Genomic DNA, 72,089 nt, shown 5'->3' on the forward strand with positions numbered 1-72,089 from the left:
GGTCGATATCGGCAGCAAGATCTACATTGATGACGGACTCCTGTCCCTGCAGGTCAAGGAGATCGGCCATGACCACCTGATGTGTGAGATTGAGAACGGCGGCACCCTGGGCAGCAGGAAGGGAATCAACCTTCCCGGAGCCGCAGTGGACCTGCCTGCCGTCTCGGAGAAGGACGTCAAGGACCTGCAGTTTGGTCTGGCGGAAGGAGTGGACATGGTCTTCGCCTCTTTCATCCGCAAGGCCACAGATGTCCACGAGGTCAGAGCCGTCCTGGGCGACAAGGGCAAGAACATCAAGATCATCAGCAAGCTGGAGAACCACGAGGGAGTGCGCCGATTCGACGAGATCATGGAGGCCAGCGATGGCATCATGGTCGCCCGCGGCGACCTGGGCATCGAGATCCCCACGGAGAAGGTGTTCCTGGCCCAGAAGATGATGATCGGTCGCTGCAACAGGGCCGGCAAGCCCATCATCTGCGCCACGCAGATGCTGGAGAGCATGATCAAGAAGCCCAGGCCCACCCGCGCCGAGAGCACCGACGTGGCCAACGCTGTGCTGGACGGCGCCGACTGCATCATGCTGAGCGGCGAGACCGCCAAGGGAGACTACCCCCTGGAGGCAGTGCACATGCAGCACATGATCGCGCGGGAGGCCGAGGCGGCCGTCTTCCACAAGCAGCTCTTCGAGGAGCTGAGGCAAAGCGCCCACCTGACCAGGGTTCCCGCGGAGGCCGTGGCCGTGGGCGCCGTGGCGTCCTCGTTCAGCTGCAGCGCCAGCGCCATCATCGTGGTGACCACGAGCGGCACGTCGGCCCACCTGCTCTCGCGCTACAGGCCCCGTGTTCCCATCATCGCCGTCACCCGTAACGCCCAGACGGCACGCCAGGCACACCTGCACCGCGCCATCTTCCCCGTCCTCTACGACAAGCCCGTCGCCGACGTGTGGGAGGACGACGTAGACCTGCGGGTCAAGTTCTCCATGGAAGCAGGCAAAGTCCATGGTCTGGTCAAGGAGGGAGACCTGGTCATCGTCCTGACCGGCTGGCGCTCTGGCTCCGGGAACACAAACACCATGCGGGTGGTCCCTGTGCACTGAGCCCCCCTGTCGCATCCGTGGAGGGCTAGCGCCGCTCCGAACACGTGGCTTTGTGTGTGCACCCATGTGGCGCCATGTGGAAGCCAAATTTCGTCAACTATAAAACTGATGTAAAATGATCGTCAACTACAGTACCTTTCTTCACTGAAGAAAACGAAATAAAAACTAAGCTATGACGACTAAAACTAAGTAAATATATTGACATTTCATCAAGAAATAAAGAAAGAAAGAAAGAAAGAAAAAGAAAGACAGAAAGAAAGAAAGACAGAAAGAAAGAAAGAAAGAAAGAAGGAAGCAAACATACTAATACAGACTAACTTGTTAGGGGGGCTGGGACTAGTGGAGTGGATCAGGTAGAACTAAAAGACAATTTTTGGTTGTCCTCAGGAGTTGCACTCTGAAAATGCATGCATCCAAGTGTAAAATCAGTCATTACGACACCATCAAGGCCCGCCAAAATGCATTTTAGTCGACAAAATCAACTGTAGATTTTGTCGTCTAAAATCTTATATTTAGTTAACTAAAACTAGACTAAAGGTAAAACATTTGACAAAAAATATGACTAGAACTAACTAGAATGACTAGAATTCAAAAGACTGACTGAAACTAAATCAACCTTGCTGTCAAAATCAACACTGCATAAAAGATCCAAGGAGTGACAGGGATCTCAATATAAAAAGGACTGATAGATACAGAGTATTATGGGCATGGGTAGACAGCACTGACAGATAGACGTAATGGGCAGAGCAGTCCGCTTGACGGTGCAGCGTAAAAGGGCCTCATATACCCTTATACCGGCCCAAACCATTATGGGCTCATCTGTGCGTTAACCATGTTATTCTGTGGGTGAAATTGGGTTCTCTCCCTCCCCTATACTCCCCCTACCCTTCTCACGCTCACTCTCCCACCCCTCCCCCTCTAATGCCCTCTGCCGTTGGATATATCTAAGTATGGGCATGTGATGTCATTCACAACAGAAACCATTGCTATATAGTTGACGGCAGGGATCTCCATATATGGGCCTATATGACATGCTTCTTAACAAGGTATGGTTACAATGTGCTTATAAGGAAATAACATGGAATAGTAAAATAATAATAGCAGTGCAGTAACTGTAGTAAATGCCAGCATGAATTAGATTATTCTAGACTATTGATATAATAGTATATAAACCCAATATCCCCATTCCCCAAAGAGGTTGAAACAGAAGATTTGGAACAATACACATCACAAGGCATATGCCTATGTGCTTTGCACTGTGTAACATAACCGATGATCAGGTGCAGAAACTTGCGCCGTCCGTTTGCTCGGTTAGTGCACGAGACTATATAGCCAGATGGAGATAAAACAGCATGTCATGTTGACCTTGAGGTTACAAATCTCCTGGGCTCAAGAGAGTAGGCTACTTCATCATCCACATGGCTCTGACTTTGAAGTGCTGTAGAGGTAGGCTACCTGCATGCAAGGTGTGTGACGTGTGTCATCATCCCTGGTGAATCACCTATTATAAGCCCTTTCATATTGCAGGCAGGCCCACAGGCTACACATATAAAGGCCTAAGTGGAACCTTTGGAGGTTGTTTATTGTTTTCTCTGAATGAGAAATCCTATAGGTTGGCTGCCCTACCTACGATATGCCATTAAATATTAGCACAAACACACAGAAAGGCACATTATATTCTACTGTCTATAGGCTATTTTGATGAATTCAGTAAAATGACCCCAATGGAAACAAGCCAGGCTTTCTTGTGTTTAAAAATCACACCCGTGTGAAGTGAGGGGCGCTCTTATCAGTATACGTCATCTCATGAACAACTGAATTGATGTGATTGGTTCGCCGATTTTCTCGTCTATACATATGACGTAAATTTCCCTTCATTGTCAATGGCATTTGATGTTTGTGTTGCCACAAATTTACGTCATATTTGACGGACATTTGACCTAATTTCTCCTTTAATTGTCAATGGCAAATATTGAGACGTGTGTATACCAAAAGCTGTATGGGGCCCCTCAAAAATCACACCCGTGTGAAGTGAGGGCTGATCTTATCTTATCATCATGCATCATCTCATCTTCCTCTTCAATGTTTGTGTCACGCAATGTTTGTTTTTTACACGAACACTCAAAATTGTCCATTCATTGTCAATGAGATTTAATGTTTGTGTTAGGACAAAGTTTGTGTTAGCACATACGGTAGCCTACACTAAAAGCTGGACATATATGAGGGGATATATCGCCCCTCAAAACTTCTCTATAGAAGACCTTGTATCATCACTGTACTTTCCTGTGCTAGCCGGCCCATATGGCCATGCCGCTTTTGTGTTTGTGTACCAAATTTGAGATGATTTGATTGGCTGAGCACGGTGTGATGCATGTCAATCGATGATCAACATATTATGACAATAAGAGCGCCCCTCACTTCACACGGGTGTGATTTTTTGCAAACAGCTAATAAGTAATCGAATCAATTAATCAGTCTATATATATAGCCTATATATTGTTAGACATCTCATCCTGCCCCGTGGTATTCTATTTTAACCTCGGATAAGCCCCTATAGCCTGATGATGGATAATGGCACTGTATATTCCCCCAATCAGAAGGCAAACCGAATCATTTCAGGAAGTGCACCACTTTATTTTAGCCGACCACCTGCGTGAATATTCCACACAACTCTCGTGAGGAGGCTGTTTTGCCCTGGGGCTGTTCCTAAAAATAACCAGGTATATCCTAATACCCCCCCCCCCCCCCCCCATTCAACCCGCCACATGGTTACAGTTAAGTACATCAGGCGCCACCCGGCCGTGTGTGAGAGAGAGCATCGGAGGCGAACCGAGGCAGACTGAGTTGAGGCACACATGCACACACTCACACGGCCGCGGCTCAGAGCTGCTATTGCAGCAGGTGCAGCGGAGGAGGGTGCAGGCTCCCACCGTACGTAACGGACGGTGCCGGCGGTTATTTCTATTCCACGGAGGAATGATGGCTTGAGAACAGACGGAAAAACGGATCGCGTCGATCGACCTGATGCGCAATCAATGGCTGAATGTCTGTCTCCGTATTGTCTGCCTGTCTGTCTTCCTACGAATTGCTGCAGTGCTGTTTTTTCCAGGTGTTGTGGTGGTGGTGGTGGTGAGTGAGCGCGTGTGTGTGTGTGTGTGTGTGTGTGTGTGTGTGTGTGTGTGTGTTTGTGTGTGAGTGAGTGAGTGTGTGTGCGTGTGTGTGTGTGTGTGTGTGTGTGTGTGTGTGTGTGTGTGTGAGTGTGTGTGTGTGTGTGTGTGTGTGGTGCGATGCGCGCGCGCGTGCGTGCGTGTGTGTATGGTGCCGCTTGTGGTGTGTTTGAGGCTGGTGGTGTAATTTTTCGTATACGGATTGACTAAAACTGAAGACACGGGAGGATAGTCTGATGTCACACGTGCTTCATCGGAGGAGACGGGGCATCTGCAAGCTGGATTTTTGTGGAGGATGCTGCGGCAAGTGATACACAGAGGGCTCAAGGCTTCGTTCTACTGGCTCGGCTTATTCGTTAGCAGGCATCCCGTTTTCTTCCTCACCGTCCCCGCGGTGCTCACCATCATCTTCGGATCTACCGTGCTGAGCCGCTTCAAACCGGAGACGGACCTCGAGCTGCTCGTCGCGCCGACCCACAGCCTCGCGAAGATCGAGCGCAGTCTCGCCAACAGCCTGTTCCCCATCGACCAGTCCAAGCACAAGCTCTACTCGGATCTGCACACCCCCGGCCGGTATGGCAGGCTGATCCTGCTGGCCAGGTCCGGCGGGAACATCCTGGAGCTGGCCGACCAGGTCCTGCAGGTCCACAAGCAGGTGCTGGATCTGCGCGTCAATTACAAGGGGTTCAATTACACGTTCGCGCACCTCTGCGTGCTGAGCTACAGGGACAAGCGATGCCTCCTGGACGACATCGTCACCATATTCGAAGACATAAGATTGGCTGTGCTCGCCAACAGCACTTTTCATAAGGTGCCCGTGAGCTATCCAAACACAACATTAAAGGTAAGATTTTGAAAATGTTTTTATTTTTTTAATTGACGTTTTGTAAAGCCCGGCCACTGCACTGACAGCATCTCCAAATACTGTCTCTTTGTGCTGTTGTGAGAACAATCTCAGATGTCAGTGTATAGACCTGTAGCTGCACAGTCAGTCCCAGCGAATCTGAGCGAAATTGCCCTGATAAACGCGTGACAGTCAGTCGGTGCAGCGTTCATTCAGCATTGTCTGGGCTCTATAGCGCTATAGTCCGGCGGCTCCGGCCGCTTGGAGGCTGCCATCATTTCTGAATGAATGACTTGTATTCGCTCAGCCTTAGTGCAGATTGCTACATATAGGCTATATCAGATGGCGAGGGGGAAACCCTCTCGATTTCACAGACAAGTCTGCTTTAGCAGTTTTGGGTCTTGCTACTATAGTTGGTTCAGGACAGGTTATTATTACTCGACTATATAGCTCTATACTATGCAACCCTTTGCCAGCACTGCCCAGTGCCCACCGTTCTCCCATTGTGCGTGCGTGCGTGTATCAGGGAGAGAGAGAGAGATAGAGAGAGGGAAGGGAGAGAGAGAGGGACTTCCCCCCCCCCCCCCCCCCCACTAGGAGATGGAGAGAGGGGGACACTGCATGGGAGGGGGTCCCATGCAGTGTCCCCCTCTCTCCATCTCCTAGCTGCACATAGTAGGCGATAGAACGACATAGCCAGCGAATAAGACTGTCTGTACTCTGTGGAGACCGACCTGCATCCATCCTGGCAGAATCTTATCTCCCTCCCTCCCCGTATACCGAATCATAGCCCCAGTGTGAGTAATATGACTGCAGCAGCCATATCAATCAGTCAACCAATCGCTGCTTCACACACACACAACCTTCTTAGAGTAAATGCAATCTAATAACAGCAAGTGTTTGCAATGAATGAAACATGTCAAAATGTTGCATAATATACAGTACAGTATAGGCTATACACTGAGGCTCTGGGCCTACAGTACACATGCATCTCTCTTCTCTCTTCATGCATTTGAGAACATGTTGACATTCTGTAGCATGTAAACTAAATTCACTATGATTTGTATTAGCCATAGTATAGTCCATACTGAGATGTACTACCCTAAATGTCTTTGTAGCCTACAAGTACATTTGCACCCATTTTCATAGTTGTCTTTAAAATGGGTGAGAGGATGAGTAGGCTATATTTGTTTGTTGTTAATAAATTATGATGATTGCATTGTGTTAGGGGAGGTGGAAAAGTATTGATACTGCAAATCACTGACAGCATGGGAAATCGTACTGCATAACTGCAACGCACACGCACGCACGCACACACACACGACAACCAGGCCACACAACACTTCAATTGTGGTGCATGTGTCACATACTACTCAATCTCGTTATGCAATAACCACACACACAGTGCAAAGTATTTAGTCTGTTAATTTCTGTTACTGGACAGTACGTACAGTAACAGAAATTAACAGACTAAATACTTTGCACTTTTATGTTTGACTTACCAATTCACTATGACGACACACACACACACACACACACACACACACACACACACACACACACACACACACACACACACACACACACACACACACACACACACACACACACACACACACACACACACACACACACACAACTTAGAATGAAATTATTATAACCCTCAATTAGAGCTCCCAGAACAGTATGAGGTAGCAAACACCACACAGTAAAATCAGGAGTCAGTGTTAATCCATTTTGGGCAGGAACCCATTTTGGAGTTTGAAGCATTATGTTATGCTTTAGCTGTTGTAAATAGCAGATCTACAAGCTCAGTGCCGCGCTATGAACTGAGCTATGAACTTTGCACCACATGAAAATGTGGCGCAAATCTTTGAATATATATTCTTTCAGAGCGAACGTTTTTAACTCAAATCTTTGCTGGAACAACATATTTTCAGATGGGGGTCGGCGGCCAATTTCATATAATCTTGGGGGTCCTTGACATGAAATAGTTTGAGAATGACTGACGTAGAAATTTTTCAGAAAACGGTCATGATTTAGAAGGCATTTGTAGAATCTGGTCAGTCCAAAATGGATTAATTTAACAATGACAGTCAGTGTTAATTTAACAATGGACCAATGTACAAATGGACCCTTCAACGCTCACATTTTAGGGCACACAGGCTAAGATACGCAAAAAGGAGTATGGGTTCCACATTCTTTTGCTGAGTCTTTTATATCCTGTAGCTGTAAATCATGTGGCATCCCTATTTTTGGGCATGATTATCATTATTGGAGAACATTTGTTTGTTAAATGAAACTAGAGCTATAGAGCTATTTTTGCTAATCCGAATTCACAAGGGCTTTACGCTAAATGATATTCACTGGAAATAGACATGCTCATTATGCATCACGTTGCAATGAGTTGTGAGCTTGTACATCTTCTATTTTCGCTGAATGTTCAACCCCAGAATAGAGAATAGTGGTTAAATATCGCGTGTTACTGCCTATAACGAGGACTGTACGAATACAAATCATAATCGGTATACTGTATGTATTTATGTATTTTATAAACACTTACACAAAACACTTACACAACAATGAAACAAAGTTGCACAGAAGTACACCGCAGTCCACCCCAGCCCCGATGCCAGACTTCGAGTCCTCCAAGTGTACAGTATATTTCTCCAAAGACGTAGCCCGTTCAGAGCTCACTCAGAGCCGGAAACAATATCAGAGTCCCGATATACGTGCATGTGATAATAATATCCCCCATTTTAAGTCATAATCGTCTGTCCTATTAACCCATGTTAGGCAGGAACCCCTTTTGGTGTTTTAAACATTGTTATAATTTAGCTATTGAAAAATAGCAGATCTACAAGCTATGAACTTGTACGTCTGCTATTTTTGAAAGATCGTGAAAATGTGCCTCAAATTTGGAATATATATTTTTCAGAACAAACGTTTTTAACTCAAATCTCAACTCAAAACATATTTTCAGATCGGAGGCCAATTACAGATCATTTTTGGGGTCCTTGACATGAAATATTGAGTGATATAGGCCTAGAAACATAGGTATTTCAGAAAACTGTCAGGATTTAGAAGAAATTTTTTTCAGGCCTAAATGGGTTAAGCAGCCTGTTTGACAGTCGCTCGTAAGCGGCCAATTGTCCCATGGAGGCATCCCAGAGGGACGGTGCAGGTGCAGATGGAGCCTTCCAGTCCTTGACCAACAGCCTCCTATACCTGACATAATGGCCGTTTGTATCCATTTAGCTAAAGGAGGAGCAAGCATTCCTCAATGTGGCAGAATCCCCCAGGAATGAAAAGACTGGGTCAGAAAGGAATGTGTATAAAAAGGCCCTGTTATTCTCTCCAGTCTTTCATGTATAGCAGTCCAATAGTCCTGGATTTTTGGTACAACCCCAAAGCATGTGTAAAAGTGTACCGTCTGTCATTTTTTCATCCAATTTAGAGGGGAAGATTATGCCCAAATAAAATGCCCTTTTTAGGCCATTCATTTTAGGACCGCCTGAAACAACGATTCAGGATAATATGAAGTGACAAGTGAGTGGTAGGGCCTCAGAGTTTGACCAATATTTATCTTATAGCCTGATATGGATGAGATGCTATCAATAGTTCTAGATAAGGTATACTGTATGTATGAATTGGACTATGGCATAAATAGGTAGAGAACTGAATAAGGACATTCAAGTGCAAAACAGCCTCACAAATCATTTGGAAGTACAAAATGCAAAAGTACAAATACATGGATCCATTAAGGTTACATTCGTACACTTGCGCCACCCGATGCGAACTTGTGTCTATATTAACATCTATGCATTGACTGCATTTAAAATATATTTTTAATTTTTAATATTTTTTGAATTCACACCTCAAGGGTTAAATGAACACAGCATAGTGTACTGTAGTAGCCTTCTGTGAGAGAATCTAAGATAACATAATTAAAGATGATTATGTCATGATTATCTTGGAGACATCTAATCTGACCTTTCCACTTACTGTACCAAATGTAATACACATGCAAGATATAAAAGTAGTCTATACATTTGATATAGAAATGGATATAAAGTATTACAAAATCATATTATCAGTGTTGAATTGAATTGAATTGAATTGAAGAAGACCTCCTAGGTCGAAACGTTGGATAATAATAAATATACAGCATCGTGGCTACGTGCGCGGCCTTTTTCTCATTTTTACTTATTTACTGCCTTAGGCCAGCACCTCACCAACACTGGTGTGCGCTCTTTCCTGTTTTGTGTACATCTGGGAAGCAAACATACCGGAATGAGTCAAGCGGCGCCTAACTCCTTTATGTTTGTTCCAACATATTCCAACATCTTTTGGTATGACTGGGTCATACCAAAGACTTGTAAAATGTCATACCAAAGACTTGTAAAATGTCATACCAAAGACTTGTAAAAATGGGACCCAATGCCTCCCTGCTTGGCTCTCAGCATCAATGGGTTGGATTGGGGATCAAATCAACTAATGATTCCCGAGCACGCTGCGGCTCACCGCTCCAAGAGATGGGTCAAATGCAGAGAACAGATTTCACTGTGGTAACGTCTGTGACTAATTGTACGACTTTGACTTTACTGTTCTTATTACATAATGTGTGTAAACTGCAAAGCACGGTGTGTTGATACTGTACAAGCATTCAGCCGGAGGCGTTTGCACACATACCTACAGTACATACAGTTCAATGCACATGTATGTATCCTCATGGTGCCACATGAGTCAGAGAGTCTGCAGGCTTGTGAACAGAAGATCAGAAGATCTTTTTGACTTAAGACAATCTGGTCTTGGAGACTGGAGAGCCAATGATAAACACCCTCTGACTCCCTCAACAGTTAGAAGCGTAGTAGAGCCCTTAGCCAGGCCAGTAACTCCAGAAGTCTTAAGTGGAGCTGCATGGTTGTACAAAGTATAGATTCCAAGCATGGAAGTGTCCAGTCAGTCTCTAAACTCAGGCTGAACAACACATAAACATCACTCCTCGCTTCAAGACACACCGTTTGCTACAGATTCTGTCCAAAACACAGACACATTGGTACACATTACACATTATCGCTGGAGTCGTGACCGAGATGTATCAGTCAGATTATTCAGGTTCCATTGCGTTTAGCAAAAGAAATGCAGGCTTTACACCCAGAGGGGATGACGAGGGCTGGATAGCCGAAATGTTTGTCCTTTCTTGTAAAGACATGGAGACATAAAATAAACTAACATACTATATTTTGTTTTGCTCCCAATTCGATTCCGATCATTTGATTTTGAGTATCTGCCGGATACAGATTTTTCCTGATTTATGCCATAACAATAGCTATCACAATTGTACAATATCCAAAATCACAGACAATATCCAGTCTAATCATGATATGGATATAATATTGAATTTGATACTAGGGATGTCCAGATCACTTTTTTGTGCTCCGATCCGATTCCAATCATTTGAAAATGACGTGATCAGCCCTGATTTCCGATCACGTGATTGGATCGGGACAAACTTAGACATAACTAGAAAAAGTGCCCTTCCGGGCACAGGTCTCCACCAGGTTATCCACAGATCCGTGCAGTTAGAGGTAAAAACACTTTTCGGCCAGTTATAGCGCCACCTTGAGGCTGAGTTGAAATTGTTCATGTGGCATTTCGTCCTCGGCCTAGTGGGAATGTGGGTGCACAATTTCACGGAAATCACGCGATGTGTTCATGATTTGCAGCATTTTGTTTGAAACTGAGCACTCCTGTGAACTTTGGAAGCCAATCTTAACCAATCAGGATGGAGTCTGATAAATCTGAAAGACCCGTTTCGTTGAATGGCTCTAGAGAGACTGTGTACCAATTTGCGTGATGTTTGGACAGAATCTGTAGGTGTACTGTGCAAAAACGTGTTTTGCACAAAGCGGCCTCCTGGTGGCGCTATAACAGGCCGTTCTGGAAAGTTTGGGGCAGAGGTTCATGGTTGGCATCCAGGGAGTGTGTGTGCAAAATATGGCATTGAAAAACTTGTTTTGCACAAAGCGGCCTCCTGGTGGTGCTATAACAGGCCGTTCTGGAAAGTTTGGGGCAGAGGTTCATGGTTGGCATCCAGGGAGTGTGTGTGCAAAATATGGCATCGACCGGGTTAACGGTGGCCGAGATTAGCTGTTCACGGACACACACACGGACACACACACGGACGGACGGAGTGCAAAACATACTCTCCCCACATGCCTTCGGCCTGGTGGAGACAATTATATTGCACAACAGTATTGCGGCGTTGTGGATGCAATTGTTGTGAGCTTGAAGGTCTTCTTTTCTCACTCGTCCTTATGCGACGGAGCATGAGGCTGAGGGTCTGTGCGAGCAAGCAAGCTCTGGTGCCGTGATCATATAGGGAGCGCTCCCTCCCTCCATTCTAATGACAGCGACTGGAGGTGGGGTTTGGAGGATCGTTTACACACAACAGAAACCAAGGATTATATGTATATAATAAGATATATAAGAGCGAGAGATCACTGTAAACAACCTAACCATTCTTCCTCCACACGGGGAGCAAAAAACAGCATCTGAAAGTTTGATGGGATGCATTTTTAGACATATAATGAATGTAATGCAACAGGATTAAATTGACCCTAGGGTCTTGTGAGTGGAAGAGAGGTGAGTTTGAGTTATCACGGGAGGAGAGGTTGGCATTATGCAAAGAAGAGCGTAGAGTTACTACAGAAGGTTATGCACTAGACAGGGATGCATACTGTGATAGAATAATAGGAGATTATGGCATGACATTTTTCTCCCACTGTGAGACAGAGAGGTGAGCTTAATGTGCTGTACATAACGGCACACCATGCAGCATGAGTAGGGAAAGCAGCACAACATAAGGATCTCATCTCCTCCTGGGCGTTTGTCATCACTGTTGACCGTTTTTACGGGTCATAGAAAATGAATTGACTTTTGGCGAAGGGTTGCTCAGGCTGCTTGAGCTGTGAATGTACAATTAGAGTACACTATCCCCAAAGCAATGTCATGGTCAGCATGAATTTATATTAGGAGATTAGGCCATTCTATCTGTATTAGATTAATTACATGAATACTGGTACTATCGCATTTTACGGCGTTACGGTTCTCATTCATTCATGCGAGGTTATTAAAGATAGATTTCCTAGATTGAATGAAGTTCTCGGATAGTTTTGCTTGTATGTATGTATCAAGGGGATGTCAGCCCAAGGTCATTGTACGTTTCATGTGACATCCACCATTCACTTTAATAAATCATAAAACCATGAAGTAGAGTGGGTTGTTGGTGAGCTACAGTACAAGAGACAGTGGTGGATGCCCACAAACAGGTCTGTGACAGTTTAAATGAGAGCATGGAGCAGGCAGAGGGACTTCTTGATAACATAATATAGATAGATTTAACCCATTTTGACCTGAGATCAGATTATATAAATGTTTTCTACATCCTGACAGTTTTATAAAAAAGCTATGTTTCTATGTCAGTTGTTCTTTGATTTAAAAAAAAATAGCAGACCTACAAGCTCGTAGAGCGCCACTTGGTGGCACGCTATGAGCTTGTAGATCTGCTATTTTTCAATAGCTAAAGCATAGCATAATGCCAACACCAAAAGGGGTTCCCGCCCAGAATGGGTTTTAAGGTAAGCAAGGAAGTAAAAAGTAGTGGAGCCTCTGCTTCCACCTGGATGCACGTCCACGTGTGCCAGCCAGGAGCTAGGCTCGACTGACAGGCAGGTAACGTGCTGTCGACTACGCTCAACAAATGCTGTCTGTGCCGCCAGGGAGACAGAACCCGTGTTCGGGTTCTGTCTCCCTGGCGGCACAGACAGTGCCGCTGCCACCAACGTAGCCTCGGCCCGGGAGGCGAACCCGGGACCTCGTATCAAACAATTAAGGCACGTAGGTTACCAGTCCGCTAACGCTTCGTCATTTTCATGCAAGGCCTGCTCCTGAAATAGTATCTATTTTGGTTATGACTTTGAGTTCCAACAAAAAGTCACGCATTATCGTAAAATATACCACCTCAGTCACATTCACATTCATTGGCCGTGAGGGGTCGAGTTATTTTTGTTCTTTTTTTGTTCTTTTTTATTAAGCTTAAGCAGATACAGGCTATGAGAAAAATACATTTGAAGAGCCTATCAATGATGTGCAGCTACTCAGTCAGGTGTACAGTCCTTGAGCTTTGTGGGATTACAGTCACATACTGAGGAGGTGTTTGTCTAGACTCTTCTTTAAGGCGTGAACACTGCTAGGTGTAATGTCTCCAACAACCACAGGGGGAAGGCTGTTCCGTGTCCTTATAGCAGAGTGGAGAATGCTCCTATCAAGGCATTTGGTGTTTGACTTTGGGGGTTTCCAGGGCGTGGCGTGGTAGTACTCTCCGGGTGATTCGACCTGAGGTGTGAGCTCGAGGTAGTAGTGCTTAGGTCCACTGGACAGTGGAGCTTTCACATGCTTGAATGGGTTATACAGTGTAATACGTGTTGGTGAAGAGAGTTGGTCACGTTGATCTAAGTAGTAATCCCAAAATAATCCACAACATACTTGAAAGGGTGATCACCCCATAATATATATAATATCGCAGGTTTTATTCCGATGCCTTCCATTCACTGGAAGTGCATCAGGATAAGAGCACATCAGACGGCCTTTATTAAATGGGGAGAGGGCAGTCCACTTGCCTTTGTGTTTTTTCTTCATTGATTTTGGCCACAGGGAGAGGCGTATGGGGGAACAAGACTCAATCCCTGGCCAACAGAGATGTTCCTAGGTCTGCTAGTGTCCCTATACTGCCTGGTCTAAGAATACTTGCCTATCTCCTGCCATAATCTATCTTTTCGGGAGACAGCTAGCCTGTCATTTCTCCCCTCTTCACATATCACTCAACTTTACTGAAAATGGATCTCCCACTGTCCACACAGTATTATGTATCAAGCGAACGCATCATGCACAACACCACTAGGAACACTTTACGCGGACATGCACGTACGCACGCACGCACACACACAGTGGCTACAGAATGTTATTTAAGGTGAAGCTACGCAGTAACAACAGCGCAAGCTATCAGTGGCCTTATCATTGTCTCCAACTCTCCACACACATTACGTTGAGCCTGTATTTGGCCACTAAAAACGCCAATATGTTCAATTTACAATGCAGTGCTGTATCTTGTAATCACAGGAATTCATGTAAAGTGGTCGACAGACTGTAGTAGAAGATCAATTTGAAATTTGTGTAATTACACGAGCAAAACATGAGTCCAAACATTTTCAGTTACCCTAAGCAATTACTGTGCGATTATACTAAACAAACAGTCACAAATGGTTTGTGAGAAGAGAAATTCCAACCACAGCGTTGCCTTGTTAGAGATTGAGACATTTTACTCAAAGTTCAAAATATGAAAATATTGCAGTAGTGCTGGTATGCTGTGTTGCACACAGGCCTATAGTACTGTGTATACACTATATACAGTGCAACCATGGCAACATCTTAAGCGTTTACTATAAGCTCACAAAAAAGAGCCAATATTAAAATTGTCTTCTGGGGAATTATCTATCCTTTATCTCAAAGGTTCCTGTCACTGTTAAATTTAGATTGTAGTTTCACCCATTTAACCACTGCTGCTGAAAGGCTATGTTCAGTGTTTTATGAGCGATGTATAATTTGCTAGCTGTTAACTAGATTGAAGAGGTGCTAATTTTCTAGAGTCCCTGTTTTGTCCAACAGGGCATAAAATAAAATAACAGTCTCCTCTCTTTCCTCCACACAGGACGGCCGCGTGTCGTTCATTGGACACCAGCTGGGAGGCGTGTCCTTCTCGGCCAACAGCCGCGACCAGCATGTGAAGTTTGCGCGCGCCATCCAGATCACCTACTACCTCCGCAACCACAGTCCAGTGGTGCAGGACGTCATCGCCGAGCGCTGGGAGAATGCCTTCTGCGCGCTGGCCAGCCGACTGTCCCGGCCTGCAACGGGCAGGGACACCACGCAGGTATAGGCACGGGGACCATGTGATTAACGATTATTATCATCATGATAATCAAAGTATGGTTAAAATCCTTTTGTTAAACCACTTGAATCAGACGTTTGCCCAAAAACAGCCAATCTAGATCTGCCATTTTTAGACAAATCGATTTGTGTATAGTGAAATAATAGGGTACCAAATGCACACTTTATTTTTATATTATTTATATTCATAGTGCAAACATGACAAACATGATGAACATTCAGTTTACAATGCACATTTTATATTATTTATATTCATAGTGCAAACATGACAAACATTACAGTGCACATTTTATCGAGTATAGAGGGTTTATAAGTGGCACTGAATTTGCAGCTCAACAAAACGTAACACACATCCTAGTGCATGAGGACAATTTCACGATAGATCTCTGCGATACGCTTGTTGTGAGCGTTGTTTTTTTTTTTTTTAATCACGACAAAACGATAATAATGTTTTATCGTAACCATCCCTTTTAGGGGACCCCGCAGGGGCCTGCCGGCGGCGCCCACGTCGCCCCCGCGGTGGTGGTGGACCAGCTCCACGTCCAGTCTCTCACGTCCTTCAGCCTGTGGCGTGACTTCCACCAGACGGGCGTGCTGGCCAAAGGGGAGGTGCTGGTCAGCCTGGTGCTGGTGCTCCTGGCGGCCACCATCTCCAGCTCCATGCGGGACTGCCTGAGGGGGAAGCCCTTCCTGGGCCTGCTGGGCGTGCTCACCATCTGCATCGCCAACGTGACGGCGGCCGGCATCTTCGTCATCTCCGACGGGAAGTTCAACTCCACGCTGCTGGGGGTGCCCTTCTTCGCCATGGGTGAGCGGGATGGGTTGGCGTAGGCCGGGGGAATGGGGGGCTGTGTGTGTGGTGTGTGTGGTGTGTGGTGTGTGGTGTGTGGTGTGTGTGTGTGTGTGTGGTGTGTGGTGTGTGGTGTGTGGTGTGTGGTGTGTGGTGTGTGTGTGTGTGTGTGTGTGTGTGTGTGTGGATGGGAAGGTATGTGCATGTTAGTGTATTTGATATTTGTCTGACTTTGGTGTGTGTGAGTGTACGTATGCGTTCATGCATATCTGTGCATACAGTACGTACAGTATTTGTGTGCGAGTGAGTGGTGTGCGCACGTGGATGACGGATCAATGGGAAGTACTGTATGTGTCTATGTGGGTTCTGCTGGGCCTTTGTGTGTGGTACTGTACTGTGTACAACTTCATGGGCATGCATCTTATCAGGAGCGGCCACTCGGAGAAGGTTGATATTGGGGAAAGGATTAGTAGAATTGCGGTGGGGTTTTTCTTCCATGTAGCAGCCGGGGACCGAGGGAATGAAGACAGCAGTGCGTGCGTGCGTGCGTGCGTACGTGTGTGTGTGTGTGTGTGTGTGTTACTGCCTTGCACTGCGAATCTTGAGCGATTTTTCTGTTATTTCGGCATTGTGCACACACTCAATTCTGAATGTATCAAAGCTTCCCTGGATTTTATTGAGATGCAGGTGATGTTATTACCAGTGGGACCGGGTGGATCCGATAATAGATGACATGCCAGCCACAATTTGGAAAACTGAAGGTTATCAGAAGAACCCCAAAGTAGAATCCCAAAACAGAGGAAAGGCTTGTAATGGAATAATTTATCAAGTCAAGAACAAAATGTATATTATAGGACAAAAACACCCGAAAACCGTTATCCGCAGCCAAGCTTCCCAGCGCAGGGATAAAAGGTAATAAACTAAAGTGCTGTTTCAATTCGGTTTGGTATTTGATTTAATTTTAGTTTTGCATATAAGACTTTTATATTTTATTTAAACTTGGCATTTTATTTAGCTCCACATGGCAATCACAGAGCTCTGCTATGGTTCAAGCAATCTTAAAGGGACAAAAAAAAAGATATATGTCAATGACGTTTAGAAGATTTAGAACACTTTCCTGGGGATCTTTATGTGTGTAATATGCGGTTTTAGATTATTTTAGATTTTAGCAGTGAGCCCAGTGTCTCTGATGTCATAGACACTGGGCTCACTTCCTTCCTGGACTACAATTTCCATAATGCTTTGGTGCACTGCTCCTCCTTGTGGATAGGGGGAGGGCTGTCTTACTGAGAAAAGGAAGTAATTGCAGTTACCCGTTTTGGTGATTGGTGTTCCTACTTACTACATCCATCTTGGATTTCTCTCCATTGTAAATGCACAACAGTGCCCCTAGCGGCTAGGGTTCTGTTGCGCATTTACAATGGTGAGAAATCCAAGATGGATGCCAGATTCCGAGACAGAGTATATGGACAGAGTGGATCAAAATACCTTTTTTATTGAAAACTGTTTGCCGAACACACACCGGACAAGTGGGGCAAACGAGAAAGCAGCTTAAATTTTGCCCGCTCCAAACATTTGGCAGTAGTGCCGGTTATTGTCAGAATCGAAAAAAACTCTACGAGAGTCTAAATGTTGGGCTAGATTTGATCCGCCAGGACATTAAATGGAGACTATCTGAAGAATTGGCTCGTCGCTGGGTTGTAGACGAGAGGTTAACCCGTCCTTCATGAACAGTTGACACGGCCTCATTTAGATCCATCATGGTCCATCATGGAGGCAGCACTGTTTAATGCAATGTATTTGTGTGTGTTATACGTTTTTTTTTTTTTTTAATTACTCATGACAAAGTTGTAAAAGTCAACAGTATGTACATCCATAATATAAGCAAGCATCACGCTAGCAGATTATTATATTTTCACAATCTGATACACAGATACACCGGCTACTTTCTGCTTGTTTATGTTATGGATATAGGCCTACATACTGTTGACATTTACAACTTTGTCAACAAAAATACTTATACATGCAATGTACAAGTATTAAATTGCATTAAACAGTGCTGACGGGTGGGTCTTTGCGCAACCGCTCTGGCATTGGAAAATGAACTTTGAGGTCCAGTGTTAGGCTGCCTCCAATCTGAGAACCCATCGGCAAATAAATAGCAGCGCCCTCTTTTTCCTTGAAATTCACAGTCCTGTTTCCCTCTCTGTTGGTCTGTCAGTCAGTTTATTCTGTCTTTAATTTCATTCTCTTGTCTCTGTAAAACTCTCTCTCAAAGGAAGTCAAGTTTAACTGATCAAGTCCATGATTTGTGATAAGCTGTAACCAGCTCTTGGTTTTCCTAGGTTGCATCATGTGTGAATTAGAATGAAGCAATAAGCCACAAGAGGTCTCAGGTTACCATGGATTTTACCATGGGTGAGAGGCGTGGTGAGACACGAGCCAATGGGTGAGAGACGTGGTGAGACACGAGCCAATGGGTGAGAGGCGTGGTGACTCTGGTGAGACACGAGCGCATATATGTTTGTAACGGTTACAAACATATAGCAATATTAACCTAATAAAACTATTACATTCACAAAAGTAGCTATGCTTTGCGCCACCAGAGCGAGCCACATCACTACCTTGTTTTGCTGGCAAGTAGGCTATGTGACGGGAGAATAGCGCTTGATGTCTTTACGGGGCTGCCTGGAGTCACACATTCACAGTCATGTATGAGCCGGGCGGTGCTTAGACGCCCGCATGGCATGGGCTTGTAAGGCAATCAAGTGCTCCCCTTCCCCAGTACAGCTACAGAGCTGCGGAATGAGCTGGGAATGATCCATTTTGGTGTTAGCATCATGTTATGCTTTAGCTATTGAAAAATAGCAGATCTACAAGCTCATAGCGCGCCACCGAGTGGCGCGCTACGAGCTTGTAGGTCTGCTATTTTTTTTAAATCGAAGCACGACTGACATTTTTTAGAATCTGATCTCAGGTCAGAATGGGTTAATCAGACCAGTGTGTGTCCAGTGGAAACCTCGTGTGAATCTGATCTCAGGTCAGAATGGGTTAGAGCCTTTTATTAGGTCCTAGTATACAGGATAACGACTAACGTTTCAACCGAGTCACAACCGTGTGAAGTGAGGGGTGCTCTTATCATCGTACATCATAATGATGTAAAATAGACAATATTTGCTCAGACACTATTACGTAAAATTCTCCATTCATTGTCACTGGGAATTTAATGTTTGTGTAGGACAACGTTTGTGCATACACTAAAAGCTGGATATAGGAGGGGCTAGCGCCCCTCAAAAACACATTAGATACAGCCGATGTAGACAGATGTAGAGATCTATGTAAAAAATGTTACATGTTGTGTGCCCTCTCAGCCAATCAGGACACACGGATATCCCTCAGTGATTTCATATTGTGACAGTGCAGGATATTTTCAGTCCTGAGAGGCAGAGCTGAAAATAACCATATCGCCTGCAATAAATTACTGGTAAAAGTCATCCTCTTGGACAACTGTACCAACTCGTTCTCATACACTGAGGAGTGCCATCCTCAATCTCTCTACCTCTCCCTCTCCCTCTCCCTCGTTAATTTCCTTCACCCTGTCAACTCTGTCTCTTTCCACCTTCCTCCTTCTCCATCTTTCTGTCTCCTAAGCATCGTCTTTATGTTCATCACCCTGCTCTCTCTCTCTCTCTCTCTCCCTCCCTTCCTCCCATGCCCTTGCATGCTTCCTCATCGGTAGTTCTTCTATTTACAGTCCAGCATATCTTATGCTTGCTTCCCGGTGTGCTGCTGAGGTCATCGGATCCCCAGGGGGAAACGTTAGATTTGCCAGTGCTGCAGGCTAGCCGACATATAACTAAGACTTAAGTAAAGTTCAGGTATGGGAGGCTAGAAGGAAAAGTTAAAAAAAACTTAACTGAAGGTCATTGCACACTTTCAGGTGTCTTGGTGACAGGTGCACAGGGGAATAGGATAGAGTCACACCATATACACAAAAATAGAGCGAGCACACTGTCTTGAAGTAGCAAAAATACAGTCCTCTGACACAATCTGGGATGTGTCAGGGTACTGGACACAAATCCAGTGTCTTTTCCAGCAATCCAGCGAGGTAAATGTCTAATCATCAACAACAAAAACCCTTTCACCTTTTGCTTTAACACAAAATGCTCTGCCACCGTCTTGTATAACACTGAAGTCAACACTGACTACTGTAGGTACGTTAAATTTAGCGTCCATCATCTGAGTAAGTGATTGATAACATGCTTAGTATTTCACTTTGACCTTTTTTTTTTTTTTTTTTTACTTGATGAACCTGGGCACTTACTGTATATGCAAATATTAATTAAATGGGTTTTATTTCTATAAAAACAAGGTGAAGGCAGTGGGTATAGGAAACGTTATATATTCAACATCCTTGTTGCAATGACATTTGGACAGTTCCAAAGTCTGGTGAATTATACACCCAAGACGACTCTGGAAGTCTGCATGAGAGTCCATTTGAAAGCTCCCTTTGCCGATTTGATGAATTGGGCAGCAACTCTGCAAGTGCAGTGAAAAGAAAGGATATTTGGATTCAGCCTAAGTGACATTTTAGCAGGAGGCCAGAAGGGTCACTCTGCCCCCTGGAAGTGTGGGACGGAGGATTAGAGGAGGCTGAGGAGAGGTTATTGAGTCAAAGGACTACGAATGGTTGAAGAATTAGAATGTTCGATAATATCTCTCTGGTCTAGAGGCCGTGTTGGAGGGGACGGGAGAAAGGGGGACGCAGGGTGCAAGGCAAGGTTATTTGTCTAGCACATTTCAACAAGGCAATTCCAAAGTGCTTTACACAAAACATTAGGAGCATTAAATACAGATAAAGAATATGAGAATAAAATTACAGTACGGCTCAGGAAATGAATAAAAAAGCTCAATGAAAGGCAGACAGAAAATTGTTCAGCTTTGATTTAAAATGACACAATTTTAACACAGGGAGTTTGTGGTGCATACAATTCATCACTGCTGCAAGGGAATATAAATCAAACTCAAGGAGAAAAAGACAGAATTCGAAAGGATTAAAGCTGGATCGAAAGAGAGAAGGAACGAGGTTCAATGAGACTGCGTTGTTTCCATGTTAACACCTGGAAATGACAATTGGCCTGACAATGGCAACCAGGTCTCTGAAACCAGAAAACACGTTAAGTGGAAGAAAAAGAGGGAGTGGGGGTGAAAGGACAACGGGAATGCAAAGATAAAAAGAGTACAAGGGAAATTGAAGAAGATATAAGACAACATTGAAGAAGGAAGAGACGGGACATGGTCAAAGCCATAGAGGACATGAGAGACGGAGAGAGAGAGAGAGAGAGAGAGAGAGAGAGAGAGAGAACAGAGGATGGGGGAGATGGGGAAAGACAGAGAGCAGACATGATTAAGTCCGTAACTCTCTGTGACAGGACCTCTAGAGACAACAGATGTTCAAACGCCATTGTGAGTGACTGACAGACACACCCTGCATCACTGTGTGAACCCCACACCCACCAGGGCAGAGGGATTGCAGGGCGATGCTTTAAAAATGGATGCCTGCCGATGCTGCAGGAGTTTCTTTGTAGCCACATGTGTATACTTCCTAGCCTATAAATCCAAGGAGATGCAGGATAGTTATCTCCACCAGACCGAAGGCAGGGTCTGTGCGTGTGTGTGTGTGTGTGTGTGTGTGTGTGTGTGTGTGGGAATATTGCAGACAACTGTTATTTGTGAATTTATAAGTCCCTCCACAGTGTCCACACTATGGGATGCATATCTGCGAGGCTATGGGGTGGAACTTGGCCATGGTGCGCAAGCTGTCCGTCTGGCATACAGTATGTGATCTATCACCACTAGTGAGAGCATGTGTAATCAGACACCACTGTTTTACGATCAGTCAGAGTGTCAGAGAGAGAGAGACTAGGGCGGCCACCTGCCCTGCATCCCACAAAGTTCATTAAAGGGATTGTGACATTAAAAAAAAGGTTTTGGAATTGTTCTTATATTTTTTTAGGTTTTATGACCTAAATTGCACCCAAAAAACTTGAACTTTTAACATTCAGTAGACTTTCTGTGGTCTGGGGTTTTCTGGCTCAAACAGGTGCTCTGATTTGCCGGCAGTAAGTGATGTAAGACCCTGCAAATCCCATATATGTCAATGGGATTTGCCAGCAGATGTCACTGTTTTCACTGTCTTGCCTGTTTTCATTGTAGCTCAAAAGGCTTCCAAACCCCAAAGAAAACTCCAGACCACAGAAAATCCACTGAATGTTCAAAGTTCAGGATTTTGGGGTGTAATTGAGGTCATAAAACGTAAAAGAAAAACGAAAAATAAAAATAAATAAAAATGAATGTCATAAAACCTTTAATGCTTCACACCAATTATCCTCTTTAACCCATTCTGACCGGGCACCCATTTTGGTGTCAGCATCATGTTATGCTTTATCTATTGAAAAATAGCAGATCTACAAGCTCATATCGCGCCACCGAGTGGCGCGATACGAGCTTGTAGGTCTGCTATTTTTGAAAGAAATCGAAGAACGACTGACATTTTTAGAATCTGATCTCAGGTCAGAATGGGTTCATCAGACCAGTGTGTGTCCGGCGGAAACCTCGTATGAATCTGATCTCAGGTCAGAATGGGTTAAAGAGAGACTACCGTGACATCCGTATAATAAATCAATGTGCAGGTGTGCATGGCGAGGTGGTGCTGAAGACCGTTTTCTATTGGTTCTAAACACAAACCAGTCGCCACCGTCTGTCCAACCAACTGTTTCCCCCGGCAGGCAGCTTCGTCGTGTCCTGATGGCACAACTCACACAGCCTTGGCTAAGCAACCAGGCCTTGGCGGAGATCTGCACTCTTGAGGAGTGCACTTTTCTAGTTAAATGACTGATTATTAGATTAGTTATTATAATATTAAATTGATTATTATAGCCACATATACTGTACTTCACACCCGTGTGAAGTGAGGGGCGCTCTTATCATCATACATCATCATACATCACCTTTCTGCTCAGTCAATCAAATCTATAGGGTGACCAGCCAATCATCAGCCAATGTTTGTGTTTACACAAACCTGGAAAGCTGGGCACCTTCAAAAACAATGTTCAAAGTGTTTTGTGTGTTACTGCATGCTGGGACCAGGGACTGACAGACCGAGGGTGTTTGCACGGAAACACACCACCTCAAACGTTCAGCAATAATGATCCTTTTCACTGAACGAACCTAACCTCAGGTTCATTTAGTGAGCGACTAAACGGGATCTCAGTCCTCCCTCAGACTGCAGTCACTGTCTGACGGTAGATAGGTCGTTCAACCCTCCTGTTTCTGTTCACTGTCTGCAGTCGCAGATACTATACTGAGGGGAGATACGGCAGGTTCGTTCGGTGAACAAGATCCCAGCCCGCCCATTCAGTGACTCCAGTCAGAGATATTATATGCCTGTGTCAGTCTGAGGGGGAAGGGCCCGCAGCCCGGCAGCTTCTTCACATGTAGAATCTAAAGAGGAAAACTTCCTGAGTCTGTCTGAACCGGAAAAAGCCTGCCCTCCTCCTGGAGTTCAGTCCAATTAGAAAAGGCAAAACGGCGTAGTCTCTCACTCCAGCATTTGCAACTGAATTGACTGAACAATTCTTTCTTTTCACGAAGTGGCCTTGTTAATTTCATTAACAAAAACTATAGAACCTTTCATTAACCTAAAACTAAAGTGACCAAATACGCACACACACACTTTTACAGGTAGATAAAATATGCTCAAAAGAACCATATCTTAGGTTATCCCATATTGGGCGGGAACCCCTTTTGGTGTTTTAAAATTTAGCTAAATGTTATAATTTAGCTATTGAAAAATAGCAGATCTACAAGCTCATAGCGCGCCACCGAGTGGCACGCTACGAGCTTGTAGGTCTGCTATTTATTTATTTTTATCGTGAAAATGTGGCACAAATCCTGACAGAAAACTGTCAGGATTTAGAAGACATTTTAGAATTTTCGACGTCAGGCATAAATGGGAATTATTGCACAAGGGGTGGTAATAAATTACCATCAACTGGGACTGCTAATGACCCCCTGGCTGCCAATTTGGCTCCAAGAAGAGTTTCACTTTACACAAGAAGAGTAGGCCTACATTTAAAGGAGGATTTGTGTTTTGAAATTTGAGATAATGAAGACCAGAGTTTGTACCATGTACACAAACTACAGTTTTTGTTGTAGATTTCAACCTTAATCTTTGGTGTTTGTTGTGGCCATGGGATGAAAAGGAATACTGCTGAGCTATATTTTTTACTGTTTATTGAGTGTTTTTAGGTCTTTTATCATGTATTTATGATCGTGTTTGTGACAAGTGACAAAGTTAATCTGAACTGAATCTGAGATGTGAAAAAAGTTGAACCCATTTAGGCCTGACGTTGAAATAAATAAAACATTCGCTCTGAAAGAATATATATTCAAAGATTTGTGCCTCATTTTCACGATTTTTCAAAAATAGCAGACCTACAAGCTTGTAAATCTTCTATTTTTCAATAGCTAAAGTATAACATAATACTTAGTTAAAACACCAAAAGGGGTTCCCGCCCAGAAACATTTTACCTTTATTGATTGTAATTCTAAAATAATTAAATACACTATGCCTTCGTCCAAGATTACAAACCTAGCCTATATCCACGATACAGACCATGGACGTGTAGCCATGCGGTGCAGCCATAATTACAGATTATAATGATATTCAATGAACAGTGACCACGGGGAAATAATGACAGTATAATAGTCTGCACACTGTTACTGTACTGTGCTCCCACTGTTTACAGCCTGCAGTATGTAGACTGCCGCAAAGCTTCATCTTAGCACTGTTTTGCTGAGCATACATTAATGACTTTCCATCTGCGTGTGATAGTGTGAAGACCTTGATGTATGCAGATGGCACAGTGTATCATCATGGTGATATACATGTCAAATGCAAAACCTTGAGTTTTGACAACTTTTGTGCCGGGGACCGGGGTGTCGGTTTAGGGCATAATATAATCCATAATAATGCTCCACCACCTCTGGAGAGCTCTGTTCAGCTCCACTCTGGGGCAAAATGATCACAGCTTCAAGGTCTGCTTCAAGGAGACAGTAGTAGCTCCCTGAGCGAGGCGCTGCCGTTGCACAATCTGCATTTTATTTTAAACAATTGAAGAGTGGAACAAGCTTACTGTCAATCTGCAAACGTGCACATATTTCCATATTTTTTCCTGTGCAGCTAAAAATGTATATAAGCAGCCAGTTAGCATTAAAGCCTGCAGCACGTTCCAACCGAATCCGAACTTTGTTCAGCTAGGGTAAAGGTTAATAAGAATACAATTACACCTTAAGAACTTCGGCAGTCTACAGTATGCCTATTTCCAACATTCTGTTCCGTAACACCTTCAAGATTTTCTAACTAGCCAAAAACCTTCCTGCTGTGAGAAACGTTCCATGGACAGTTTTGCAGAAAGGTTGGCTGAGGATAATCCCTTTCTGAGAGATTACAAACACAACCAGATTGTCAATTAATTAATGGAGATAGCACACACTTTGTCCACATTGCCTTGTCGCCAGAAATAGGGAAATCTCTGAGACGAATTACGTTAAACACCTTGGAGGTTGATGAAAACAAACAATGATCTGTGGCTCCTGCCGAAGGCAAAACTTTGTTAATCTGCAGCCTTAATTTGGGGGATGTGTGTTGGCTCAATATGTCAGTTTGTCACTTCCCCCTTCACATTCAGTAGATCCCATGATCTTTTGTGGCTAGGCCTATAATAATAATAAATAATAAGTTTAGTTTGTAAAAAATAATAATATATATATATATATATATATATATATATAGGCTACATAATATTTAGCCACTTGTTCGAATACCCCCGAAGCAGCAAATGGAGAAAAAAATGACTTTCTCTAGTAACAACCTAAAACATGATTTGGTTGGGAAAAAAACAAGTTGTCCCTGATACAAATAAAATGAATGACATGTAATTGCAAGATCGAAAAATAGCCCGTTTCCCTCTTTTATCAAGTTAGGTAAGAACAATGTTATAACCATAGTTTACCATGAGGAACACTGTCAAGTCTAACGGCCCCTATCAGAGTAGCAGCAGGCTGCATGCAGTAACATTCAAATAGGTATTAAAGAAGATACGCATGGTCGCATTCAAAACTCAAATGTTATATTTTTTAATGCTAGTGCTAGCATGAAAAAGACATGAAGGGAAATAACTGAAATCATAGACAGAGAATTGGATAAGTGGGACATTGGTGGAGATGGAGAAATACAAACTTTTAAAGGAAAAGTATTGACTGAAGTGAAGACTGTATTGCCGCTAGCACATTTTGTAATGTTTTATTTATTGATTTCGTTTTTTGGGTTTCACTTGACCAAGGACCTGCATTTTGTTCCCAGTAGCCACAAACATGCACTAACTACTACACCACCTGCTGTGCTGGATGTACAGTGTATTCCACTACCTGAAGCTGTATGAATCCACCGCCTGCCACTTTTTTAAACTGTAATATCGACCATCACACTTCAATGGACCTAGACTTGTTTGAGGATCAGGAGTCACAATTCCTAAGATAGCCGGAGTAAATTTCAGTAGCCCGGAGTAAATATTCCAAAGACAGGTGCTTAAGAAAGCCAAGTGCACTCGTTTAGGCCTCCGCCTAAAGGTCCCAGGGTGCCACTAGTAACAGATATAAATTATCCTAAAGGTCCCAGGGGCCACTAGTAACAGATATAAGTTATCCTAAAGGTCCCAGGGGCCACTAGTAACAGATATAAGTTATCCTAAAGGTCCCAGGGGGCCACTAGTAACATATATAAATTATCCTAAAGGTCCCAGGGTGCCACTAGTAACAGATATAAGTTATCCTAAAGGTCCCAGGGGGCCACTAGTAACAGATATAAGTTATCCTAAAGGTCCCAGGGGGCCACTAGTAACATATATAAGTTATCCTAAAGGTCCCAGGGTGCCACTAGTAACAGATATAAGTTATCCTAAAGGTCCCAGGGGCCACTAGTAACAGATATAAGTTATCCTAAAGGTACCAGGGGCCACTAGTAACAGATATAAGTTATCCTAAAGGTACCAGGGGCCACTAGTAACAGATATAAGTTATCCTAAAGGTCCCAGGGGCCACTAGTAACAGATATAAGTTATCCTAAAGGTCCCAGGGGCCACTAGTAACAGATATAAGTTATCCTAAAGGTCTCAGGGGCCACTAGTAACAGATATAAGTTATCCTAAAGGTCTCAGGGGCCACTAGTAACAGATATAAGTTATCCTAAAGGTCCCAGGGGCCACTAGTAACAGATATAAGTTATCCTTCCGGCCTCCGCCTAAAGGTCCCAGGGGCCTCTAGTAACAGATATAAGTTAAACTAATAAATTAACCTGAACCTGAACCCGATTCCTTCAAACCACTTTGCATTCAGCCTAAAATAGCAGATATATACAAGCTGGGCTCACGTTATGAGCTGGTACAGTAGTAACTCATGTCCATTTCTCTAAGGATAGAGGGTTTAAAGTGGTTAATATGGAGCAGCCCTTTCCCTCAAGCGCCTCTCCCCAATGTCTGTCTGCAGACAGTGTCATGTGCAAGGAGGCCAATTACTGTTGAGCTGAGCCTGTCAGCTCCTGCTCTCTCTGGATGTTAGAAGTGTAAAAACAGACAGAGAGAATGTTAAAGAAGGGAGGAAGGGGGGGGGGGGGGAATAAAGATGCTCAACAGACCTCATGAAACATACATGGAGTCGACTGGTTTGGTGGAACTTATGAACTTGTGAAGTTCAGAGTGAATTCGTATACTCAAAACACTGAACACAGACACAGGACATAAGGTGAGGTTTCACCACTTCAAACCCTTAGCATGAGTAGTACCGGTATTACACACCCCATGAAGCCGTGAATTATTCGTTTTGGTTTTGTTGCATTCCTAAGTCAATAATTTGATGACGGGTCAGTAGGAGACTCAATTGTGTATCCATTGGTCATCAAATGATTGGCTTAGGAATGAGACAAAAACAAAATGCTTCATGGGTTGTGTAATTGATAGAAAATAAAGCACCATTCGGACGGGACTACTATTATATAGGGACGTCTGGTCATTTGGACGTATGTGTTCTTTATGGCACATTCCCCCGGGATAAGCGACGTCCGTGTTTTACTTATGGACATCATCCATTATTATCCACTAGCTTCCTTGCCTCAAAACAGATAGGACCATTCATTTGTACACTCTCTAAGTTAGCGTTTATATTAACAGTAGGCCTATGCATTTAATATTAAAGTAACTTTGATTGTAATTTTGATTGAGTCTCCATAGCAGATCTACGAGCTTGCAATGTACAACGTGATGCATTGTGAGCTTGCAGCTTGGTTATTTTTGGCAAAGGTATTTATTGTTGAGCGAAAACAGGCGGGGACCGAGTATAGCTTATAGAGCCCTTGGGCATCCGGTCCACTATGGCTTGTTGAGGATGGCTGGGAGTTGATGAGTGAATGAGAGGCTGGAGGAATGTGGAATGGCAGGCTGATTGTCAGGTTAGCAGGCAAAGAGGATTGATCAAGGGAAGGAAAGACAGTTTGTACAAACTTTAAATCGAACATGAAGAGCTAATCACTAAACTATAGAGGTCTGAAGTGTGTCACTGACTCACTACCAATGAATCTGACGAAGAGGGGGCGAAGAGTTGGGGTTAATACACTGTAAGATGGATGGCAGGTACGAATAGGGGACACAGAAGAAGAAGAAAACACAGAAACAAAATGAAGAGAAGACACTGCATGGGGCATGGCTGTGGCACTCGCTCAGTGTCATACAGACCTCTCTCTCTCATGAATTATTAACATAATTGTAGGGATGCACCGATCCGATACTCGTATCGGAGATCGGCGCCGATCCAGGCTAAAATTCTAGATCGGGTATCGGATCGGTGGCCGATCCATTATCCGATCCGATCCGATAATTATGTGTAATTACAGTATGAAAACAACTCTACCTCCTCTGTGACACAACAGTGTAGTATTGACAGTATAACATGTGGAATGCAGCCAGGCTAGCCTGCGCACACATTAACCTGGTCTAATTGTTGCACAGTTATTTAATAAATAATTCAGTGCATTTATATCTGTGTTTGTTACATTTTGTTTTACAAAGTTGGGAAAGTAATGTTTAAGTCAAGCCTTGATGTTGCCTTACACAAAATAATGATTCCAGACTCCACACAGTGAGGCATACAGCTTAATAGGTTATTACGTTTCTTTGTGGGGGGTATCGGATCGGTACTCTGTATCGGCAGATACTGGACCCCCATGTATCGAAATCGGTATCGAATGCCAAAAAGCCGGATCGGTGCATCCCTACATAATTGTTGCATGAATAATATTGCCAAACCCTAGTAGTCTATACAGAGTAGAGTAAACTTAATACAAAATTGGAACAAGGAAAAATATCTGTGTGAGCATGTGTTAGTGTGAATATTTCTCTGTGAGCGATTGTGTGTTCTCTTAATTCTCTCTCTCTCTCTCCCTTATTTTCAGCCTTAAGTGAACTCAGAATATTGACCTAGCCCAGACTGTTTATTATTTACTTTACAGAGTACAAAGCTGCTGTACATTCCACAAGGGTATACTACTAGCTCTGATCCAATTGTCTGCACCCCAGCTATATTTGACTTGCAGTGCTACAACAGTGCCAATACCATTGGCATGGAGTGGACTCAGTTGTTGTTGTGTGTGCAACTGTGCATATAGCTTATCTGTCAAAAATGGAAACTTGAAACTCTTGACACTCGCAAACTGCTTTTCTGACTTTACGGCGCTGCTTTATGACAAGCTTATTCAAAAGAACAATGCAATTTTAAATGTGCCACCATGTGTTTTTTTTTAGGATTATTTGATTTAGCCTATAGAAATCTTTTTGCACAGCCACAGCTACATTGCACACGAGTATTGTTATTATATGACGAAGCAATACCGTCAACAAGCAGTGAAGATGATTGTGTGGTCCTCTCACTTGTTGAGAACACACAAATAAAATGGAAATATTGTGTCGGAGTCCATCCAATCCTGAGATTGCATGAAGAGCAAGGAGATCAAAGAGCTGCGGGATTATAGTTTTATAGCTTTGTTATACTGGAGCCACATAAAAAAAAGCAGAACACCAATTCCGCGATCCACATCAGCACACACACAAACACAATTGAAGAGTTTAATTGCCATTCCAAATTATACAAGCATTATCGTAATGAGCCTTTCCTGGATACACAGGCTTCATTTGTCAGGGTAGCTGGCTACAGGCAGCCTCAAAAATGGCAACATGCAGACACTATATGATACAGAGAATAAGTGATGTATGAGGTCGCATTCATTTTTTAGGGGGGGAGCCCCTTCTCCGCTCCCTCCGTTAGTACAAAACTTTGATGCTTGCCTTCAAAGCAACGGAAAGGTATGTCACCCCCATATCAAGTCTGATCAGACCCCACAACATGCCCTGCGCACTCAGCCAACACAGCAGGGAAGCTGGCAGAACATTCACTAAAACAGCCAGGACAGCGCTCCACACGTCCCAAACTCTTCTCCCTTCTGGCTCCAAAACTATGGAATGAACTGCAACATTGCAATCAGAACAGCAGACTCACTCCCAATCTTCCACCGCAGTCTGAAAATCCACCTCTTCAGACTCCATCTAAGCCCAGTAGCACTGACCATAGCACTTGCACTAGCCTCGACGACCTTACAGGCGTATGCAAAGGCTAAACTTATGCAATTTAGATAGCATTTTATGTAGACATAACACTCTATAGTGTATACTCATACCGTGGCTTTACTGCACAGTTTTTCGACTGTTAGACACATGCAAAGTTTTTAGCTCACTTTGTCACCTGTTGGTACTCTAAACAAACAGACATAGAAAGGGACACACATTGCTGTTCCTTGGAGTGGCTGCACCACTCAAAAAATATGTATATAAATTATTTGAAGCCTGGAACCAAGCCACCCAGGCTCCTGGTGAATCATTACCATAACATTTGATTCTGCATATTATGTTCAGCAATATGATGTACAGTATATAAAAGCACCAGAAACAACAACATCACCACCAAGGAGGAATATCTCATCAAAATAAGTTCTCAGCACAAATTGTTCTCAGTCATGCTTTCCGTCTCCCGTTCTTCTCATATGCCACCTCCTAATCCGTCAAATGTGTTCTGTGACTGATTTACAAGCCATTCGGCATTTCGCCATTTCTGGATGGCGCATATTCAGAGCAAATAGATTTTCCTTTTTTTCATATTTATATTTTATGGGGTTTTATTTTTCCGTCTGGTGAGAACAAGATGAATAGTGACACTCCACAACATTCCACAGCACACGCGGGCATCCATCTCTGTTAACCCATTTTGGGCGGGAACCCCTTTTGGTGTTAGCATTATGTTATGCTTTAGCTATTGAAAAATAGCAGATCTACAAGCTCACAACGAGCTTGTAGGTCTGCTATTTTTGAAAAATCGTGAAAATGTGGCGTAAATCTTTGAATATATATTCTTTCAGAGCAAGAGTTTTTTAACTCAAATCTTTGCTTCTGGGGGGGGGGGGGGGGGGGGAACAACATATTTTCAGTCGGGGGTCTGCGGCCAAAGACTGACATAGAAACATAGGTTTTTCAGAAAACTATCAGGTTTAGAAGGTATTTGTAGAATCTTGCGTCAGGTCTAAATGGGTTAATGATGAACAGCCATATGGGGATTTACCCATGTTTCCGTAAACAGGGTGGGGGCGGGGGTGGGCGGGGGGGCGCTGGTGACTGATGGAGCGATCCATGGATGTTTTTTCCATGAGCACCGAGGGGCCGATTGTGATGGAACAGCTTCATGGTCATAATGGAGGACTGGAGGGCTAAATCCTAATCCCACTCCAGTCCATACATTACATCGGCACTGTGTGGTGGACTTTTGTTGTCCAAAAGGATATGGAATAATTAAACCATTTTGGGCGGGAACCACCTTTTGGTGTTTTAAACATTGTTATAATTTAGCTATTGAAAAAATAGCAGATCTACAAGCTTGTGAGTGGCGCGCTACGAGCTTGTAGGTCTGCTATTTTTGAAAAATCGTGAAAATGTGGTGCAAATCTTTTGAATATATATTTCAGAGCGAACGTCAAATCTTTGCTTGGAACAACATATTTTTTCAGTTGGGGGTCGGTGGCCAATTACATACCGTATATTTTTTGGGGTCCTTGACATGAAATATTGAGTACCACTGATACAGAAACATAGTTATTTCCTGAAAACTGTCGGGAGTTGGGAGGTATTTCTTTAATTTAAAAAGTTTAATTATGGAGATACAAGGTTTCTGCCCGACATCAACAAATATTTTATAGAGTGAGAAATTGAATTGTAGTTTAATCAGATACAGTTGCAGTTGTTGAGTGATTTAACTTCAGAATCAGTTTTATTTCCCCTGTTATGAACCTTGGCAGTGATCTTGGCAACGTTTCTTGGCATCAATCTCCCCCTAGTGTGCCTTCTGTGCACATTCTCCAACTGAGCATTATTCATACTTTCCATTTAAATAAAGGATATACTAAGTAAAGTGACTTGTCCACTCTGCTTTAAGACAGAATCGGTCCAAGGACTACAGGATTTGCACTCCTGGTACCATTCCAATTACAAAGTTCGAGCACTGAACAGGCTTTGACTTTCCCAGTCATTTAATTACTCTGCTAGTCCAGGGGCCGAGACATATTTTGGTACCACCTAAGGTGACTGTAATCTTTTTGTATTTTTGAGGGGTGCTATAGCCCCTCCTATATACAGGTTTGTTTTAAAAACGCCATTGACAATACAGATAATTACTTGCGCAAGCAGAGCGCGCAAGTAATATTTTCGCCCGGTCCGTATGCACCGTCCCAGCCAACCCGCCACTTTTGATGCGTATGCAAATAAAACAGCAAAATTGTGCCTGATTTGCTGGGACCAGATTACATAAATGACCATATGTCTTACGTCATCATTGAGAGCTAGTCATACATATACTGTACATATATATGTAATTTGTAAAATAAAATAGCAAATTGTGCCTGATTTGCTGGGACCAGAGTACATGGTGTGTATATGTATGACTAGCTCTCAATGATGACGTAAGACATATGGTCATTTATGTAATCTGGTCCCAGCAAATCAGGCACAATTTTGCTGTTTTATTTGCATACGCATCAAAAGTGGCGGGTTGGCTGGGACGGTTTTTGGCGCAAAGTAACCACAGTATACCGCTAATCAACTTACAAATTACATATACATATGTATGACTAGCTCTCAATGATGACGTAAGACATATGGTCATGTATGTAATATATCTGTGCCTGATTTGCTGGGACCAGATTACATGGTGTGTATATGTATGACTAGCTCTTAATGATGACGTAAGACATATGGTCATTTATGTAATCTGGTCCCAGCAAATCAGGCACAATTTTGGTGTTTTATTTGCATACGCATCAAAAGTGGCGGGTTGGCTGGGACGGTTTTTGGCGCAAAGTAACCACAGTATACCGCTAATCAACTTACAAATTACATATACATATGTATGACTAGCTCTCAATGATGACGTAAGAAATATGGTCATGTACGTATGTAATCTGGTCCCAGCAAATCAGGCACAGATATATTACATACATGACCATATGTCTTACGTCATCATTGAGAGCTAGTCATACATATACATAGGCCTATATGTAATTTGTAAAATAAAATAGCAAATTGTGCCTGATTTGCTGGGACCAGAGTACATGGTGTGTGTATATGTATGACTAGCTCTCAAGTAGAAGTTCAGAGATGGACGTTACAATACATGAACACCACACTTGCCTCAGTGTTCATTTAACCACTTGAACCCTAGCATCCCTATTCTGGGGCATATCATAATAGGTGAACATTTGAGCTCACAATGCAGTGCAGTGTGAGCTTGTAGATTGCCAACTCTTCTGTATAGATATGGAGGGAATGAAGTATACCTGTAGAGTCTACAGGTATTTCCCATTGCAAGTGCATTTGTCTTACATGTAATGCCAGCGCCATTTTCAGCAATAGTATTATGTTTCAGGTGGGTATAGATCTTGTTGAGCTGGTCATTTTGAAAGTAACTCAAGTAGGTCAAGAATCAGACCAGTCTGAAGCGAGTGGTGCAACAGCACCGCCTATTGGTACTCTGGACACAGGGACATATTCACATAGGTTAGGACCGTTAGGACATAGGGACAAAGCTGTTCCTTGTAGTGGTTGTACCAATCAAAAAAGGTGTGGGCACCTCTGCTGTAGACCCTTGTGGTACCCAGATTAACAAAGTATATAGGGTTTACATTGTTTTAACTCTCCCTTATGGTCCATTCGAGTGAATGTAACGTCATGGATTTGACAGCGCACCATTACATTCCTTTGAGAATTGGACCTAAATTCAGACCAACACAGGACTCTAATATGTCAAATAAAAAGATATTCCTCTATTAAGCCTTCAGAATTTCTTTGAATCACCGGTTGAATAAATACTGAATGTAGAAGAGCATGTATTATGTCAAGACAAAGAGGTTGTTAAATGTGTGAGCTTCCCTTCACTACATTATTATTATATGCGCAGCACTCAGGGTTGCCATGGTTGATTAATTGTCTCAGCAGAAAGCTTAGAAGGCTAAAGTTAGCCCATGCCAGGTTTTCCCAAGAGCCCAGTCCCTTTAAACCCATTTAAACCTGAGGACCATTCTACAAATGCCTTCTAAATCCTGACAGTTTTCTGAAAAACCTATGTCGTTCTCAAACTATTTCATGTCAAGGACCCCCAAAAATATATGTAAATTTTTTTCAGGTGGGATTCGGCACTCCCATCTGAAAAAAAATGTGTTCCAGGGAACCTCCCCCAGAAGCAAAGATTTTAGTTAAAAATGTTCGCTATTCTAAGATTTGCACCACATTGTCACGATATTTAAAAAAATAGCAGATCTACAAGCTCGTAGTGCGGCACTCGGTGCCGCGCTATGAGTTTGTAGATCGCTGAGACATGAATATCTGTGTGGTAAAAATGACATATGTTGTGTTTTTCAACCAATCACAACACTGTTTTCATGCCTGGTGAATGCAAACCGAAATCTGCAATAGCATCGCCCGTAACTTCCTCGGGCATTACTTCGGCTTGGTCACTTTCAGTAGCCGTTCTAGCAAAGTGTGATCATTCAACGCTTAGCTTTTCTGATTAAATTCCCTGAATTTCACGAATGATTTTACTATCCTTAAGATACTTAAAATCTAAGGCATAACTCTATTACAAGACTGTCCTTTTGTATCTGATCAAAGTGCAAATGTCAGGCCCCGCTGCCTGTTGAGGCTCAGATTGAGGTGTTTTAAAGTTACGATCGAGACATTAGCTATTAGGCAACTTTCCTTCTGGTTCATTTGGGGTGAATTTGGAGGTATTCAAAATGAAAGACCTGCTGAATCCGTCTGGCAGGGTTAAGTAGAATAAAGTACATTATTATTCCTTGCTGCCAGCAATCTTGACTGGATATAGCTTGTGCGTGCATGCGTGTGTGCGTGTGTGCGTGTGTGCGTGCGTGCGTGTGTGCGTGCGTGCGTGCGTGCGTGCGTGCGTGCGTGCATGGTAAGGACAGAGGTTTGTCATTCAGGACTAAAATGCCCTTCTCTTTATATCAGTGAATTTATCTTCACAGTGCTGCCAGAGTTCCCTGATAAGGGAAATAATTATGTGCAGTGTGCACTACTCTGGATGTAATGCAATAGACTGTATGCACATTCGTGAAACGCACATGCTCACATAAGGCACACAGCGCACACAGACACAGTCGGTAACACACAAACATGTTTTGCGATCTGCCACACGCAATGTGTGTGCTCACAAAATTAATGTGCGAGACATATTGATTAAATGCCCACTTGAACGTCACATACTCACACACGTCATTCTCACATCAATCAATCGTGAATAATGTACTGTATCACAACTGCGCACACACGCACACACACACACACACACACACACACACACACACACACACACACACACACACACACACACACACACACACACACACACACACACACAGTTAGATTTATTACTTGCCTGCTGGGTGTTGGCAAACGTCTGAATCCTTGTCCTCGTTTGATTTTCACTTAAAAGGATAACAAAACAAATGTGTTCTACAAATATGTTTCTTAACTAAATGTATATAGTATTAGTTGCTTATTACATAGTATGTTTTAGTGCGATTGTGGGTGTTTAAGCCTATTTTGATGATTATTGGGATAATAATTATCATGAGTTGCAAATTAATTATAATTGTGACAAAATGTTCCTATTGTTCCATGCCTCGTCATGACTAACTATCATACAGTATCATAAAGTCGACTGCAATGTGGCGAGCGAGTGCGCACGCACGCGCACACACACACGCACGCACGCGCACACACACATGCGCGCACACACACACACACACACACACACACACACACACACACACACACACACTTCACCACATCTACAGCACGTATGGCCTCCCTGTAATCGATCGCTTCGCTAGAGTGTATAGTTTTATCCAACCACGTTCCTCCGTGCCAACGGTTTCCCCAAGCGTCACATAATTACATGTCATTAAGTGGGAAGTTGCATAATGTTCCATTGCCGTGTGAGACTTGGAGGTAAGGGGATTTGAGGGCACTGCGGCAGATCGCTTGTGGTCTATAATATGCTAGAACTGCAATCTCTCGTATGCTGTGCTCTGGGGGGTAGAGCAGACACATTGATAGATAATGAACATCACGGTGCTTTCAATTTGGCATGATGCATACTGTAATATATGTAGCGTTACAGTCGGATACCGAGTCATGTTTCTTTCGGAAAGTAAGAGGACATAATAGCTTGAGGCTGGCAAAATATATGTTCTTCTGCAGTCAGTTCTAAAGGTATTCTTCTAGAGGTGTTTAACGTCTTTCTTATTTTTTATTGAATTCAAAGGTCCTGTTGTAACCGGTTTCTTTTGCTTAAGGTTTATGTACCGTAAGCATGTTGGATTGCCTTGTCTTGCCTGTTGACTAGTGTTGCCTCCATAGCACGAAAGCTGCACTGGATAGCTTTCAAACTTTGTGTACAGATTGGTGTCCCAAGTGGGACTCTCAACATACGGTACACCATGTGCCCACTATGTCACATTGCTAGTTAGTGAAGTGCTGAGCTATTGACTGGTTGACTGGGAGGAGAGGCACTTGCAAAGATGAGAATCAATAAGAGTAGGCACGTCTAAGGGCTAATCCATTTTTAATTGGACGGTCAGCAGGAAGCGAAGCCTCGACATGAAACAGAGCATTTCTGATGAGTCAACAGCAAACCAAAAGCATAATCTACAGTATGTGAGGGCTGCGAAGCAGCTCAAACCTCTACTAGTTTAAAGTCACAATCCTATACTGTGTTATGGTGAATTTGAGAAATCTAGAGATTTTGCAAAAAAAATCAGTGATTTCAGTCAGTGATTTTGTAAAACCACTAACCCTAATCTAAATTGATTATTTGGAAATGTCACTGTAAACTTGACTACTGTATGACTATATTTAGACCTGCTGTTGGTATTTATAGCACAGCATTGAAAAAATAGGATTGCGCGCACATACACACACACACACACACACACACACACACACACACACACACACACACACACACACACACACACACACACACACACACACACACACACACACACACACACACACACACACACACACACACACACACACACACACACACACACACACACACACAGTGTGATTCAATACCTTTGTATCGTATTCTAATATATTATTTACCTGTCACAATAGGCAATATTTCTAGATGAAAAACAAAAAACACCCTTTCCTGTCAAACGTGCAGTTATGGGGGCTTATATGATATATACTCGGCACACTACCCTCCCGCCGTTGTGACGCGGGTCCTCTGAGTCCCTCCACCGGGTGACAGTAAAACTTTATGACAAAACTGCATTCAATAAATTGCCCCTGGATTTATGCATCACAAAGCCCTTCTGCAGACTCCATATAACTCCCAAGTAGAGCAGCCTTCTCTGAAGGAATACTATGAAGAATTCATGAATAAAGCAACGTCTCAACATCTCAAGCACGGTTTCTATTACGCATGATGTGATTTACCAGTGTACACAGAGTCTGACTATATCGCTTACTTATGCAACGGTCCACCCCTCTGCCTCGGCTCTGACATTTAAGATAAAACTGTAGTCTATCAACGGGCGATCAGCAATGAATATACATAAGCAATAATAGCTTTCAGAATTATCCATAAAAACCATCTGTCAAGGTTTTGTAGTTATGTGTGCCAGTGTGCCAGTCAACATCGGTCAGTATAGTTCCAAAGAACTGAGTGCCAGAGTAGCGGGAGTTATTAATGCCAGAGAACAAACTGTGTGTGTGTGTCTTAAAATATCATACAGGGTCAAGATTGGTTGCGGAGCCAGGAGCCTGATAGCGGCCGGTACAAAGGACTGTCCAAGGGGTGCTGGGGGGCTGGATTAGCACTTATCCTTGTTGTTGCTTCTGTGCATGTACATGTTGTAAACCACTGGATTAGAGCATAGCAAATGTATTATGTATCATTGCACTGATTTAACCCAGGGGTTTTCAACCTTCAGGCCTATACCAACTCAGAAAAGATTTGGCTCTCCAAGTACCACCATAATAACTGAGGTTAAAATACAGGAGTGTAGACCTATTCCATTCAGGAGGAAAATGTAATTTATTCTTGTTTTTGTTCCATTCCTAAGCCAATTTTGCTGCTGCTCTGATGAAACTCTGTCTAATCAAACACAACTGATAATATTTCTAATGTGATTAATCCGTCCTCAAATCTTCTAGTAACGGCTAGTTGTGCTGTCATGCTGATTTCAGCTTGGCTGGAGAGCCATCAACCAACATTTCATTCCACTTTTGTCTTTTTTTCTTCTTCTTTCTACCTCTGAGTACCACCAGATAGCGGCTCAAGTACCACTAGTGGTACCACTACCAGTGGTTGGGAACCACTGCCTTAAACCATTAAAGACATTTAGAACAAAATGTCTAGGCCCCTCCTTTAAATATCCCCTCTACACCAAATCCCTTCGCCGAAAATAGCTGATCTACAAGCTCACAGTTGCGACACATTGGGAGCATGTAGATGTGCTATTATTTGTGCGTGAACATCAACATCAACATTCATTAATTTAATATTATTATTATTATGAGATGTCCAGAACATCCATGCTATACTGGTGGTTTATACCAGAGGCTGATTCAGCAGCAGAGTACTTTTTAGAATTATAAAGCTAATTTAATACTGGAGAACAGCCAGCAAGTGGATGGATGGATCTTACCAATACATCATAGATTGGGAGTTCTGCAAGAAACAGATGTGTCGACAACTTGGCAACCTTGCTAGTATATCATCCTTGACCACCTATCCCGGCATCACATCAAAATCATGTGTTTTTTGTGTGAGTCATATTAACTAATTAAAACCGGGAAAGCATCTGTGTAATTTTCGATTTTAACAGTTTTTTTTTGCCAACAGTGGTGGTTTAGAACAGTGGTTCTCAAAAATAGTAGATGTACAGGCTCACAGCATATCTTATTTTTTAAATAAAAAGTGTTTGAAACATTTTGAATATATATTTTTGAGGGGCACTAGCCCCTCCTATGTCCGGTGTGTGTGTGTGTGTGTGTGTGTGTGTGTGTGTGTGTGTGTGTGTGTGTGTGTGTGTGTGTGTGTGTGTGTGTGTGTGTGTGTGTGTGCGTGTGTGTGTGCGCGTGTGTGTGCGCGTGTGCACAAACTTTGTCCTACACAAACATTAAATTCCTACGTCAAGTCTGACGTCAATATCATATATTTTTATTTACATTGTAATCCCCATAGGGGGATGTTAGATCACCTCATAAGAGAACTGTGTTCTCATATATAAACATATCATCCTGGCCGTTTCACTCATATGGACATGAAGAATCAACTGACTGAGAGAAAACATTAATGTTACGATACACCGGGAAGACATATTTTCATATCATAACTGCATCAGGGGGTTGTCAGAGGGCGCCCCTCACTTCACACTGGTGTGAATTTTTTGAACTCTAATCTTATCTTCTGGGTGATCCCTGGCACAAAACATGTTCAGATAGGGGTCCGCTGCCAAATACATGTATATCATTTTGGGGGTCTGCGGCACGAAAGAGTTTGAGAACTACTGATTTAGCAGGCATTTTGTAGAATCAGCCTCAGGTCTTAATGGGTTAAAAATCACACCCGTGTAAAGTGAGGGGCGCTCTTATCGTATTATGACGTAATAAAACACTATTCCTATTTTCTCAGACACTATGACGTAACATTCTCCATGCATTGTCAATGGGACTTTAATATTTGTGTAAGACGAAAATCTACACTAATAGCTGAATATAGGAGGGGCTAGCACTCCTCAAAAACGAAGCTGTATATGGGCTATAAGAGAGAGGAAGGGAGGGGGAAGAGAAGACATAGCGAATAAAAGAAAGAAGGCTAAAGGTGCCGTTCTCTCCCCTTTGCGAATTCCCAATACTGCAGCAGAATATCAGCATACTTTAACAGTTAATGCTAAGTAGTTTTTTCTTGCAGAAGGCAGAGGCCTTCAAAATGCTAATGACCAAATTTGCTGTTCACACCCGGGGGCCATTTCAGCAAATGTTTCAACCAAGACAGGTCCCTCGTTATTTTATCCTCAACAATAGCGCTGCTCAACTGAACGTTTACGTGTTGCTGAAGGGCGTGCTTTCGTGCGTGCGAGGCATGAGCCTTTGTGCAAGTGCACAATGCTTATACAATTAAGTGTAGTATGTCCTCAAGCCTCATCTGAAGACATGCGTCATGGGAACTGATTTACGACTTTAATACGTCTAATACGTCACATGGTTTGACCCTATAGTTTAACCAGTCAGAGAGGACACGAGGGGTCCCCTCCAGCAGGCGCTCACTAGTTGTATGGCGGGGAGACTCTCCAAGGACACGTATGATAACAACACAGAGCCGGCCAATGGAAACTGAATATCCACCAAGGCCGTTTCTCTCAATACCAAGAACACAAACGATTTTCTTGGAAGCTTTCCAAGTTAACTTGAGAGAACAGGGCCAAAGACCAAAGAATATTATCGTCTCATATTATAATGTAATGTCTGGGTGAATCCTCCAACGTACATTTATAAATGTAGCCGGTAAATGAAATTAAAACATTTCCCTAACTTGTGGAAACAATTACTAGCAATGATTTCTATTCTGTATGATATAGCTACAGTACAGTATATAGCTACATGTACTTGTGTAATGAAAGCGAGTATAAATAATGCCATTACAATGCACCATTATGTGGAACAGGAAAAAAGAGAAGTTTGTGCTGCCTAGTCTAGTCTATACAGTGATGGGTCGTTTATGACCGTTTCGTTCATAAGAACTAGTTATGTGCCGTGAACATGAACAAACTCGTTCACTTCTTGAAACTGTTTACACTTTTAGATAATCACCTTAAGCGTGTTTAAGAGAAATGTAGGGATGTGGTGATTTGCTCACAGACTAGATGAATGTCTGTTGGACAACATTGCCAGTTGCAGGGAAAGAACCTGTAACATGCCGATATTTTTCACTTAGATTAGATGCTCATTATATGCTGTATGTAACACATTTAAATATAAACACTTCAAAATGTCTTTGGCTTTGCCAGAAATACATTTGTATTTTTTCCTTAAGACTAACATGAGAAAACATAAGATTTAAACATGAAACAACAGAGTTGAGTATTATAAATGTCGCTGAAAGTAAATTCCCTTCCCGTTAATTCACTCCATGTTAGCTACGTTGATTGTTATGTGTGTGCTGAATCTGAGGGGAATGAGATCAGCGGAGCGGAGCCCCCCCCTCTGTTGTTTGCCAATGGATGTTACTCACTTTCTTTGAAGTAGTTGACAGGTACATGCGGGCACTGGTCCATTGAGTATCTTGAAAACCAAGCCCATTGCAAGTTGCTGTACTCTGTCATCTACCCTGAACACAAGTGGATTCTATTGCTGGAAAATGACAAAACATCCCCCTAAAGACAAAAGTCAGCATGCACAACTAGAAATAGTGCTGAGAAAAGCCCTCATCGAGTGTCCCAAGGTCGATGTAGCCCAAGATGGCCAGGGCCTTCCTAACCACAGGATGTTAATCACAACAGGCCCTTGGCACAGACTGGACCCACTTGTGGTGACTAGCTGGAGGCCATCTCTCTCTCTCTCTCTCTCTCTCTCTCTCTCTCACACTTCCCTTATGTCTCTCACTGTTTTTCCTTTCTCATTAGGGCTTCCTTCTGTCACCGTTTTCCCTATTTCTGTCTTCTGATACTTTCTCTTCCTCATTAGGTTGTTATTATTATTACCCTTCCTCTGTCCTTTACGTACAGTATATCCGTCCGTCCGTGTTGTCCATCCGTCTGTCCGTCTGCATACAGCTCATCTTTAGCACTGTTGGCCCGGTCGCTGCCAAACTGTGCACACACTCCATGCATGCCAATTCCAAACCTCTGCACTACATTTTCCAGTACGGCCTGCTATAGCGCCACCATGAGGCAGATTTTTGCAAAAAAAAGTTAAAGAAAATAATAATGATATTATACTCCTACAAATTGTAGCCATATGTGACTCTTTTTGATACAGAGACAGTCATGGCATGGTGGCAAGACTAACTGTTCAGGAGAGGAGAAAAACAGGGTTTTTTTAACCAAAAATGAGTTAATAGCACAGGCAGACTGTACACACTAGAGCAGGGGTTTATATTGGGGGTCGGGAGGGGGGCGGGGGTCCCAAGACGTTGCCAAAGCATTTTCGGGGGTCCCCGGCCAAAAACGTTGAGAACCCCTGTACTAGAGCATGTCTGAAATAAATGTAATAAATGCTGAAATTGTAAATATGTAAATATGAAATATATGCTTAAACATGTAGCTAGGTAGTAGAAATGTTAGAGACCACAGAAGTGTCTCTAATTGTGAAGAACCTTTCAAGCCTGTTTTCTCAACTCGCTGTTTTCTGCAAGACATATACTCTATTAAGCCATATCTCTAGGTAGTAGTAGAAATTAAGAGTTTACATATAGTACACATAGTACATGCATACACCTTCCCTAATGATTATATCTGGTTTCAGTATTTATTTATTTATGGTGTATTGTCCCTTTTATTAAGGTTATTGTAGCAGTCAATTTATATTGGGGGGAAATATATGCTTAAACATGTAGCTAGGTAGTAGGTGTAATGTTAGAGACCACAGAAGTGTCTCTAAGCATGTTTTCTTAACTCACTGTTTTCTGCAAGATATATACTCTATAAGCCATATCTCCAAAACTGGTGGGTCAAACTGAACCAATGTCAATTTGAAGCTATGATTCCCTGCTTTCATATGACATGATTCCATCCAGATTGGCTAAGATTGGCTTCCAAAGTTTTCAGGATTGGTCCCTTTTGAACAAAATGCCTCAAATCATGAACACAGTGTGCAATTTCTGTAACATTTTGCACGCACATTCTAACTAGACCTAGGAAGAAATTACATCTAAATAAATTCAAATCAGCCTCATGGTGGCGCTATAACAGTCCGATTCGTGTTTTTACCTATAACTGCAGTGATCTGTGGAAAACTTTGCATATGCAAATAATTGCGCTGTGAAATATTTTAACTATGTTGAGGAACAATTAATGGCCTTCTAACACTGCCCTATTATAGCGCCACTAGCCTCGGTACCAGGCTTTCATTTTTGTTGGTGCAAAAATTGAAAGCCTGGAGGAACGCATTGGCCGCTCTGGTCTAAAAGTGGGAGTCAACCCTTCCGGGTGGGCGTCGCTCCAAATGATGTGACGTAGCACTGCACTAGGGGGGAGAGGAGGGGCCGGGGGTGACGGACAGATCGATGAGATCCAATCAGGGCGTGCGCAAATCTGAGCCGCGACCCGCCCCTCTAGACCAGAAACCTAACACGTTAGCTCAGGCTATAGCGCCACCAACCACAAACCCGACTTGGTAGAGACCTGTGCTCCGAGGAGCACTTTTTCTAGTTGTCCCTCCATCTGATTGGAGCTTTCCCCTCCATCCTAGAATTTGCCATTTTTATTTTTTTCCCTGTACTTTTAAACATGCAGGATTAGCTCACAAACCAACACACTGAGCTGCATAAGCCAACAGAACAGCACTGTGGGGAGTGCGAAGGAAGAGGATGAAATAGTCAGACTTAACTAACTCAAGACATGTTCTGTACGTGGCATCTCAGGAAAACGTGGAAATGGCATAAAACTGAGATGTTATTTTGTTTTGTTCTTTACAATTATACCATATTGATTTGGACACAAAGATTGCTTTTTTTTTCCCCGTCTCAACTCCCCTTCCGACATCGTCACGCACTCTCTTTCTCTCCTTATCAGTTTATTGAGTTTGGGTTCACAATTGAGCGAGGTCCCTCGCCTCCACCAACATCTCACAGTATTGGCTCGTCCGTCATCTCCAACTATAGATGACAAAAGAAACGGCGTGCTGCTGAACAGACACGGAGAGTCTGCGATGGGGCGGGGCTGGGGAGCCGCGTCCTCACACTCCCCGCTGTGATTAATGTGTTTTTTAGGGGCCTCGTGCCACCAAAGTTTTAGAGCAGTGATTTAGCTTAATGACTCAGAGCCTTTTCTGTGTATTGCCAGGGGAAGACAAGAGGGGAGCACAAATGCAGCCAGGGTCTCCATTAGAGGTCTGCTGTTGGGCAGGGGGGGTGGTATTATTTTCACATCACCACTTCACCCCTTGGCTAAAAACAGTCCAGAAGACAGACTGCTATAACAAACTGCCCCCCTGTGCATTGTCGATTACTGTACTGTACCTGCATGGTTCAAATTTAAAACGGGTTAAGCATCAAATGCCGATTGATTTTTCATTTGGAGTGCAAGATTCGGAAAACTATAGGTCTGACACTTATGCGGGATACTGTATCAGCATTGATGGTTCAGCAATACACCCACAAATCAATCGTGCTGCAACACGTTTCCAGCCTGTAGATCAGCCATTGTTGGTGCGCAACAAGAGTATGCATCTACTATAACTCAGGTTAGGGTTAAAAATGGCATTCATAAAATTGCCATCATAAAATGTTGATGTCCTGTGTGTGAGTGTGAGTGTATGTGTGTATCATGTGTTGCTGTGCTCTCCCATTTTACAGTTTGTTCTGTATTTCCTTTTTTGCGTGACATTTTTTCTACTGTATATGTTTTGTTTTTATGCTGTCCAGCTCTTTGGTCAACCTTGGTTGTATTTTAAATGTGCCCTAGAAATGAAATTGACTTGACACGTGTGTGTGTGTGTGTGTGTGTGTGTGTGTGTGTGTGTGTGTGTGTGTGTGTGTGTGTGTGTGTGTGTGTGTGTGTGTGTGAGGGAGAGAGAGGGAGGGAGAGACAGAGGGCATTAGATGGTATTCAGACTGTCACATGTGTTTCTGTAATTGTGTGTACTTTTGTGCGTATTTGTGCGTCTGTGTGACGTTGTTTTGGGAATAGCAAAGGGACAGTAGTTGAATTGTATTACTGCAATAGCCAATTAAGGCTCTCCCTCCTTCAAACCCCCTGTTTCTTCCACATCCATCCATCAGTAAACAGGGACAGCCAGTTCAAAATGCAGACAGTCTGAGACATCTTGGTTCCAAAACTGATTAGCATTGAGCTGCAGTCACACTTCTGGCCCCATGCTCCTCTCACTGTATCTTGTCACCCCCTACGTCATCATCATTGTTGATTGATATTTCTGGATTGTCCAGACTTTGTTAGGTTGTATTATTTAGCTTGGAGTACATTGGGTGTAAGCTCCATGCAACTGGATTCAAACCCAGGGTGACAAAATAATTGAGCTCTAGCTCACCCATATTCAATTGACCTATAGCTAAGCCCCTCCCCAAGCTGCTATGGTCCAATCACAGCTAAGCATAATATGGGTTAGACAAACCTCTCCACCAATAGTTTTCCTATATGATAAAACATTGTTTTAGAAAATAAATCTCATGCACATATTTTTCCAGTGCATATGGCAGGCCTTGTTGACGGATTTGGAAGAGATTTTGAAGGTCTGGTTCCAAAAATTAACCAGTATTAAATGTGTAAAATCCATGATATTTACATTGGAATGAATGAGCCCAGCTGGAAAATGTCTAAGTGGGAGTGTCTAAGTGGGAGAGGGTGGGGTTTAGCTAAAGGTGAATTGTCGGGGCTAGTCAGCAAAGGGTCCACCCTTCAGGTGCCTACTAATGGCCATGCAGTGAACACCAGTTATAGCACAAATTATGAACTGTCCTCTTTAAGTTAGTTACTGACTTTGGGACCACAAAATTAACACGTATCAATTTAACATGAAAAGCCTTGGTATACCTGCTCAAGTGCTCATCATTCTACAGTACTTGTTGTTACCTGCCATGTTGTCTCCTCTTTTAGTCTGAGAAGCCTGTCAGGTATGTGTCTGAATACAGTTGAGGTCTGTGCTCATGTTTAACTCAGCCATCCTCATTTAGATTCCATTGCCATCTCAGTTTTCACTCAGCAAGGCTATTGGAGACAGGCTACTTTAAAAGAGAGATACAGTGCCTTTCTGAAATTTCCCAGGAGTTGTGTATATCACTAAATGATTTAAATTTTTTGCCCAAAATTGATAAATGTTGTACTGAGTGAGACATAATGTAACCCAGCTCTCGCAGGCTATTGCAAAACATGAATGTGAATCAAAGACAGAAATAATTGCTTTCCTTTAGTACATTAATTAAAAAAAACACAAAAACAAATTGGTTTATATCAAATAGTTTAGTTTACAGGGCAATTCTATCAGACATTTCAGGGGAAGCTCTTGCCGATATGAAATAGAGGGGAATAATTATTTCCATGCAGCTGATGAAAACGTATGTTACTACAACGCAATCACGTGTTATAGCTCTGAATAGAAATGTCAGACCTTTGTTACATAGTGGATGAAGGGAAGTTAACAGTGCCTGCCTGCCTGCCTTGATCTTAAAAGGAATGAATGGCAGCCAACTCTGATTTAATTCGTTAACATAACGCCCAAACCACACCCATGACTAATTCAGGACCATTTAGCACGTACCGCCTCTGCCTACTTTTACAGTGTAGCATTGATACAACACCAGCTCAGTGGCCTTGTGGTTAGAGTGTCCGCCCTGAGACGGGGAGGACAGGGTTCAATCCCCGGCCGGGTCATACCAAAGACTCTAAAAATGGGACCCAGTGCCTCCCTGCTTGACACTTAGCATCAAGGGTTGGATTGTGGGTAAATCCCTGTGACATACTGTACTAGCGTCATGTCCAGGGGGTGTACTTGTACATCAAGCTGCCTCACGCTACAGAAACAGGAGATAGGCTCCTGCCCCTATGGGCCTCATGGCTCGGCAAGGCTACTTATTGATACAACCCTAGCCTCGATACCCAGGCTTTCATTTCGTCTGCGCGAAAGATGAAAGCCTGGAAAAAGCCGTGGGCTGAACCAGTCTAAAAGTGGGAGTCAACCCTTCCGGGTGGGCGTCGCTCTAAATGATGTGACGTAGCGCTGCACTAGGGGGGAGAGGAGGGGCCGGGGGTGACGGACAGATCGATGAGATCCAATCAGGGTGCGCGCATTTCTGAGGCGCGACCCTCCCATCTAGGCCAGAAATGTCTCTGCTTAGGTCAGGCTAATACAACCCTATGATGCTTTACAAGTTTACAACACTGGTTCCCAAACCATTTCAGTTGAGACCAAAAAGATACATTTGGTGTCTCACCACCAGGAACCAAAGTTACCAAACAAATCCATTATGAATTTAACCATTTAAAGGCATACTTTTAAGTCATATTTACTCGGGATTCGGGATGCAAAAAAATAAAATGGGTCCTTGACCCACAAATGGGTCCCAACTCATTGTTTGAGAAACTCTGCTTTACAAGATGTTGTCTCCATTATCCACCAACACCTGAGTCTCATCAATCACTGTAATGGATCCTGGTGCTTTTCCAATCACGTTGAGCAAACGACACGCTACTTAATGTCCTATTTGTTGGAAAAGGATGCAGGCGATGGTGCTAAAAAAAAATCAGGGTTGTGAATTTCCTTTCCTTCCTTCTACACATCCTCTACTAACCGGCTGACACAAGCTAATTGAGTCGTCTCATGGTTTAATGAAACCAAAACCAGGCAGTGCCAAGTTTGCCAATTAACTACGTACCTGACTTATTATCGTTGGGCTAATTCAGCTAATTTGTTTTTTCCCCTTCTGGGGGGAATTAAAAAAACTTCAGTGCACTGTGCCTACACATGTTGCGACCGCAAGTCGCAACATGTGTAGGCACAATGCAAGGAATAAATGCATTCGCCATGTATCCGAAGGAAGTCTGATCCAATCATTTTTAGATTTCCCCAGTTTAATCCTGAGTTTAAGTTTTTGTTGTGTTCAAGATCTGATTTTAGGCATGTTTAAGCCTCCAGGAAAATCCGTGTTGAGGTTCTTAATCCACTGTTTTTCATTAAAACGTCTTTGTCCTACTGTCCAGTTGGGATTGTGTTGAAGTCCAGCGCATTTTAGAGCTTCAATGCCGTGAGCCATGAAATGTTGCACAAACCTTGTGGTTGTCTTTTTTCCATTGTTAATATTGTATCTGTGTTGTCCCAGCCTTGTACCTATTGTTTTACCCGTTTCTCCGACATATTGTAAACCACATTTTTCACATGTGATTAAGTAAATGCAGTTGCTGATTCTGGTTGTTATTTGTTGTTTAATCTCTAACACGCGTTTTGTAGTTCTATTTTTGACTAATTGTTTGGGTTTGAAGTATTCTGGTCCCTGGCGTGCTGGTGTGTTGATTTCTTTTAGCTTGCTGTGTACTAGATAATCTTTAAGGTTTTTTTTTTCTCTGTAGGCCGATATAATTTTATAATCTTTTAGAAGATCATCCGTTCGGTTCTCAAAATTCCTTTTTATTCTGTTGTTGGCTAGTGTGCTGTGTTGAATAACTGGTTATCAGGGCCAATTTGGGACCTGGATCCTGCACTCTTATTTCTAAGAAGGTACTTTGAGCTTTCCGGAGGAATGTCCTAGTGTATCCTCTTAGTCTGAGGGCCTTAAATAGTGTTTTACAAGCTATTTTGAAATCACTTCTTTGCGTGCAAATCCTATGGAATCTTAGTAGTTGTGATTTGACTATCCCTGTGTAGGAGTGTGTCGGGTGGAATGACGTTTTGTGTAATAGGGCGTGGGTGTCTGTTTCTTTAAAGAATACTTTTAAGTCTAGTTTCCCATTTGTGTTAAAGTTTGGGCCCTTGAAGATTGTTACATCAAGAAAGTCAATCATTTCAGTGTGTGTCACAAATTTTATCCTTATGGATCTATGATGGCTATTTAGAACATCAATAAATTCCTGGAATTCTTCCTTGCTGTGTTCCCATATTCCAAATATATCATCCAGAAACCTATAATAATGTGTTGGTTTAAGTCTGCATTTTTCTAGTGCTGTCTGCTCCCATATGCTCATGTAAATGTTTGCATAAGATGGTGCAAATCGCTTTCGTGTCTGTCCATAATTACTATGCAGGAGCCTTTGTCTGCTGGCTTGATTACGATTTGTTTGTTGTTGATTAGTTCCCCTTCTGGGGGGGGGGGGGGGGGGGGGGGGCATATCTAATGCTGTAAAATGAAAAGCAACTTTTCCCTTCCTGTCCTGTCATTTAGTTTACCTCAATAGATCTGAAGACAAACCTAAAACAAACTAAAACAAATGTGCTGACACAGAACCCCATGTGAATGGCCTGCAGGTCAAAACCACTGCGGTTCACTTGTGTTGAAATATTTAGATGGCAGATGCATGTTGAATTATTCTGGTGTTCAGGAATTCATAACAGGTTCCTGGCACAGCAAAAAGATGGCTTGAGTACTTCACACATAAGCAGTACTGTATGTGTGGGCGGGTGGGCAGTCCACTATGCTGTACTCTGTGCTGTATGCCTTTGAACCATGCGTTTCATGTCTATTTCTGTCACTGTAGAGGAAACGAACAGATTTCACTTACGCAAATAAGCCTGGTGGTAGATATAGTTGATATTTTAAATAAAATAAAGTTGAATTATGACAGGCAGTTGCTGCCGTCAAAATATGACCCCCCAGTCAAAAGAACACATGCTTTCCAAGGTGTGATTTGGGGCCCTAAAGATACAAAATGAATATCAACATCCTAATACTGTCCAATACTTAGCTAGGGAGGAAGGTGAAATTATGACTGGCCGTCAAAATATGACCCCCCCCCCCCCCCCCCCCCCCCCCCCCCTCCCTCCCCGTCAAAAAACACTTTGTGTTTGAAATAGACACTCATACTTTCCAAGGTGTGATTTGGGGCCCTAAAGATGAATTAAGCAATATTACACTTGAGGGTGTGGTATAACCGTTTCAGTTCATACGACGCATGAGGCCGTCATAAGGATTCCGAAAAATTAGTGCCTACGACGTCTGTGGACGTCCTAGCGACGTCCTAGTGACACGGGGCGAGATAAGAATATTCCGAATTTTTCCTTCTTTTTTTTTTGGCATTTCGCTTTTCGCTTTCCGTACGCTAACGCTCTGTGCAACTATTAGCTTGTCATTGATTCCCATGTTAGCGCGGCGGAAAGAATGACTCGTATCTCCTAATCCAGGGCGCTCTCCGTGGTGATGAATGGATCGATATGCTGGCGCTTCATTTCTGCTCCTCATCCGTCTCTCCCGCAAAATATGAACGCTTTTTGGAGCGTAAAAAAAATAATTAAGATGATCGGGGATGTGAGGTCACTTTGTAAAGTCAACTTTTTTAGGAAAGTGTTTCCGGTTCATGAAAGTGTTTCCGGTTTCCGGTTCCCCGGAGCTTCTATTTTGATGCACTTCCGGCACTAAATTTAACGTGATTATTGCCACGACAGTGATGCGGTCAGGAACGAGACGTAGTCGAGTTCCGCAAGCATCACTGAATTACCAAAAGTAAAAGTACTCATTATGCAGAATGTGCCGTTTGCCGTTTCAAAAGGTATCATCATATTATACATACAATCCTTTGAAAGAAGCAGATCTACAACCTCACAAACCTCACTTGGAAATACTCAAGTAATGTAAATGTACTTAGTTATACTTTCCACCACTGCATATCATTTCACTGTGTCAGACAGCAGACAGACTGTTGTAGGGAATCAAACCTGCCGGGAGAATCTAGACACAGCTGCTGGACATGAGACTGATTAATTAGAGCGAGAGACAGAGAGACGAGTGTGTGTGTGTGTGTGTGTGTGTGTGTGTGTGTGTGTGTGTGTGTGTGTGTGTGTGTGCAAACTGTGCATGTGTGCGTCAATTTACTATATAATACTCTATGCCGAATTGAAGTGGACTCAGACCCAGACTTTATTTTTACCTCCCTGGAAATAAAAACGTCTGGGTTTCCGAGGCTACCTGGACACATATCCTTATAGGCGCAGTTACTTTAATTATGGTTATAAGTGTCTGAATAGTTTCCATGTTCCAAACAATTGCAGAAATTGCAAATATACAAGCTCACAACGTGTGATGTGATGCTTTGTGAGCTTGTAGATCAGCTATTTCCACTATGTTTTATCCATAGTACATTTATTTTTATTATTACTTTACTATTACTTTATTACAATTTTGTTTTGTTTACAAAGGTTAAGCCAAACAGGAATGTAATTTATATTTTTGTTAAATCATTAAACGCAATTATTTGTATGACCATTACTCTTCAAGTAAAATCATGATTGTAACCAAGTCCTGTTTCCTCTCTTCCAGGCCATGGAACCAAAGGGGTGTTCGAGTTGCTGGCGGGGTGGAGGAGAACGCGGGAAACCCTTCCCTTCAAGGAACGCGTGGCGGACGCCTTTGCAGACGTGATGGTATGCTACACCATGACCAGCTCGCTCTACATCATCACCTTCGGCATGGGCGCCAGCCCCTTCACCAACATCGAGTCAGTGAAGGTCTTCTGCCAGAGCATGTGCGTCGCCGTCCTGGTCAACTACTTCTACGTTTTCTCCTTCTACGGTTCGTGCCTGGTGTTCGCCGGGCAGCTTGAGCAGAATCGCTACCACAGCATCTTCTGCTGCAAGATCCCCTCGGTGGAGTACCTAGACCGCCAGCCCACATGGTTCAAGACCATGATGAGCGACGGCCACGACATGACCACACACCATGACACCGTCCCATACCAGAACCACTTCATCCAGCACTTTCTGCGGGAGCACTACACAGAGTGGATTACCAACACCTACGTCAAACCGTTCGTCGTCATCCTCTATCTCATCTACGCTTCGTTCTCCTTCATGGGATGTTTACAAATCAGCGACGGGTCAAACGTTGTGAACCTGCTGGCAAGTAACTCTCCGAGTGTGTCTTTTGCGCTCACCCAGCAGAAGTACTTCAGTAACTACAGCCCTGTTATTGGGTTCTACATTTATGAACCCATCGAGTACTGGAATTCCACGGTGCAGGAGCACCTGAAGACACTGAGTCACGGCTTCAACAAGATATCCTGGATCGACAATTTCTTCCACTACCTGCGGGTGTTAAACGTGAGCGCGTCGACCAAGAACGACTTTATCACCATCCTAAAGGGCTCCTTCCTACACAGCCCAGAGTACCAGCACTTCACCGAGGACATCATCTTCTCCAAGAACCGCGAGAGCGAGGGCGACGAGTACGACATCATCGCCTCGCGCATGTACCTGGTGGCGCGCACCACCGAGAAGAAACGCGAGGAGGTGGTGGAGCTGCTGGAGAAGCTGCGTCCGCTGATGCTGATCAACAGCATCAAGTTCATCGCCTTCAACCCCACCTTCGTCTTCATGGACCGCTACAGCTCCTCGGTCATATCGCCCATCCTTACCTCAGGCTTCAGCGTGCTCACCATCCTCATCCTCACGTTCTTTCTCGTCGTCAACCCCCTGGGGAACTTCTGGCTCATCCTGACGGTCACGTCGGTGGAGCTGGGCGTGCTGGGTCTGATGACCCTCTGGAACGTTGGCATGGACAGCATCTCAATCCTGTGCCTTATTTATACGCTGAACTTTGCCATGGATCACTGTGCGCCGCACCTGTACACGTTTGTGCTGGCCACTGAACACACGAGGACGGCGTGCATCAAGTCGGCACTGGAGGAGCACGGGGCGGCCGTGTTGCAGAACGCTTCCTGCTTCGTCATCGGGATGATGCCCCTGGTGTTCGTGCCTTCCAACCTGACCTACACGCTGTTCAAGTGCTCCCTCCTGACCGCGGGCTGCACCGTGCTGCACTGCTTCGTCATGATGCCCGTCTTCCTCACCTTCTTCCCGCCGTCCAAAAAGAGACGAAGCAAGAAGAAGCGCGCCAAGCGGAAAGAGCGGGAGCGCGAGCGAGAGCGCGAGCGGGAACGGGAGGAGATAGAGTGCATCGAAGTCAGGGAGAACCCCGATCATGTGACTAACGTCTGAGTGGGGCGTTACGTAAAAAAAGTGGAGCATCGGCAGGTGTCCATCAAGTGATTGGTGGATGAGAGAGGTGTTTGGCTGTCCAATGGAGGCACCTTTCGGGGGGGTCCAGGTCTCTGAGATGACCCCTGACCTGATAATATGGGGACGAGGCACTCGTGAACCCCAAGCCAATAGCAGCCATGCTGGCCAGAGTAGAGAGCAGTCCAATTGATCAGTCCTTCAGTCTGGACAGTGTATCTCATTTGCACAACCTGCAAAATGCTCACGGTCCCAAAGCTCTTTCCCAGATATTCCTAAATTAAATACAACAATTCATACATATCTAGGACCAATACTTACCTAGGAATATTATAATTTCTAAAAAAGTTAACTCAAACCTTTGCAATTACTGGATATTTTCAGACCCTGGTACTGCAGTCAAAGGAGAATATTGAAGCTTCTCAAGGGAAGTGAGGAAGAAACGTATTCATCAAATTCGTTCATAAGAGAGGATCCATCTGATTAGACTGGGGGTTTCAATGTAAAATGTAGTACATACTTACTCTTTACACTGATAACTAGAGAAAAAGAATCAACCAAAACCTTCTATTAGAGGGGAAACATTGGACCGACAGCACATTGCATGCTTTTCTCTAACACCAAAATAGTTGAATAAAACAGCTGAACTCAGCAGATGGCATACACTGTGTCCATTATGAAGAATTACTGTATCTTGCACATCATGTGAGTAGAATTGTCAAGGTTAATTTAAGCAAGAGAGAAAACTAAGGGCTCCATTTTCGTCACCGGCTAAACCCCTTATCCCTAAACTTCTTTGCCTTTTTTTTTTTTTTACTGTTTTGCAATGAATAGTTAAAATGGCCAGTCTACAAGCTCACAACGTGTCAATGTAGATTGGCTAGTTGAACTATTCAAAAATGTTTTGTAAAATAGTAAAAAAAAAGGCAAAGAAGTTTAGGGATAAGGGGTTTAGCGGTGACGAAAATGGAGCCCTATATGTCTGCTTTATTTCAGAATTCACATAGTAGTGTAATGGAGCCAGGGATGTGCATGCAGTAACAGCGTGACAAGACACTGTTCATTATGGCAATGCTGGGAGAGACGGTGCAGCACCTAAGTAAATCCTAAATGGCTTTTACAACCAGACCACACGGTAAAATCATTCATTTAACTATGAGTGTGTCAATAGAGCACCGAAGTCTGACGTCAATATCGGTAGAGGGCGCAAATCCACAGGTTCATGTACTTTTTATTTGTATTTTAATCCCCATAGGGGGATTTTAGATCACCTCATATAAGAACTGTGTTTGAAAAATAAATATGCCATCCCGGCCGCTTCACTCATATGGATATGAAGAATCAACTGACTGAGAGAAAACGCTAATGTTACTGCTACTGAATTAGTTACATTTTCGCTAGAAAGAGACTATATGAGTGACTGACTGTTGCAAACGATACAGACACACCTCCCTGACAATAACGCAGAGACAGCTTGTTTATTTTTGGACCACAACGCTTATATGAGACGATATTAAGATGAGCCCATGTTATTCTCCATAGAGAAATTACTTCCGCGAACCAGGGGAATCGAAGGGATGAACGAGTTACGTCAGGACTTCGGTGCTCTATTGTATTGACTATCGAGTTAAATTAGGTGTTGACTCGTCTTCTTTTTACATTGATAAAGTGTAAAAGCATGTGTGGGTATGTCAATTTCAAAGGTTTGCGTGAAATTACTTAAACTTAGATTATCCAGAATTGTTTAGACTGGATGAACCCACGTGGTGCCAAATATATAAGAATTATGTGCATGTAATTCTGTGATGAATCCCTATGGAAAGTGTGTCAACAAACCCACAAATCAAAAAAGTTAATAGATTCATAAATATTCTAGCCAATTTCAGTGGTCTCCTGTTGTATTTAGAATTGCCTGATCACAAAGGTCACAAAGGTGGCATCTAAAATTAGTATAAAATGTGCTTTATTTTAACTGTAGATTTGAAAAATCACTTGCAATACTTGCAATGATGGGTCCGAAATGAAAGAAGGGAGGGTGAAATGCCACCCAATGACCCTGTTGAAATGAAGCCATTTTTCATTAACAAATTAAATATGAATTGATACACAAGAGCCTTTCTCTGCCCCACCCCTCTCCAATTGTTTGTATTGTGTTTAGTTTCCAAGATGGCCGCAGCACCAGGAGGGGGTGGGGCGGAGGTGAGTGGGTGGGGTTGACATATGCCCTTACTGGGCTGCGTTCACACATTCAAGACACCTGTCTTGTGTATGTGTGTAATGGCCGCTCCAATGCATTTCCAATGGAAGCCCATATGGTCTGACCAAACATTTTGTTTGATGGGGGGAGGGGGGCAGAACACATCCATCAAAGCTGTGTTCAGACACAAGTGAGGTGTCAGACACAAGGCAAATGTCTTGAATGCAGCTCAGTAAGGGCATATGTCAACCCCGCCCACTCACCTCCGCCCCAACCCCTCCTGGTGATGCGGCCATCTTGGAAACTAAACACAATATAAACAGTGGGAGAGGAGTGGGGCAGAGAAAGGCCATTATTAGCAACTTCCCTAACATGCTCGCTCCATCTTTGGGCTCCAAAATGGACACCCTCTCCCCAGAGGGTAAAGCCGGATTTACTTAGGTGTCACAAACAGCCGATTGACAAGCTCACAACATGTTGCAGCGTGACACTTCGTCAGCTAGTAAGATTGGCTATTTTTGGTGTGGGACAGCGTGATAGGGATCTCTGTTGCAGTCCAGAAACAAACACACTCAAGGTCAGCTGCCTCACATACAGACCACGCTCTGACCTCTGCCAGGCGGTGCTCGCTGCTCTGGCTGCTAGCATGCGATAGAGAGGCCTCACATGTAAAGAGATGTAACCACAGATCCCAGGTGTGCTTATACTCAGAATGAAAGCCTGGGGAATTTTGAAGCGAAAATTGTACAGAAAAGGGGCAGGGCCATTTACACTATCGGCTGGGCCTCAGAGCTTTAACACACACACACACACACACACACACACACACACACACACACACACACACACACACACACACACACACACACACACACACACACACACACACACACACACACACACACACACACACACACACACACACACACACACACACACACACACACACACACACACACACGTCCCAATGCTCCATGTCACCACTCAATCACAGTTTAGCTCCATCCATTGTTTCCAACATGAGTTTTCCCCCAAACCTCCATTCAGAGAGTATAGTGAGAATGGAGAGCTGGCCATGTGAGCCTAAAAGAGATGTGGCTGATTGCAGACCGGTCGATATCTTCTCACTAGGATGGGTTTTGCTTAACTGTGCCATTGTGACAAAAAGAGGGCACACTGTATTCTGTTTTTTAAGCTGCTACTTGTATGTGTTGTGAGTCTTCTTCTTATCCATAGGAGCGAAGAGTTAATCAGAACAGCAGAGGGAGTTATACTGTGCATATTGGACCAAATGTGAAACACGTGCGAGAATGTTGATTATGTGCGAGAAATGTCTATTGTTGTTACTGTTGGTACGGTATTTAGAAACCAATGCGTGGAAAAAGACAACTATTTTATCTTCAAGTATGAGATGGCAGCTTATCAGAAATGATTGCCTCAATCGATCTGGCTGATCATACTTTAGGCACACCAAGCCTTGTGTAAATCAATTATATTTGTGAACAAATTAGAGAGAGATCCTCCTTCTCATGCTGTATTCATTAAATACTACTGAAAGCCATGTATTTCTCACTTGGGATGAACAAAGTATCACTCATGTCATGCGATTGTCAGATCTACTGTGCGTGGAGTTAGTAATCCTAAGTGTCAACTAAAGAAGTGATATCCCTGGATGTTCCTTGTGACTTGTACAACAGTGTTGCGGCTAGATAGAAGGCAAAGCTACAGTAAGGACCTTTGTGCAGCACCAACATACTTAGAATTTCAGTAAAGAATGTCTTCAGGGACTGGCTTTTATACAATGGTTACCATCTGCTGTGTGCTGTCTGAAATGTTTTCTTCAAAGTAGTGCATAAACATTTTTAAACACTGGAGAAAGCGAGAACCATTGCTTACCAGCATCATGGTTACTGACAATGTGAGCATATATTATATACCACAAAAGTGCTGCTAGCTGTATTTTATAATTGGGTATCGGCTCAATTGCCAATACTTCCATGGAACGTATCTTTGACTATAAGATTGCTTGGCTGAAAATGCTAGTTGTATCATTAACAAGAGCCTCAATTGTTTTAATTATTTTCATGAAACAAGCAAATAGCCTATTGTCCTACTCTGATATGAGCAGTAACAGGCCAGCTACTTACTGCAAATAAAGCAGTGAACTTCATCACATTATGTAAAAGCCATGTCATGTGTATAGCAAGAAGGCATGACATTTTGAGAAACCGGGAAAATAATGCAAAACTGAAATAATTTACTTCCCCAAAACTGACTGTGTATGCATGGCACTGTATTGTATGTATGTATGCATGTATATAATTTTCTGTATTAAGTCTCTGCGTATATTTTATTTTGCTACGCCGTAGTGACCTATGTTTGTTGTTTCAAAACATATTCTGTAACACCATGTGCTGCAAAAGAACCGTCATTTATGTTCCAAAACAGAAGCCAGAGAATATTCTTCTCATGTGTAAAATAACTGTACATTACTCTTTTCTATATTTTTTTAAAGAAAAGGGGGAAAATATAATATAAAGATTTTTAATGACAGAATTCTTTTTTTATATAAAAAAGCAATAAAAAGAAAAAAACGGTTTAACACAGTAGGCCAGTAATAAACAGTGGAATGTTACAAGTACTAGATCTTATTCCTTGCACACTGCAGTGTCATTGTTTGCTGATATGTTTTATATGGAAGACTGGCCACAGTTTTATTATTTTTGCCTGTGTGTCTCTATGTGGCCATTAGATTACTGGAGAATACGAACAGCCTCTTTTCTACAACACAACAATGTATTCAGGCTTGGTGAGGGTACACTTCCTACCAGACATAATTAAGTCACATCTTATACAATAGTTTAAGACATATAAAATATTTACACACGGGACAAATCATTTCAACTTTGATGTATAAAGGCTTGCCATTCTTAGATGGAAAACCTTTTGATAGTTTGCATTACGTTTAGTCCCCACCTATTGTAAATTACATTACCTGTCCTGACTAGCCAGGTTCACTATTGACAGAATTACACCTGGTGCTGAATGCCGTCTAGTGAGTCTACTGTGTGTTTTAAAGGTTTGGAAGTCCACCAAATACTAACTGTAGGCTATGTCTAGGATAGCACACAGAGATTGAATAAAAAAATTACAGTAGCATGGCTTTCTGTGCAAAGAGAAACATGGATGCTTTGCTCTGTTCATTAGGATCAGGAACTTTGCTACTGCGGCGTGTGTGTGTGTGTGTGTGTGTGTGTGTGTGTGTGTGTGTGTGTGTGTGTGTGTGTGTGTGTGTGTGTGCGCGCGCGCATGTATGTGTGTGTGTGTGTGTGTGTGTGTGTGTGTGTGTGTGTGTCTCAATAGCAAGTTGTAAGTAGTAGTTGGTCTATATCCTTCTGTTGTATCCCCCAGACACATAATCATGTGTCACTCAAATTGAGTCAAATACGCTACTCCAAATTACTTTAATCAATTAGAATCGATTCATCCCATAAGTCCTTGGCTATAGCATCTGTATGGCGGTGTAGGTTTTAATGGTAACATAACTCGACTGACTTTGTGGCATTACCCCTAAAACAGTCTTCTTGTGTGCTGTATACATTTCAAAGTTAACACTCTCATGACTGAAGTAAGGCCACCTACTGTACCACACAAGCTGAATGCAAGCCCGAAATACCTTTTTTTCCTGTGATGTTATTGGCTACTGGCTACTTTGACACTCAAGTGTTATGGTTGGGCCTGTGAATATATTTATTTCACAGCACTAATAGCTAATTTAGTTCATAAATTATCATTATTTTTCTTCAAATAATGGCAAGTTAGACAAAAGGATGACCATCATATCCTGTTTGGTTTTCACAGTCTTGGCAGGGACAAACCACGGATAAGTATAGTAGAATGAATAGGCGCTACGACACCAGCACAGTCTCAGTTCTCATAAGCTGGGACAGCACAGCATTCCCGTAAAACAGGGCAATACAATTATGCAATCCCAATTACACTTGCTGAACAACATGGCAGCAAAGAGAAAACAAGCAAAGAGTTTTAATAGCAGCCTCAGACGACAAATTACTGTTTTATTATTTGTAATCTTATCTTATCTATCTTGTATGTCAACTAATCAAGCCACAAAATTGACTTTTTGTCTCGTTCGTCAAACCTGTTGTGTAAAGACATGCATGTTCATTGTTCAGCATTTTTCTCAAAAAGTCAATGTTGTGGAGAAAATAAACTGAAATGGAAATAATGTTACACTAGCAGATAGAATGGACAGGGCTTCACTTCTTGCATTGTTCCTTTTAGCTATTGTAAGATAACGAAATTAATTTGGTTACGTTTACACACACATTTATCTATCTTGTTTGTTTAATTAATTTGTACATTTCAGGATTTAATTTAAAAGATTGCAAAGCAATACCCTTCTGGGTGTACTGATGTCAGAGGACAACAGTGGTCCATTTGCATTTACCAATATGGGGTCCTTAGCTTACTGTATTCATTTATTGTATAATTTGGTTGATAAAAATGTTGACCCAAATGATAGAGATCTTTTAGAGTTTAGTACAATGTGTTGATGTCAAAGACACTGAAATGCATTTGGCTTATTCATCATAATATACTGTGGATATGTCAGCTGAGATTATGGTCATTTTGATTTAGCCTTAGACATTGTGTCTTAAAGGTATATTCAGTGATTTCACTTAATTCACTAAATCACTTATTTTTTTGTTTTGTTGTGATAATCCTCCCTACTATAGAGTGTGCTGGCCATATAAGGAGTTCCTCCCTGTCCCCAGTTAACCCCTGGGGGTCAAAAAACCTTAGGTTTCGTTTTTGACTCTCTATCCTGATTGGACGAAAGGCTGGGTCCCACAGGCAAAAACTAAACCTAAGATTTTTTGAGTGAAATCACTGAATATACCTTTAATAAGATGTATGTAAAGGCTATTCTTTCATAATACAAGAATAGCCTTTACATAATTATTACATCTGTCATAACAGTGTTTGCAGATGAACCAGAGACCACTTCACCTTTAGGTCATCAACATGCAAATGCTGACCTTCTGGGAATAAGGGTGCACTTAGTCAGAAATGTTAAAAACAACCTAATTTTTGTTTAATCCATAACATTTTTAGGGTGAGAATTTACAAAATGGCCTCTACTTGAACTTAGTTCTGACATGATGAATTATTAAATTCAGTGCCATTCCGATTAATAACTCCTGGTACCTTTATAATCAAATGTGCCACTGCCTTGCCTTCTGCGATATCCGTGTTTCCTTCAATACAGATCATACTGTATCCTGCAGGTATCTGAAATATTGATGTTTGTCGAGGTGTCCTTGAGCAAGACAAGGAACTCTCACCTCTAGATCAGACCTTCAGCAAAATGTCTAAAACAAAAAGGCTTAAAAAAACCCACATGTACCGGTATGCTGTTGTTGTGAATTAATGGACATTTGTCCCATCATACTGTATGGGTTCAGTAACATTACATACTGTAGCTGTCACAAAGTGTTTCTTTGCTTGGCACTGGCTTGGGCATGCAGTGCCATGCACATGATGATAATGATCGATCACACACACACACACACACACACACACACACACACACACACACACACACACACACACACACACACACACACACACACACGAGGCCTTAGCTATGTTTCACCAGTTTCAATTGAAACGGGCCTCCACCCTCAGGGGGGCCTCCAAGGTCCAACTGAACGTCAGGCATCAGTCAACCCCCACCACTCTTGGCCCTCTCTATCTCACTCACTCACTGCCTTGCTGTCTCCCACAATGTTAAGTTACACCTGTTTTATGTAAATAACCTTGGTAAAATGTGCAGCATTAGGAATAGGAGGTAAAGGGGAGACACTTTAATTTGGGGACGACATTATGAGGAGAGTTGGTGTTATTGCTAATTGTCGAGAGTAATGGCTGCGTATGATATTGAACAGTCAAACTATTTGTATCAATACGGCTGTATCAACAAAATAATTATGTCATATAGGTATATGGGGGCCTCATATTTGGTCTTGAAACGGGCCTCCAGATTCCTGAGTCTGCCCCCCCCCCCCCCCCCCCCCACACACACACACACACACACACACACACACACACACACACACACACACACACACACAAGGTAGGGCATGAAAACATCCCTCCATAAGAGTTTGTGGGGGCTTGCTGTGTGGCCTTCGGCAGCACTTTTGCAAACCATTGCTGCTTCTAAGTGGCAGGACGACTTAACCAAATTGAAAGTGATGGAGAGAGAAAGGGACAGAAAGAAAAGGTGTCAGGCAGCGAACAGATATAAAGTAAACATGCTGCTAGCAAAAACATGAGGCCTCATTTGAATTTGAGAATATTTTATCAGTATAATAGTGTAGTGTGATGTTTTCGCCTTTTTGGTGTATGGAAATGACATGACTGAGGCAGACAGCTTGTCTGCCTTCAGCAATGAGGCGGTCACAGTGACATTAGCACAGAATAAATTAAATAAAAACATGAACCGCTAGTGTCATTCAGTGAAAATAGGTGAACATTTGGCAAAAACTGTTGATGTACAAGCCTGTTGTGAGCTCGGCTATTTTCACTATATATATATGTATTTTTTTTTTTACTTACAATTAAGTGCAGTATGTGCATGTGTTTGAGTGGTGAATTTGTGGAATTACATTAAACACAACAGTATCCCTGAAATGAAAGAGCTGGTAGGCTACAGTACATTAGTTCTGTGACTAATCTTTGAAAGTGAGTTCCTGAGACATTACATGACATACAGAAGAAAATGGAAGCATTTCTGCCAACATGCATACTCCGTGGTCCATATAGTATGCTATGTGACTATGTGCAATGGAGTATAAGTTAAGCTTGAAAGTTTATACATGACTTTGTGAGTTCTACTGTACATGGTGACGTCACGGTGGTGTGTCATCATAATCCCCCAGTGGTAGGCCAGCCTTCCTGCTACGAAGAAGATTGGCAGCAGGTGTGGCTGGTTCATATGCTTCATTGGGGTGTTATTGTGCCAAGTGTCTTGCCCAGGGATATTTTTGGCTCCCACCTTGTCTTAATCCCGTCGTAAATAATTCTCTCTCTCTCTCTCTCTCTCTCTCTCTCTAAAACATCTCAGTGTGAGTGAGTGTGAGTGTGAGTGTGAGTGTGAGTGTGTGTGTGTGTGTGTGACACACGTGCGTGTGCATCTGTCACCGGGTCTAACTCTGGGAACCGTCCAACGGATTGACCTCAAACTTGGCATGTGTTCCAGCGATGCGCCTGGCGTGTGCATCGTCCAGTTGGAAACGATTTTCGAGAATTGAAAAACCCACGGACGTCTGTATCCGTCTGTCCGAATCTCAGACCACGTCCTCACAGACATTTAAAAATATATACGTATGTCAGAGTCGTTTTCAAAACGTTTACTGTACGTCGTGTACGATGAGTGAAACGGAGAAAGCAGTTCTCCATTTACACTTGTTGCCGACGGTGGTCTTATAGTTGCTGTAAAAGCCCTATCGCACTCTGCACTGAGTGCACTCAGTAGCTTTTGCAGCACGAACACACCACCGCCATCTTTGAGTCACATTAAGTCACATTTCAAGGTGTTTGGTCCCACACTGGGCACCCGAACATCAAGTAGGCTACAATGGGTATTGCAATAGGTGGGGTATGTTCCAGAGTAGGCCGGTGCCCGATTACAAATAACCTGTTTGAAATATCTAGCGTTACTTTTATTGTTGGTACAGCGAGTATGCAGTGGGGCATGCAATATTTCCCGATAAAGTACTAGTTTATAAAACATTGACATGGCAGCGTACACATGTAGTGTACATATACAGATTTAAAATATTTTAAGAGTGGATTAAACCTAAATGGGTTAAACCTTACATCAACCAAACCAAAACATAAAACCTTAGTCTCATAAAAACCCCTTATGTCTTCACATTTCACTGTCTCTTTCTCACCAATCGGTTTCCACTTTCACATTCCCTGCCTGTTCCTCTGGGGGTTTACCACCATTATCCCCCCCCCCCCCCCCCCCTCTCTCTCTCCTCCAGTTCTTCTCCCACTAACATTATGGAGCCTGCCTGGATCTGCATACTGTAAGTCAACTGTGTATTACCATGCTGGCAGTGGTGACCAATCAGTTATGTAATGTAACAGCAATACACCTCCCACCCTCCAGAATATATTAAAACCTCCAGCTCCTCTAAAAGTCTCCCATCTACATTTTTATTTATCATAAAATGTTGACATTTCTAAAGTTCTGGCATGACGTTGCAGAAACCATTGTTAGCTTTCATCCCAGACTTGTTGCTTTACTGACATACTGTATATTTGCGACTTGTCGTGCACCACAAATACCCAATCTGAAAGCTCACAGCGCTACACGGATGCAACTCGTTCTGAGCTTGTATATCTGCTATTTTCGGTGTGCGACACCATCATATGACGGACTATAAACTAAGCACGTGTTGGGTGCAGTTGACAAACACTATGGAATGATCAACAAGGGAAGGATGGTAGCATTTAATGAGAGGCTCCTGGGAAGACATGGCGGCTAGAGATACGACTACGGCACATTTTATTTTGCTGTAGACCGGAGGTGATTATATGTTTTATGTGATTATGAATGGTTATCTGCTGTTTTGAATCATATAAAGGAGTCACCTGCAGTCACCGTTGCTTAGCTACAGTAATGTATACATAGCCTACCGGTATTTATAAAAACAATAAAAAAGAACAAACAGCTAGATAAGCAAACAAAGGACTGGGAGATTTATGGGACTTTTAATGGAATTTGAAACATGCAGGCCCTGAACTGTAAACATCACACTTTCCGACAGCTTCATACCAGTAACTATACTACTTGAGAGGGGTTTCAACACAGACAAGTAGATACAGTAAGAATCAGATAAAAGATTAGGCTACTATATGTCTCGGCTTGCAGTGTGTGTGTGTGTGTGTGTGTGTGTGTGTGTGTGTGTGTGTGTGTGTGTGTGTGTGTTCAGTCTTGAAAGTCAATATTCTGGGAAGTGATGGCTAGAATGAGATCTGTAAGATTTGCACTGTAAATTCATGCACACTTTAAAATGTCTTTAAAGGTACTCGTTTCGGCTAGCCTCGGCAGCAGCAAAATTAATAAGCAGTCTTCCATTACGTGCAGAAAGACATCTTGGGGAGATACACACCTCAGCTGTTATAGGCCTACTCTGGATTATAATTATTTTTTAAACCTTATAGATTTGCAGATGTGTCAATGTGTGTCCTGGGTCAATATGATTTTTAATCCTGTTTAGCCAATATCAAATTATTGATACGGTGAGTTGAGCTTGCCCAGCACAGTTGTGAAGTCAGTTGTGTTGTCTCAACAGTGTAAATGCCACCAATTTGGCACTCTTTGGCCCGATTCATACTGTACAACCGCACATCCGCCAAATAGCCCATCTGCAAGAGCTTGTAGATTGTCTATTTCTGCCACGTGTTCACAGTCATAGGACAGACAGAGCAGTAGAAAAAAAAGCAGATGTACCTGAGCAAAAACCTGGAATAATGTTGGATGAGCCTGGTTTATAAACCGTATGCAGTGTATATTCTTGTAGCGACTAGCGAGGATCTGAACACTAATCCGACCAGCCAAAAATAGAAACCATAGTGAGTTGACAATGTAAGGGAATGTCTCAGTCCAACTTTATTAGAAGGTTGCTTTTGAATGCTCTTAATGTTTTAAGTGTAAAACCCTTTTTTCTACTGCCTGCGACGTGGAAGCTATAAATAGTATGCATAATAAATCCTTTTTTTTTACACAATGGAAAAAGATGATTTTAATTAAAAAATGCTATTGTCTAACACTGACTGGCCTGCTTTTCTTCACAAATGAAGATGCCCCATCTCCCCATGAGATAGGACAGCAGAAGCATTGCAGAAGTTTAGAGAACTTGCATCAGGCTGTCGATTCGATCGATTCCCCAGATGTGTAAATCTAAAGGAAATATGGGATGAGGGCAGGGCTATCACGACCATGAACGATTAATTGTCATACTAATAATTGAGATTAACAACGTAATTTGTGTTTTTGGAATTGAACATTGGAACATATAAATCAAAATGACATGTCTGGCGTTTGGGTTTTGTAAACAACCGACACACACACACAAATAGGCACCCTATTCATAATTTTCAACCTGGGTGTCCCTATTTTGGGCATGTAATAATAATAGGCGAACAAAATTGTACAGACATTTTCAAAAACAGTTAAAGATAAGACTCATTGTGAGCTTATTGGTCAGCTATACATGGTTAAACTGATAAAGACTCATTTATTAAGATATTTTCAGAATTCCTTAGAGCTTTGTGAATTTAATAAATTGATGTTGCTCACAGTGTGAATCAGTCATACTTTACATGTCAGTTTTCATCGTTTTCCTCAAAGATACATTGTCAGCTCTGATGCATTTAGTTGTATTGGCACATCTTGGAGCTGATGATGTATGAGCCGTAGGGCACATGGCTATGTTCAATCAATCCTGCAAATATCGCTCCCCAGATGTATTGATGTTAAACTACAAAGCTATCCACTCTTTCTTTATTGAGGTGGACACGACAGCAGTCTTCTTTCAGTTCAGTTACGGGTGACACGTTATAGTACCAACATTTGTCCTGGGCCACAAAAAGACAAATGAGATAAGCTCATTGATTTGGCTCCGTCTTGAAAAAACTAAGTAATTAGAGTTCATGTTAATAGGGTAAATCATATCAATAATATTTTCAAAAAAGGCCAGTCATACAGATGGATACGTTAACATAGTACTTGTTGAGCAATGAATAAATGACACTATGCAACCTACAGAGGCATTCCATTAAAAAAAGCCATTCCCACATCTGATTCAAAATTAATTAAGTTACAAGCTCATCTGCACTAATTACAAATCCAGATCAGATAATGAAAATAGCCCATCTGGCACAGCAAAGTGGCAGGCTGGAACAAAAGCAGTTGAGAGAGAAGATACAGAATCTTCAGGAGAGGGAAAGAGATACAAAGACAAGGAGACAGACGATGAGCAATTTCTCTGGCCTAAAGATTCTTTGAGTTTATTCTATCTCTTTCTCTGTAAGTGTAACCAAAACATGCCATTATAGGTTTCAAAAAGCAAGCGTGTGTGTGTCACACACACACACACACACACACACACACACACACACACACACACACACACACACACACACACACACACACACACACACACACACACACACACACACACACACACACACACACACACACACACACACACACACTTCAGATTGAGTCTCACAGGAAATGAAATATTCATGGGAGTCCTGGATTTTATCTGCTGCCTCTCTCACGCAGCCTTGCCTCCTACGTCTCTTCCACCATGCGGCATGACCACTATACCACCGATACAGTCAACGTAAACACAACCACCACCGCCAAGCAAGCCAACAGTCATCCCTCCCCAGAACAGCTGTCACCAGAAACAAAGCCTCGATATAGCCTATTGTATATCAAAGGGTCTTCATTCAATGTTTACTCAGGGCAAGGATATATATAGATGAAGCATGGACCCCTCCCTTACTGCATATTGTATACAATTGTTTTGCAGATTACTTATGCATGGACACCACTATCGTCAGGCGTTGTGTAAAGTAACATTATTGTCTCCACCAGGCCGAGGGGGAGAGACTAGACTAGAGACTAGTATGTTTTGCACTCCGTCCGTGTGTGAGTCCGTCTGTGTGTGTGTGTGTGTATGTGTCCATCTGTTACCAGCTAATCTCCGGCACCGTCAACCCGGTCGATGCCAAATTTTGCACACACACTCCCTGGATGCCAACGATGAACCAAAATGGCCTGTATAGCGCCACCAGGAGGCCGACTTTTGAAAAACATTTTGATATTACTCCTCCAGATTCTGTCCAAAAATCCCGCAATCCCATTACACACTATCTGTATAGTCATGTGTTCTGACAGATCTGTCCGATGTTTCATATTCCATTCTAATTGGCTAACATTGGCTTTCAAAGTTCGCAGGATTGGCCCGTTTTGAACAAAAAGCCTCAAATCATGAACGCAGCGTGCAATTTACGTGAAATCTTTCACATACTTTCCTACTAGGCTGAGGAATATATTCCACCCTTTTCACATTGGCCTGTTATAGAGCCACCAACAGGTGGATCTTTGCAAAACACATTTTTGGAACAAAATGTCTCAAATCATCCAATTGCCATCCAAGGCGTAAGAAGAAATGGCACCCTTTTCACATTGGCCTATTATAGCGCCACCAGGAGGCCACAAGCTGACCTGCCCTGGTGGAGACCTGTGCCCCGAGGGGCACTCTAACTAGTTATTATTATTATTGCGACCAAAGGTCGCAGTTAACTATGGAATTGTGCATTTCCCGTCAGTCAGTCAGTGTATCACTCAAAATCCCCACACATGGGGAAAGCCCACATATATGGTGCCCAGGTCTCGTGACATCCTCAGGGATGAAGATCCCTGATGTCATAGTAAATGCTATCGCAAATTCGCAATTAAGCCCATATATGGAGATTCCAGATGTCATCAATATTAGTATTATGGATATATACCAGAACATGTTCCGATATTCCATATGTTGATCCTTCCACATCCATCCATCCACTTCGATGTCTCCCTTTTGACTGATACCTGTCCATTTAAACTCTAGACGGGCCCCAAAGTTATTTGTGCAGCAGCGCAAACTAGAGTTCTCAACAGGCCCGAAAATTAAGGCCCGGCCCTACATGGGCCCTCATCAAACCCTGTACACTCAAGACACTGCCCCCACTGCCACCCTTAGATCCCCATGTATGGAGCTGACCTGTTCTGACATTCCATAAGTTGATCTGACCACATCAAACCCTGTACACTCAAGACACGCTCCATATTTGGCCAGTGGCAGTGCACGCAAACTAGGTCGCTTCTCGCCCTCAGGCGTCTTATTGGTTATTTTTTGTTTTGTTTTTTTTGCTTACAAAATCCTTTCTATGAATATGTTGGATTCGTGCTTATGTGTATTTTCAGACATTTAACCTTTCAATCCATTGGCTCAGCTGTAGTTGGTCTATTTCTTTCTATAGCCAATCTACAGGCTTATAACGTGTTGACGGATTCTGTCTGTGCTTGCAGATTAAACGTTTTTTTCCTTCCATTTACTGTTGAGGTAAATCAAAAGATGTGATTACTTATGCAGGGGCTGTGGTTTCTTACTGTAGGCCTAGTGTTTGTCTGTGTAGCTTAGACCAAAAAAAACTAAAGAGCATTAGCTCCACCTAGAGGTTTCCCATTACTCAGCAACTTCTCCAATTTCTTTCTTTCAAAAAGCCTTCTATGGGGAACCAATTTACAATTTAGGCATTTAGCAAACACTCTTAATCCAGAGCGACTCACATTAAGCAAGAACAAAATAGCATGGCAATACATCACATACTGTACATAACAAGCAGACTAAGCAGTTATCATAAAACGTACATGCGTAAGCTAAGAACGTAACAGTGGAATATCTATATAATGAAACTGTACAAGTGCTATGTCTACAGAAAATGCTATTCTAGTGCTGTCTACATAAAATGCTATAGGTCTGTATAAAATGCTATCCAAGTCGCTATCTAAGTCTAGTGCTATCTAAGTTACATAAGTTGAGCCTTTGCATATGCCTGTAAGGTCGTCTGGGTGCTACGGGCCATGATGGAGCCTGGAGGTGGGTTTTCAGACTATGGCGGAAGATTGGGAGTGAGGCTGCAGTTCTGATTGTAATGGGAAGTGCCCATTCCATAGTTTTGGAGCCAGAAGGGAGAAGAGTTTGGGGCATGTGGAGCGTTGTCCCTGCGTTTTTAGTGAAGCTACTTCCACTTTGTTCTTTTGAGTTTCCTTTCCTAGTCTATGAATTAAGCCTTAGTTATAGTTGCTGACCTGACCAGCGTGCATCAAGTATAAAGCAGGCCTTTAGACCTCCATGCAACACATTCCACCAGAATGAACAGCAAACTGGTGCTGCTGAATATGAAAGAGTTTCAACGGACATGGATGGGCGAGCTCACGTTCAAAATGTTGATCTACAAGCTCACAATGACTTGTGAGCTTGTAGAAAGCAGCTCGGGGGTCAGAGCAAAAGGGCAACCAGGAGGAGTAGTGTCCTTAAAGACACTTGCATGTACATTCAGTTCATCGTAAAACTCAGCAACAAAAGTTCAGAAACTTTACTTTGGTCCATTATCTCTCCACTTTAATTGGTATTGTATTTTACATAATTTTAATCGTTGATTAGTCATCTTTACAACAAGGTATAGATTGTAAGGATCAAGGATGGAATGGCCTGCCGTGATTACAGATCTCAACCCATTTTAAATCTTGTGGGATCAGCTTGGGCATGCTGTACGTGCTACTGTAGATTGACCAACAGAACCACGTTGGATGACTTGCAACAAAACCTGGTTGAGGAATGGAAAAGTGGAGAAATAATGGCCCAAAGTTAGGTTTCCGAACTTTTGTTGCCGATTTTAGATGGTTGTTGTAATCTATATGTATTTACAACGCACATTGTGTGATGCTCCTCCACAGCAGCCAATACATCAGGTTAATTATTATTAGTCTATAGTCTATCACTTTATTTGTAACCATAATTAGAGCGAACAAGCAAGGCCAATGCCATGGCCGTGGCGTGCACTGTGGGAAATAGCTACAGTACTTATTTTCATTTCAGCACAACTTCTGCAGCATTTCAGAAACACACCAAGTTAAGACTACCTGCAGTTGTATACCTGGATTACCTGCTAATATAAACTTTGCCTGTCGGACTGCCCTGCATCAAATAGCTGAACATTGTGATAGTGTGAGATCAATACCGTACCCTAATGTCTCTCTCACGTCCAATTAGACTGATGGACAGTAGATGTAAGAAGAATGAAAGCTTTGATCTGCAAATTTCTGACTGCCAGCCCCATGTTGCTGCCACTACCAGGGCAGCACTGCTACTTGTTGTTCACATCACTGACCACAAAGTGGCAGTACACTGTAGGATTCAAAATACATCTGCCCCATCACACACCATATTATCATAAAATATGATAAGAGATGTTAAAGGCTACAATACTGTAATATATTAATAGAACAGTTGACACTCTCCAAGCTAGAACTGTGTACATTGTGCCATTGTCATCATTAATAAACTACAAATAGCTCTGTGGGATAGGTTGTAAGAATGTAGACACAGAACCACTTAGCTACATTTTTAAAGATACAATGGCGCAGTTTGTCAAAATGAAGAGTGGCCATGGGAACAAGGTAGCAAGGGCATAAAGACCTCAATACTGAAAGAAAATTATGAGCTTGTTGGGCTGTGGTTTTAGAAGAACAGAAATTATTTTTAGGCTACTGCAGGTTAAACCTTTTGCTGGATGGATGTAAAATAAAATAGTGTTTAGGGGACAAGTCATTCATACACATGGCTGACAAGGGCCGGTGGGCACCCGGCCAGCTAATAAAAACTGATATGTAAAGGCCTTGATCGCATCACTGTAGTCAAATGTTCACCCAAACAATGTGCAATAGGCTATGCCTTTTACTCTCTGATGCACCAACCACTAAATGCAGACAAACAGATAGGCTATTAGTGTTACCTCTCAGTCCTGTTGGCATGGCTGCTTCTTGCATCCATCCCATAGATCCATCCTGGACGGTATCCAAGTTCCCTCGAGTTGACAATCCCTCAACAAAAACCTTGATTGCAGTAACTTAGATGTGATTGAGCACAAACACCATTACACCAATGTCTGTTGGCCAATTAACGGCATGGCTGAACTTTACTCCAGGCCAGGGCCTCCTCCCATTCTTTTGTGTTGTAATTAAACTTGCATCTTGTTCATATGTGCCTTTGAATGTAAAAAATAAAATAAAATAAAAAATAGGCTATGTAAAGGCTGACCAAGGCTCTAAAAACCAGACCAGTCCAGGAATGCAGGTTTTTATTTACCTTCACAAAACACCAATAAAAAGTCAGTCCATATTTCCACAGTGCGCCTAGGAGGAAGAGAAGACAACTTCACATAAAAAGAAAATGGCCAAAAATATAGGATATAGAATTTAAAAGCCCTGGCAGCTCTCCCTTAGCCTATAGCATAGGCCAAGCACAACTTTCTAAAGCCTGAACAAAGAGGCCTGAACCTGGAACCTCCATTTTATAATAGGTGGGAGTCGTGGGACAAACCATGATAATTAGTAATTGGCAACTCATTTAACTCAAATACGACTAACCAAGGCCCATGACTTATTCTACACAATGACATGATCTTTTACAATCA

General features: G+C 42.7%; 2 protein-coding genes across 3 annotated transcripts in view; both read left to right on the forward strand.

The window, feature by feature from the left end:
- Positions 1-1,096, forward strand: part of LOC310876867 (pyruvate kinase PKM-like) — a gene marked incomplete at both ends in the record, with an annotated part of 1,596 nt that extends 500 nt beyond the window's left edge. The window contains one exon of the mRNA XM_083790519.1: positions 1-1,096. This exon is cut by the window's left edge and continues 500 nt beyond it. Coding sequence (XP_083646645.1) covers positions 1-1,096 — 1,096 coding nt within the window.
- Positions 1,097-4,515: 3,419 nt separating this feature from the next.
- On the forward strand, positions 4,516-53,518 carry ptchd4 (patched domain containing 4; the record flags this gene model as incomplete). 2 transcript variants are annotated; one of them, XM_083789784.1, is made up of 4 exons in its annotated part: positions 4,516-5,107; positions 14,880-15,101; positions 15,653-15,926; positions 51,843-53,518. In XM_083789784.1, the coding sequence occupies exons 1-4, from the start codon at positions 4,559-4,561 to the stop codon at positions 53,516-53,518; spliced, it is 2,721 nt and encodes a 906-aa protein (XP_083645910.1). In that variant the 5' UTR covers positions 4,516-4,558. The 2 variants fall into 2 exon arrangements, with proteins under 2 accessions (XP_083645910.1, XP_083645911.1); XM_083789785.1 differs by having other exon boundaries at positions 4,534-5,107; positions 14,880-15,092.
- Positions 53,519-72,089: the final 18,571 nt, after the last annotated feature.

Source organism: Protomyctophum parallelum (assembly GCF_964188405.1).
Source record: "Protomyctophum parallelum genome assembly, chromosome: 19".
Classification (NCBI taxonomy): domain Eukaryota; kingdom Metazoa; phylum Chordata; class Actinopteri; order Myctophiformes; family Myctophidae; genus Protomyctophum; species Protomyctophum parallelum.